Here is a 72089-nt window from a genome sequence, read left to right on the forward strand (position 1 = left end):
TATGTCTGGTTTTCAACAAGGGTGTAATCTGATCGGGACCAACTCTAAGATTCATAAGACTGCCAGTGCTCATAATTGAGCTCACAAACAAGACAAACTGTGCATGTGTAAACAAAAGAGAAAATCATAAACGATAGTTCTCCCGTGTTCATCTAATGGTACCATGAGAACTGCGGAATAGACCGACAAGACGGTTAATGATCCACACATACAAATAAACAGCCAAGTCTACGTCCTCAACACATGGGATACTACGCGACTAAAGTTCATAAACAAGTTTAAGACTCTAAGTTTGTATGAACACATGAACATCCCAAAACATTAAAAGCAAAAAGGGATTAGGTACGAGATTACTCACTTGATAAACGACGCGGTGTAAGATAAAGCAAGAACCAACTTTAAACAAGCACAAGTTAACCTATAAATAAGATTATTGCTTTAATGATTTGCTTTAAGTCTTGATTATAAGTTTGCATAAGTAAATTATTATATATATATTACCGAAAATCAGGGCAGAGGAGAGGAGAAAACGGAGGCAAGAGAGGAGGCGGCAGAAGGACAATCGGCAGAGAGCAAAGGAAGAGAGATAATAAGTGTTTTGTGTGTGTAGTGTTAGGAAAAATAAGATTATTATTTATAGGAAAACCCTAGGAGACATAATCCCTAGAAAAGGGGAAAAGATCTTTAACAGGATCAAGCAAAAGATATCAAAAAGCATAAGAATCCAAAAGCAAAAGATATGGAAAGATATGGCAGCTGCAGGGAGCAAGATAAAGCTGACAGGGAACAGTAAAAAAAGCATGGGCGGTTCAGATAAAGGTACAGGTCAAGCATGGAAAAAGCAGATCTCCAAAGATAATGTCAGTCACTTTTTCTGCCAACCAATGGGGTTGGCGCGCATGCTGCGCCAAAAGTGGCTTTTCAGACATAAAGCAGATTAGGTCAACAGCACAAAAGATAAGACAACACAAAAGCAAACGGCTAGATTAAACAGAAGAAAACTCAAAGGGTTTAGCGCGAGAAGGCTGACACAAAAGGTCAAGAGAGCGCGAGCGCGAAGGCAGACAGAACTAACCTTAACGCGTCGCGGAAAGAACTACATTTCTAAGCGCGCCGCGGGAAGAATCACATTTCTTCGCGCGCCGCGGGAAGAACTATAATTCTTCGCGCGTCGAGGGATGAACTACGATTCTTAGCGTGCTGCGAGAAGAACTACAAATCCTTAGCGCGTCGCGGGAAGAACTACCGTCCTTCGCGCGCTGCGAGAAGAATTACAATTCTTAGCGCGCTGCGAGAAGAGTTCGTCTCGCGTATCGCTGAAACAGGTGGTCTTCACGCAGGCTTCCTTGTAAGGAGTCTGGCGCGTGGAGCTGCGCAGACAACCTTAGGCGGGAAGAACCAAAGGACAAGCAAAGAGTTAGAAGACAAAGAGGGAAACAAGGCGTAAGGGTGGGACGGCGACAAGAGGGAAAAGAAGGCGGAAAGAGAGAAGGAGAGGGACGGGACGGCGGAAGGAAAAAGAGAGAAAGAGGCGGGAAGGAAAATATATATATTATTATTAAAAGTAAAATATAAGTATAAATAAATATTAAATCATAAAAGAAAGAGATCGGATAAGGGAAACGGGTACCTGGGTCGGGTCGGATCAGGGCAGATGTCACAGTCTCCCCTACTTTAAGAAATTTCGTCCCGAAATTTATCTCGAAGTAGGTTGCGCAGAGAACAGGTGCGGGTACTTGATCTTCATTTGATCTTCCCTTTCCCATGTAAACTCGGCTCCGCGCTTGGACTCCCAGCGAACTTTCACGATAGGGATGCGACTGCGCTTGGTTTGCTTTACCTCGCGATCCATAATCTCAACAGGCTTCTCAACGAAATGCATAGTTTCATCAACTTGAACTTCATCAAGTGGAATGTGAAGGTTCTCGTCAGCTAAACACTTCTTGAGATTGGATATATGGAACGTTGGATGTACATTGCTGAGCGCGGGCGGCAGGTCAAGTCTGTAGGCAACTTTTCCCACACGCGCGAGAATCTTAAATGGACCAACATAACGAGGAGCAAGCTTACCTTTCTTCCCAAAGTGGACAACACCCTTCCAGGGCGACACTTTGAGGAGAACAAGATCACCAACTTGAAATTCGAGAGGCTTCCGCCTACGATCTGCGTAACTCTTCTGTCGGCTTCTGGCAGTCAGCAGATGATCACGGATCTTGGTGATTTTATCGGTTGTCTCTTGAACAAGTTCGGGTCCTGTGATTTGAGCTTCTCCCACCTCGCTCCAACAAATCGGGGAGCGGCACTTACGACCGTAAAGTGCTTCAAATGGGGCCATACCGATACTGGAATGATAGCTGTTATTATAAGAGAACTCGATCAAAGGCAGGTGCGAATCCCAATTACCTCCAAAATCAAGAACACAAGATCGGAGCATATCCTCAAGAGTTTGAATAGTTCGCTCAGACTGACCGTCAGTCTGAGGATGATATGCCGTACTCATGTCCAAGCGAGTTCCTAGCGCAGATTGGAGAGATTTCCAAAAGCGAGATATAAAACGGCCATCGCGATCGGATATGATGCTCAAAGGAGTACCATGGCGGCAGACAATTTCCTTGACATAAAGCTGCGCAAGATGCTCAACACGGTAGTTTTCACGAATGGGCAGAAAGTGAGCAGACTTAGTCAAACGATCCACTATTACCCAAATGCTATCATGTTTGCTTGCTGTCAAAGGTAACTTGGTAATAAAGTCCATTGCTACACATTCCCATTTCCACGTAGGAATTTCAGGTTGTTCGAGCAAACCAGATGGGCGTTGGTGTTCAGCTTTTACTTTAGAACAAGTCAGACATTTAGCTACGAACACAGCAATATCCTTCTTCATACCGGGCCACCAATAAGTAATGCGCAAATCCTTGTACATCTTATCAGCGCCAGGATGAATAGAATACCGAGATTTATGCGCTTCACTCAGGATATCAGCGCGAAGATTCTCATCAAAGGGAATCCAGATGCGATTAAGATAACAGAGAATTCCACTTAGATTGGGCACAAAATGCGCTTCCGCGCCACACGATAACTCGGCGCGAAGGTTACCATTACTGATGGATGCGCGCTGCGCGTCACAAATACGCGATTCAAGGTTGCTTTGAATCGGCGCGAAGTGAAGCTGGGTGCGCGGCAAGATACAGTTAAGTTGGCAGGGTTTTCGGCTGAGCGCATCGGCTACCACATTAGCCTTACCAGGATGATACCGGATCTCATAATCGTAATCGCTGATGAGTTCGTTCCATCGGCGTTGCCTCATGTTGAGTTCCTTTTGATCAAAGATATGCTGAAGGCTTTTATGGTCAGTGTAGAGGATACACTTAGTGCCATAAAGGTAGTGTCTCCAGATCTTCAAGGCAAAAACAACTGCACCAAGTTCGAGGTCGTGAGTTGTATAATTCTTTTCATGAACCTTAAGTTGCCTTGATGCGTAAGCGATAACCTTGCCTCGTTGCATAAGAACACAACCGAGACCTTGGTTGGATGCATCGCAATACACGACAAAATCATCATTACCCTCAGGTAGCGCAAGAACAGGAGCTTCACACAACAAACGCTTGAGCGTTAGAAAGGCATCTTCTTGCTTCGAGCCCCAAATATACGGTTTACCTTTGTGCGTTAGAGCTGTTAAAGGCAAAGCGATTTTCGAGAAGTTCGAAATGAAGCGCCGGTAATAACCAGCTAAGCCCAGAAAGGAACGGATCTCGGAGGGAGAGGATGGCGTAATCCAGTTCTTGATTGCTTCAATTTTGGATGGGTCGACATGAATACCCATCTTGTTAACAACATGGCCAAGAAACTGTACTTCATCCGACCAAAATTCACACTTGGAAAGCTTAGCATAGAGCTGCTCGGTTCGAAGCTTTTGCAATACCAACCGAAGATGTTGCTCATGCTCGGCCTTGGTCTTAGAATACACCAGAACATCATCGATAAACACAATCACGAATTTATCCAAGAAAGGCCTACACACCCGGTTCATTAGATCCATGAAAACGGCGGGTGCGTTGGTTAAACCGAAAGACATGACCAAGAATTCAAAATGGCCATAACGAGTTCGAAAAGCAGTCTTCGGAACATCTTCATCGTGGATGCGCAACTGGTGATAGCCAGAGCGGAGATCGATCTTGGAAAAACAAGAGGCACCTTGGAGTTGATCAAAGAGGTCGTCAATACGCGGTAAAGGATACCGGTTTTTAATGGTGAGTTTGTTCAACTCGCGGTAATCTATACACATGCGAAACGATCCATCTTTCTTTTTAACGAACAACACCGGAGCACCCCAGGGCGAAGAGCTAGGGCGAATGAATCCTTTAGCAGTCAACTCTTGAAGTTGGCTGGCCAATTCTTGCATCTCAGCGGGTGCAAGACGGTAAGGAGATTTAGCTACGGGGGAAGCACCAGGGACAAGATCAATACGAAACTCGACTTCACGAGCGGGAGGGATACCAGGAAGATCATCAGGAAAAACTTCAGGGAAATCACGCACAACAGGGATATCGCGAAGCTTCTTCTCTTCAGCAGGTTTAACCACATGGGCTAAGAATGCAACACACTTCTTCCGCATGAGCCTTCGGGCTTCGGCGCAAGACATAAGTTTAAGACCGCGGGAGGGTTTCTCGCCGTAAATATGAAGATCACCATTTTCTCGAGGTATGCGAATCATCTTCTTGGCGCAAATAACTTCGGCGCGATTATGCGAGAGCCAGTCCATACCAATGATAACATCAAAGCTTCCAAGAGGCATAGGGATGAGGTCGATCAGAAAATCGTTTTCGTTAAGGTTAAGCGTGCAATCTTTAATCACTGAGTTTATTAAAACAGTTTCACCATTAGCCAATTCAACTGAAAAATCTTCTTTTAAATCGTTGCGCGGTCGCGCAAGCTTCTGCTCGAAGGCGCGAGAGATAAAACTTCGATCGGCGCCAGTATCAAAAAGTACAGAAGCATAAAATCCGTTAAGCAAAAATGTACCATTAACTACGTCATTATTCGCTTGCGCTTGGTGCGCGGTTATGTTAAAAGCTCGTCCACGCGTTACTTGGTTTGAAATCTGGTTCACCGGATTCGCTTGTGTGATTTGCACTTGTAGCCTTGGGCACGCGTTCCGGAAATGACTGGGATCACCGCAATTAAAGCACGATCTGGGTCGTGGGTTTTGGTAGGTTGGTTGTGGGTTCTGCGGGTAGACTGGTGGTGTTGGCGCAATTGGATTGGCGGGAAGGACTCTACAGTTTTCAGCAGTGTGACCAGTACGGCCACATCGGTTACAAAGTCGACACGGGGTTTGGGTTGGGTGGTGAAATCTACAGGTTGGGCAAAAGGGATGGTTTCCTGTGTAAGGTTTCTTAGTTGGCGGGGCAGGGAGTGCTGGACTGGTTAAGGCATAGTTGTGGGCTACAGGAGGTGTTGGGTAAGCTGACAGAGGGTTAGGCGCGTAAACTGGAGGTTGATAAATGGGTTGCTGGACAATGGGCGGGTTGGTAAGCGCGTAAGCTTGTCTGCGCCTACGTTTCTGGTTATGGTTTGAGGGTTCAGGTTTGGTTTCTGCGGGTTCATGGACAGTTTTGGTGGGTTTGGTCTTCTCAGTTCCCCGCAGGAACAGGGTTCCTGCTCTGACATGGTTGTCGCTGAGCACAGCGGCCAACTCGATGGCGTCAGAGAGGGTAACTGGGTTTCTGGCCCATACAGAATCTTGAATTTCCATGGGGAGACCCCCAAGGAATTTCTCGATTGCTCGGCGTGAAGGGGTAACAAGGTGAGGGACCAGTAAGCTTAGCTCGTGGAAGCGCGTCGCGTACTCGCGCGCTTCGCCACTGTATTGCTTCAAGTTCCAGAATTCTTCCTCCAGGCGCTTAACTTCGTTGGGAGGGCAGAATTCTCGCGTAAGAATTTCCTTGAATTCCTCCCAAAGCATGCTGGAAGCAGCTTCTGCGCCACGCGCATGAGCTACTCCATTCCACCATGTAAGCGCTCTAGATTCCAGGACACTGGAAGCATACAGGGTTCGTCTGTCTGAGGGGCATTGGGTGTGGAGGAAAGCGTTTTCTATTTTCTCAAGCCACTGGAGCATCACGGTGGCTCCTTCAAGACCTGTGAACTTTGGAGGGTTACCTGCGTTAAAGGACTTAATGTTATAACTGGAGGTATTGGTATTGTTTTGGCTCAAAGCTTGGGCTATTGCGGCGGCCATTTCCTGGGAACGTTGCTGTCTACGCATGCGCGAGGCTTCTCTTCTCTGAAATCGGCGAGATAGCGGAGGCATTCTATAAAAATTTTAATTTTTAGTTAATATCTTGGTTTTAGCGCAAAGTATAACTTTATAAAGCTTGGTTTCGCAGAGTTAGATACTATCAAAAGTTAAAGTAGATTAAATGACCCTAATGCAGACTTAATAAAAGTAACAAATTCGAATCAAGAATCGACAATTCATGTATCACCATGACTTTCCGAATTCCCAATTTAAAATATACGAGCAAACGAGTATTGGAGATTGACGATTCATGTATCACCATGACTTTTCAATCTTCAATATAAAATATACAAGAAAATGAGTATTGGAGGTTGACAATTCATGTATCACCATGACTTTTCAAGTCTCCAACCTCAGAACATAATCGTAAATGGAAATTGAAAATCAACTATTCATGTATCACCATGACTTTTCGGATTTTCAAATCCAACAAACGAATATGTAAGTAAAATCAATAAAAATCGAAATTCAACGAAAATCGAAATATCGCGGAGTAGAACATAAAATCATACACTGCGCAAGCGCGAGCATATTCATAAATAACGAGTAATTAACAATAAGCGCGCAAACATGAGATTTCTCTCATGCGCGAGAAGGGACTCTTAGGTATTCTAGGCCGTTACGTCTAACCACCTATCCTAAAGTCAACGAGCTCTGATACCAATCTGTAACACCCCGACCAAAGGCGGATTATACATCGGGGCGCCACATATTGTTTCATTACTCGTGACACTATTGGGTGTCAATATTTAATAAATACATTCATTCGCGCACGCGCAAAGTAGACATAAGATAACATAAATCATCATAAATCAATATATTATAAATCATAATATTCGAACAGTAAAAACTTGTCTTGATACATTTTAATCTAGGTCCAAAATAAAGAAAACTTCCTATGTGTCCACAAGCTCCAAAACAGCTACTGCAAACCTGAACATGTGTTAAAATAAACGTCAAACACTTGCGTGTTGGTGAGAAATCAAGTTTAATACAATACATAGATAACCATAAATCTGCGCGCAACATGTGTATGTCTGGTTTTCAACAAGGGTGTAATCTGATCGGGACCAACTCTAAGATTCATAAGACTGCCAGTGCTCACAATTGAGCTCACAAACAAGACAAACTGTGCATGTGTAAACAAAAGAGAAAATCATAAACGATAGTTTTCCCGTGTTCATCTAATGGTACCATGAGAACTGCGGAATAGACCGACAAGACGGTTAATGATCCACACATACAAATAAACAGCCAAGTCTACGTCCTCAACACATGGGATACTACGCGACTAAAGTTCATAAACAAGTTTAAGACTCTAAGTTTGTATGAACACATGAACATCCCAAAACATTAAAAGCAAAAAGGGATTAGGTACGAGATTACTCACTTGATAAACGACGCGGTGTAAGATAAAGCAAGAACCAACTTTAAACAAGCACAAGTTAACCTATAAATAAGATTATTGCTTTAATGATTTGCTTTAAGTCTTGATTATAAGTTTGCATAAGTAAATTATTATATATATATTACCGAAAATCAGGGCAGAGGAGAGGAGAAAACGGAGGCAAGAGAGGAGGCGGCAGAAAGACAATCGGCAGAGAGCAAAGGAAGAGAGATAATAAGTGTTTTGTGTGTGTAGTGTTAGGAAAAATAAGATTATTATTTATAGGAAAACCCTAGGAGACATAATCCCTAGAAAAGGGGAAAAGATCTTTAACAGGATCAAGCAAAAGATATCAAAAAGCATAAGAATCCAAAAGCAAAAGATATGGAAAGATATGGCAGCTGCAGGGAGCAAGATAAAGCTGACAGGGAACAGTAAAAAAAGCATGGGCGGTTCAGATAAAGGTACAGGTCAAGCATGGAAAAAGCAGATCTCCAAAGATAATGTCAGTCACTTTTTCTGCCAACCAATGGGGTTGGCGCGCATGCTGCGCCAAAAGTGGCTTTTCAGACATAAAGCAGATTAGGTCAACAGCACAAAAGATAAGACAACACAAAAGCAAACGGCTAGATTAAACAGAAGAAAACTCAAAGGGTTTAGCGCGAGAAGGCTGACACAAAAGGTCAAGAGAGCGCGAGCGCGAAGGCAGACAGAACTAACCTTAACGCGTCGCGGAAAGAACTACATTTCTAAGCGCGCCGCGGGAAGAATCACATTTCTTCGCGCGCCGCGGGAAGAACTATAATTCTTCGCGCGTCGAGGGATGAACTACGATTCTTAGCGTGCTGCGAGAAGAACTACAAATCCTTAGCGAGTCGCGGGAAGAACTACCGTCCTTCGCGCGCTGCGAGAAGAATTACAATTCTTAGCGCGCTGCGAGAAGAGTTCGTCTCGCGTATCGCTGAAACAGGTGGTCTTCACGCAGGCTTCCTTGTAAGGAGTCTGGCGCGTGGAGCTGCGCAGACAACCTTAGGCGGGAAGAACCAAAGGACAAGCAAAGAGTTAGAAGACAAAGAGGGAAACAAGGCGTAAGGGTGGGACGGCGACAAGAGGGAAAAGAAGGCGGAAAGAGAGAAGGAGAGGGACGGGACGGCGGAAGGAAAAAGAGAGAAAGAGGCGGGAAGGAAAATATATATATTATTATTAAAAGTAAAATATAAGTATAAATAAATATTAAATCATAAAAGAAAGAGATCGGATAAGGGAAACGGGTACCTGGGTCGGGTCGGATCAGGGCAGATGTCACAGGTACTTAACTAAGTCGAACGCTGCGGTGTTTGCTGAGGTGACCTAGAGTAGAGGCTCATATTAATAATGTGTTATTTGACTTTGTTATTCCTAAGCCACGTTGGGCCGAGGCAGGCGTAGTCTCGAGGGGTAATAAAGTAAAAGAAATATTTTTACGTCAGCGTGTTCACCAGCATTCGTTGCTGACGTATTTTCTTACATTTTGCAGGTGAACAAAGTTAGAGTTTGGAAATGACGAAGTACTAATATCCGATGGCTCGGATTTCTTTTGTATAAGTTTAATATGGTGGTTTGTAAAACATAAACAAGTAATCTTTTGTTAACAACTTTAAACGGGTATTTTATAATTCCCGTCTTTTGAATGTATATATAAATTACACTTTCGATCCTTAAAGTTTTAAGTCTTCCGCAAATTTACGCAACTTTGAATTATTTACAAACACGATACCAACTTGTGGGTCGCACTCCTAGGCCCTAGATGGGGGTGTGACATCACTAAACTCGTGTTGACCCTTGAGTATTTATACTTGCCCAGGTTGCTAGATGTGCTAAGGAGCGGGTTTGCATTGCATATGTTTGGAGTCACACTTGTTGCATGAACTTTTATTTCACATTGTTTACATTTGATGGGTTGTACATGTTTGAGCGCATGGTTTATTGTTTTACTTTAACGCTTCCGCAAAACTTTTGAACGGTTTGGTTTGTTTTTGTTTTACCAATTAGTTCGATTAAACTCAAATGGTGTTTTATATAGATTAAATGATTGTTTGGTATAACGAATGAGCTGGATCCTGGTATGTCACGCGCCTCACGGTAAAACTCCGTTAGTCGAAATTTGAGGGTGTGACAAAATGCATGAGAAGCCTCCATTTCAAAATCAAGCAAATCTGGGGACTCCAAAAAAAGAGAGAGTGCCACATCGCGACACGTAGGATTTTTTTGTTTACATTTATATATATTATAGATTATTTGTTCCTCTAAATATTATTCATGTATATTATTGTATAGCGTGTTAATAATAATAACAACAACAACAAAACACAACAAAAAGATGATAAGTAATATATGTTCTTTCTACATAACTGAGTTAAATACTTATGTTATGTTAGGTATCCAATAAAAACATAATCGATCTCAATATTAAGCTTTTCGGATGTAGGTTTCTAAACTTTAACTAATTTTCAAGCTCGGATACAAAAGACACACCAGATGTAGGAAACCATTTGTTTCCAGCAATGAACTCGGCAACACTGAATTGTTGGGCGATATTTGAATGATTTATCACATGATAACCTTCCCATTTGACCCTTTGATCATGATAGCCACCTCTTGCTAACCTTTCGATCGCACTTTGTATCAAAACGTCAAATACAAAGAGATAAATCCACTACGCAAACTTCTACAACACAAATAAACCGTTTTTTGTTTAGCAATTAATATTTTTTGCACGGCCAACACTATTTTTTTGCACGGCCAACACTACTGGCTAAATTCACCACATTGAGATACACTCACCCTCCGATCTGGGGAAAACCTTTGCCTAAGACCAACGTCCGTAAACACTCGCCTGAAGATATGACAATACGGTGATATAAAGCCCGTTTATTTAAATATAATTGAAATGAAAAATAAAAAACCATTGATTGAAGTTACAAAATATATAATAAAAAAACTGAATAAAAAATACTTTTGAATTATTAGTTTTTGTGTTAAATAATAGATAACTAAAGTAGGCACGCTAATGCACACACAAATAATAGTAGCACACAAATAATAGTAGCTTACTTTTCAACTATTAAGGGAACTTGATATAGTCAGTCAGCAGGGATGACAATGAAACTCGAATCTAATGGAAAAATTCAAAACCCGACATAAATGGAACAGGTAATACCCGATTCATTAGGGTTTGCGACGGGTTTTGGATTTGTTTTGAAATTTTTCACGGGTTTGGGACGGGTTTGGAATTTCTAATATACCCGATCCGATTACCTGATAACATAGACCCATTTACCCGATTATATACCCAGTTTACCCGATATAGCTTATTATATTATATATATACTTTATTCCTAATATATTATTTGTCGGAACTTTTTATGTCAATTATTTGAGACATTTTATCTTTATGGTAACCAGCTTTGTAATCGATTAGTTATATTTTGTCAAAACCTGGTAAAAACCTAGTGGGTTTTGAGCCGGGTATACCCGACGGGTATTTTATCAAAACCCGATAGCAAACCTGAAACCCGACGGGTAATTACCCGATTAAAACCCGATGGGTTTGGGAAGGACTTTCATAACCGGGTATGGGTTTGAGAATACCTAAACCCGACCCATTGCCATCTCTAAGTCCGTGACAAACCTTGTCTTTTATCAAGTTTCAATTTATTATTATACATAATAAATGTAAGTAATTTGATGATTATGTACTTACGAAACGTCGCTGAATCCTTAAAACTCTGACCCCAACTCTGATGTCACGCAGAGTTTATTGCTTCTTGAACCGTAGTAAAATTTCCCGAGCCATCTTTAACCACCACAACGTGGTTGTATATTCATAGCCAAATTCGACAACTTGTGTTTGTCCGTAAATTCCATCCGTGCAATGGTAGCGGATTACTACCCATGATAACCAGTTAACCACACTAATTGCATGTGAGTCGAGTAGTAGTTCGATTAAATTGGTAGATTTTACTACCGGTAACATGTTCCTGGTTATATTACGGTCTCAAACCCGTGATGACATGATTGGTAACGTGGGGTTTGAGTGCACTGCGTGTCTATGCTATGGATGGTGATGGTTTCACCTGATCAAAAGAAGATAAATATTGTAATGATGAAAGCATATGAAGAGAGTAACCTTCATATTGATCATGGCCATGTGTGTTTGGATTGTTAGATTTGTGTATCCTTGAGGCGTTATTTGTAATCCTAAAAATATTAAAAGGTGGAATTATTTTTTCATTCTTTGTATTTTTCTATATAATAACATTATCAAACGAGAATAGTTGTAATTCATGTTTAGGTTGCGTGACACTTCATTATTGGATGATGATATGGTAAGGTTATATCCTAGTTTGATCCCATCTTTTGAAACTTACTTGCATAATCGTTATGTTTATCAATGGTACACATTTAATAATCAATAACTAATATTACAAAAAATATAAACTATGGTCGGTAAATTGCAACGACATTTATGAAAAAAATTAATAGTTTCATAACAAGTTCAAAATAGGATACAAAAAGGAAGTACAAAACACCCTCTTATAATCCTATATTATTATTATTATTATAATATATTATGATGCATATTAAAATGACAGTGGCAGATCACCACCAATGATAGCAACACTAATAGCTAATGAGTTAAGTAGTAGTTCGGTTAAATTGGTAGTTATAACCGGTGACATGGTTATATTGGCGGCCTTAAAGTCATACTCACACATACTAACGTCTGTTAAACTATCACTTATCCACGTATGGATGTCTTCTGGACCAGGTACTTCGTACTCGTAGTCAAGGATCTCATTCAATATGAACACAACTTCATCAAAGTAGTCAACGCAACTATGCCATAAACTCTTTTCCGGATCCTTTGGGTAGTTGGCCCCGATAACTTGGGCTCGTTTTAGGACCGCGTGTGCTTCGTCTATGTCTGCTTGCGCAGTCATATCTAGGAACTCGTTTATAGATATGGCAGAAGTGGAGGTGTTTCTCTCGGTAAAGAAGTGATGGCATGTTTGGTAGTGTGGGGTTTGAGTGCACCACCAGTCTATGGTACCAGTGGTGATGGTTTTGGACGAGCAAGAGAAGATTAATGTAATGATGAAGAATAGAGTAATAACTAGCTTCATGTTCATGGTTGTGTGTGTTCAGATTGTTTGATTTGTGTATTTCTTAAAACCCTATTTATAGTATAGCATTATAAAGTTATGAAAGGCAAACATCGTTTTAACTTTTATATCTTTTGCGTGTTACCTTCGCATTTGCATTTGCAATACTCGTCGCAAACTAATATCATACCCACCGGTTTTAGCAAACCAGTGGGTATGCCATATACATGTAACGCATATCTTAAGCCAGTGGTTTTAACAAACCACTGGGTATACCGTATATACATATAACATATATTTGTGGGCAGTCCTATAAGCTTTTGCGAACGTACTATTCATGTATGTACATCAGTTTAAGAAATGAACGAAAATGAACAAGAAAGTTCATTCGGTTAACAAAATGAATGAACACGAAAAGGGGTAATGATGTTCTTTCACTGTTTGTGAACGTTCCATAATGTGTTTACGTATGTTTAAGCTTGTTTATTTTTGTTGGTTAATGGCTTTTATTACTTTTTATTATTTTCTTCGATCAAATTTAAGCCAAATTGTTTAGAAAATTTTAATATATTATAATAATATATTATAATAATTTTATAATCCTTCACCAACTAATATCGAAGTAAATGCAATACTCTTGGCCAACTAATAACAAATCAATGGGTAGACCATATACATATAGCCGTGGGTAGGCCTATAAACGAGCTGAACTTCGACAAACATACTATGTTGTGAACTGTTCTACACTACTAGAAAAAATGCCTTCAATGACATGCGCACTATGACACGCGATGATTTATGACGTGCAAATGCGTGTGTCATGAAAAATTGTCATATTTTTTAAAATTTAGAAGATTTATGACACTTGTTTATGCATGTCATGGATTCAGTGTCATAACTTAAAAAAAGTAACTGAATAAAAATGTGTGTGTCATCTATGAGTGTCATCTTAAATTTCGAATAAAAAGGGAAACACCTGCCCAATAGTTCTCTCAAATATCTCCCAAGTTAAAGACCACGATGCTAGGGTTCAGTCTCCACATTCAAGCTGACCATCTCTTATCCATCAGTCCCACCTTCACAAGTTAAACACCACGACGCTAGGGTTCAGTGACTTGGTTCGTTTTCAACACAATCATTCATAATCGGCTAGGGTTTGCTTATATGGAGTTGATTGAAGTTAAAAATATCAGTCAATTGAAGGATTATTTGCAGGAGTTCATCTATTGTAGGTATATGCCTTGAATTTTACATTATTCTACTGTTAATTGTTGGTTTCATAAGCGACTAGGGTTTCATCAACTGTTAATTCATAATTGGCCAGGGGTCTCAAAAAACTATACTGTTCATTTTTATTTTGCTGAGATCTGAAAGCTAATCTCGATTTTATGTATTTTTCTTTTTTAATTTGTGATGCTTAATAAAGGAAATTGGACTGCTTTGACTAGGTTATGATGTGGGTATAACTGCCAATGTGTTACAATGACTGCATTAGAGATCATTTAGGGGCTGGGTTATTGATCGATACTGTTTTAATAGATGAATCATGTGTGGTAGAATTAGTAATGTCTCATGTAGAGATATGTGGCACCGTGTATAGAAATTATGCTTAATAATTTGGAATATTAGGGTTTGAGCATGTAATATGTAAAGTTTCTGATAGTTAATGAGGGATACTTGGATATTGGTGAAGTACATATGAGTGTTGTATACTTACTACATGACTATTGCAAAATGCAGATTATAGGCACATAAGATTTGAAAGGTCATTGTTGTGGAAAAAGCAAAAAAACAGAAAACATGAGGTTGAGACTCAAATGTCCAAAAGAATTGTTGATAGATTTATAAGTTTTTCTATTTTGTCTTACGGGCTATAGTTTTGTTCATGTCATAACTTTTAGGCAGCGCGCCCAGTTAAGTTGCGGGTCAGCGCGCACAGTTTTGACTTTTGCTGATGCTGAACAAACATTAAACCCGGTCGTAATTGGCGGAAAAACCGAGGCGTGGCGACGGGGTCGTGATTGATTGAGCACAATAGATTTAAAAGTCTAAATGCATAAACTTAAAACATGTCAACATTTCAACAATTCAACAGGTAGCAAATTCGTTCCATTACAACAGATAATGCTAACATCAATCCTAAATGTCTTCCATCTAAGGCCTCTATCAGCTATTTGCTACTTCCTGCTTCATTTCCTGAAAACATGTAACAAAAACGTCAACTACATAAAGTAGATGAGTGAATTCATAGGTTTAAGGAAAAAGGGATTATACACAAGCATACTAGACTAAGTTGTAGGGGTTTATATATAGGGTGTACCATCGGCTAACCCACCACTCCTACAACTTATCCTACCATGCTTGGGTATAAAGCCCGGTTTTAAAAAGGTTTGTAAGACAAGACAAGCGTACCAGACTAGGTTGTAGGGGTTTATATATAGGGTGTACCATCGGCTAACCCTCCACTCCTACAACCTACTCTGCTAAGCTTGTTTATATTTGTAAATCCAAGGTATAAAGATAAGTCAACTAATAATGTAGTGATAAGCCCTACACAAGCATACTAGACTAAGTTGTAGGGGTTTATGTATAGGGTGTACCATCGGCTAACCCACCACTCCTACAACTTATCCTACTATGCTTGGGTATGCTTATCAACTCAACCAAGACTGCAAGAGTTATGTATAATGATCCCAAGTATTATTCCCATGCATACAGGTGTAATGATATCAAGGATATATGTATAAAGATACCAAAGAATCATATGTCACCATGTCTTGATGATAATGATGATAATGCATAATGATCACACGAGACCTGACATCAACCCACACAAGACCACACGATGCTACTTGACTTCCATAATGGTAACCCAAATCGATCACTTTGGATACCATGAGAGAATTCTAAAGCGTCCACTTTAGTATCTCTTGGATTCCTAATCGATCACTTAGGAAATCCTTCGGATTCTTAATCGAACACTTAAGAACCCCATAGGTCATGTGTATTCTAAATCGAACACTTTAGAATTCCACATCTAGTGACGGCCTGTCTACCAATCGACCACTTGGAGACCAAACATATGCACTAGTGTGACCTATACTGCCTATGTTCACACGACCACTAGACTGTCCAATGAATGATGTGTTTTCATGATAATGTATAACGGGCACATGACTTTGATTTCCAAACGTCCATTGTTCCCAAAGCGATCAATGATTCCCATGTTTACTCCTGAATAACTGATTAGACATACACAACTTCCGAGAAAGTTAAGGTATGAGTAACCTGCCATGATTACTTGTTTCCCCAATGTTCATTGTTTGCAAAAGATTTGCCAAGAATGTCTATGATAAAGAATGTTTGAATAAATGAGTTTTGTCAAAACGTGTACAGTTACCATGTTTCCACCCCAATGATTTGAAAAGCTTAAAAGAAAAAGGGGCTATGAACTCACCTTGTTGGCTAAGTATGGTTGCTAGGGTGGTCGAGTGCTGCCAAACGTCGATCCTCTAAGTCTAGACAAGGACATAATAGGTTAACAACACGCTTTAAGTCTAAGAGTATAAGCCTACGCGACCTCGAGCAAAAACCAAGATTTAAAGTTGAAAACAAGCTGATTCTGGCACATTCGGTCGAATAAGGGCGCGCACGAGTCAGTTGAGGCTCAGCACGAGCGCACAGCTCAGAATTTTTTGGCATGTCAGGAATTTCAATCAGCTTTGTTTGAAAACCAAAAATATATAAAACAAGATGTAGATTGCTTTTAGAATGATTTTAATAAACACGGCTCTATATGAAAACAAAAAATGGGAACAAAGTCCTTACAAACTTATGAAAGAATTTCATTACACTTCAATTAAATGATTAACTTAGCATTTGAAAATAGACAGATACTCGGTTTTATTGTGGGCTGGCATCAAATTTAAGTATACATTGTATACTTACTATACTAATATACTTAACGAGTTCACTTCTTACAAAAAGTCCAATACTATTATAAAAAACAAATATGAATATACTTGTAATATAAACTATTTTAAAAAAGCCAAAATATATTAATATTTTACGGGCCCGGTCTGGTTTTACACGGTTTAAAATCTTTGAAACCGACATGACTGCAAGTTAATTAAAAAAACCAACCGAGAAACCAAACCGATGATCATTTTGGACGGTTTCACGGTTTTAAACCGAACCATGAACACCCCTAGTTGCAGGTCAACGCGCACGCGGTTTTGGATTTTGCTGATGTTGAACCAACTGTAAACTGTGCGTTTATAAAGTGTGTGGTAGGTAACTTGCATGTCAACGCACACAGATTTGTAAAGGACCTTTTAGCTGAACCAAGCAGACCCATTTCTACTGATGCTGAAATATATATCAAAGTTTCTTACTTTTATATAAACCAATTTGTTGATACTTTTTATAGTATATGATATGTACTTATATAACAAAGTTTCTTACGATTGTAGTTTCTATTCAACTGGGTCAACTACAAGGTGAGAACTTAATCAGTTTTGTATTTTTGACTACATGTTATGAGCCTAAATACTGAACATCTTTGATTAAGTCTATTATATTCTTGTTTTATAAATCACTACAAACTTTAATTATGTGTTAATAATTATATTGTTTGTAATTTTGTAGTGACCGACTCAGCCGGGAAGTACCGAGTGTGGTTATTATGTCTTGAATTTCATGAAGGAGATCGTTCATGAAGGACTTCAAATCCTCATTGATAACGATGTAAGTGAAATTTACTTATTTTATTATTTTGTTGTTTTATTGTGGTATATATGCACGTTTTAGCTTAAAGGGCAAATTGGTCATTTGGCCAACTGATTTAGATGATAAAGTTTAGGGGTGCTCATGGTTTTTACCATATCAAGTTTTTGCTTCAACTAAATCATATTTAGGTGTATTTATGTAAATTTCAACGGTTTGGTTTCGGTTTCTAATAACCAAAAACCATGACTAACGGTTTAGCTCATGGGTGTTCATGGTCCGGTTTTCGCAGTTTATAGATCAAACCATGAACCAAACCGTTAGTAACGGTTTTTTATATTTGTAAACCAAAACCAAACCGTGAAACTCTAAAACTGAACTGAACCAAACCGGGGCTCGTGGTCATTTCATACTACATGTCCAAAATAAGGTATGATGTATTATTTCTAAAATAATTTCATATGTAAATTAAGCTTTAATATACAAAATGAGGAAAGAAAAGACCAACTTGTTAACAAAATAGGATGACTGGAAGAGTGCCTATACTTCTGGCATTTCTAATATGCTTTGTGTGTTTGGGATTTGGCATTTCTAACAGTTTTAACTTTTAATCTAACACATGTACATACAATATAAAATATGCAGTTCGGTCCGGTTTTATACAGCTGGTTCTCGTTACAAACCGTAAACCAAACCATTAGCTACGGTTTGAAAATTTTGAAACCAATCGACCGAAACTTAAGAAAAAATCCAACCATGAAATCGAACCGATGAACGGTTTGGGTGGTTTCAAGGTTTCGAACCGAACCATGAACACCCTTAGTTTGACTTTTGACCTAACGTTTTTTTTTGTTTAATTTTCAACTTAGGATGAGGGAGGCAAACATGAATACATGGAGGCGGATTTCGATGCGGTTCGAGAAGATTGGTCGGTGTATACAAGACAATTTATATTTCGTTAGTAAAATGTATTATACTAAATATTAACAGATACTTTTGTTAACTTGGGGATTATATGTAATATTTTGATTTAAGATGTTTATTTTGGAAATTGAATGTATTATTTTGCTGCTATATTTTGAGTCATTAATTTAAATATTATTAATAATGCAAAACAAAAAAAAGAATAAAAAAATAAAAGTTATACGATGACATGCATACATGCATGTCGTTAATTGGTGTCGTAAACATCAGTATTGAAAGCGCGTCATAAATGCATGTCAAAAACGTGTGTCATAAATGCTTGTCATTAAATACGACACGCGAAAAGTGTGTCATATTCAATTTATGACAGGGGCTTCAATGACACACATTTGCGCGTCATAAAGGCCCTTTAATGACACGCAATGCGTGTCATTGAAGGCCTTTTTTCTAGTAGTGCTACATGAAGTTCGTTTAATAAATGAACGATCATTGACAAGGAATTTCGTTCGCTTAACGAAATGAATGAACACGAATAAAGATCATGTTCTTTAGTTGTGTTCGTGAATATTCGATATTTCGATGTTGTGTTTGCCTTCATTTACGTTCGTTTAAGTTTGTTTATTAAAGTTTTTTATAACTTTTTAATCATATTTAAGCCACATTAATTTTATAATCCTCTAAGGGCAATCTTGTCAATGTGTAGAATTTAGTAGAAATGGAAAAGTATATAATTAAAAGTTACGTAAATATGCATTTAAAGGACGGTGTACTATTTATGTTTGTTGCTTCAACGTGTGATGTACTAGTTAAATTTTTTTAAAGTGTTTTATAAATGTTACTATGGAATATGGATGATTAGATAACAGATATATTATTTATTCCTCTAATTTTTATTCCTGCTTGTTTAAAAACTAGTGTTCAACTTTCTTCAAGTTTACTATTATTGTATAGTGTGTTAATAATAATAATAACAACAACGACGATCATTTTTTATGGTTATAACGAGTCGGTTTGAGACGATTTTGGATCAAATTCATAACCATAACCAATATGCCGGTTAACGGATAACCATAACCATAACCAATCCATTATAGCGGTTTCAGTTCATCAGTTTTGATGGTTATAACGAGTCGGTTAACCGTAACCAAAACAATGTAATTGAGCCTGAAAGTTTAGTATTATTATAAGACACTACATTACATAATCCAATAAAATATATAATTAATAATATCAATAGCAAATATTTAAAAAAATGGCAATATATAATCTAACAATGATATTCAAGTGAATTCGATTACAAACGTTGAACCGAAAATATCAAAATAGTATAACTCCACAATATGTTTGGTGAAAGTTAATCCTGAACATATTGTTAGTTAAATAAATGAGTCGGTTCTGTTATGGCTTGGAATTACCTTTGACCAAACCCGACCCGTATTTTGCGGTTTTCAAAAATTCATTAAACCGATCCATCGGTTATGTCGGTTATCGATTAAAATTGGTTCTTATGACGATTATGATTTGATTACCGGCTATGCTAGTTATGTTGCTCACTCCTACTACCCACAATAAGCAGTTTCGTTGTAACCCCAATAATTAACCCATCTTGTTGGGTGGGTCGCTTGCATTAAGATATTGGCAGCCACTAGCCGTCACAACTAACCCTCTTTCAGGAAGTGGTCTCCTAAGGACGATATCACAATCAAATAGAAAGAGATAAATAATCTACCCCAAACTTCTACAACACAAATAAACCATATTCAGTTTAGCAATTAATATTTTTTTTAACGACCAACGAATTTTTCAAATAGGCTACTGACTAAATTCACCATATCGAGGCGCACTCGAATTCCAAACTAGAGAAACCCCTCACCAAAGGTCAATGTCCGTGAACACTCGTCTAAAGACATGACAGTACGATGAAATAAACCCATTTGATTCAATAATTCAACTAGTGAACTATTGAGAAATACAAAACTATTGAAGTAATTACAAAATATAATAAAGAATAATCTGAATAAAATAAAATACTTTGAATTGTGTTTAAGAATAAATAACCAAAGCAGGTACGGTAACGTGTACACAAATAATAATAGCTTACTTTTCAACTATTAGTGGAACTTAATATAGATTGTAACAAACCTTGTCTTTTATCAAGTTTCAATTTATTATATATTATAAATTTAAGTTATTTATAATATTACAAAGGTAAAAAGGTGGTGTTTTTTATGACAATGGCATTTCCACTTTTATATCTTGTACTGCATCAACATTTGCTTTTGAGCTTCAAGATTTATGTTCTTTTAACAACTCTAGTTTTAGAAAATAAAGAAAAGAAAAAAATAAGAGAATTGTATCTTTACCACCACACTACCTTACCTTTTGATACTCGAAACAGTTTCAAATTTATAAACATAAAAATCATTTTATATCTTTCAGAAAAAGAACCAACAAACGGATAAAGAAAGGATCAAACCTGTGTCTTACGTACAGGATGCAATGTCACGACCTTACCACCACACCATCTTAATTTATTGTAATATTCTTTAGTTTCAACTCCAAAAACTAATTTCAAAATATATATATAAAAAAAGAAGAAAAGAAAAATAAATCCTATATTATTATAATTATAATGCATACTAAAATGACTATGGCGGATCACCACCCACGATAACAACACTAATAGCTACTGAGTTAAGTAGCAGTTCGGTTAAATTGGTAGATATAACATGTGGCATGGTTATATTGGCGGTCTCATACTCTTTCTCACACATGTTAACATTTGTTAAACTATCACTAATCCACGTGTAGATGTCATCTGGACTAGGTACTCCGTACTCGTAGTCAAGGATCTCATTCAATGTGAACACGACTCCATTAAAGTAGTCAACGCAACTATGCCATAAGCTCTTTTCCGGATCCTTTGGGTAGTTGGCCTCGATAACTTGGGCTCGTTTTAGGACTGCGCGTGCTTCGTCTATGTCTGCTTGCACAGTCATATCTAGGAACTCGTTTATGGATATGGCAGTGGTGGAGGTGTTTCTCTCGGTAATGAAGTGATGGCATGTTTGGTAGTGTGGGGTTTGAGTGCACCACCAGTCTATGGTACCCGTGGTGGTGGTGGTGGTGGTTTTGGACGAGCAAGAGAAGGTTAATGTAATGATGAAGCATAGAGTAATAACTAGCTTCATGTTCATGGTTGTGTGTGTTCGAATTGTTTGATTTGTGTATTTCTTGAAACCCCATTTATAGAATAGCATTACAAAGTCATTAATGACAATAGCGTTGACTTATACATATATATATATATATATATATATATATATATATATATATATATATATTACATTCACATTTGCTTTTGATTTATATAGAAGTAAATGCAATACTCTTCGCCGACTAATATCAAATAAGTGGTTTGAACAAACTTGTGTCTATACCATATACATATAACATATATATGTGGGCCTAGGCCTATAAATGAACCGAGCGTACTGTCCGTTTATGTACGTCCGTTTAATAAATTAATGAACATGAACAAGAAATTTCATTCAATTAACAAAATGAGTAAACATGAACAAAGGTCATGTTCTTTCAACTGTCTGTGAATGTTCGATAATATCTTCATTTACCTCTGTTTACGTATGTTTAAATTTGTTTATGTTTGTTCATTAAAGATTTTTTTTTATTTCTTTTTAATAACTTTTTGAATCAAATTTATGCCAATTTATTTTTTAATCCTCTCTAAGGGCAATCTTGTCATATGTTGAATTTCAATCAAAATGAGGAAGTATGCAATTAAAAGTTTGAGACTTTGAGTTGGGTAAATATGCATTTAAAAATTGTGTATTAGTTATGCTTATTGCTTTAACGTATGATGTACTAGTTAATTTTTTTAAGTTTTTATGTATGTTAATGTGGGTGCTTAGATAACTTATAAATACATATGATTATATATTCATTCATCTAGTTACTATTCCTGCTTGTATAAAAACTAGTGTTCAATTTTCTTCAAGCTTCCTATTAGTTATAATAATAAGATGATAATATTAAGATGTGTTCTTTATGTTAGGTATCCAATAAAAACATAGTTGATCTTAGTTACAAGATTTTGAGATATAGGTTTGTAACCCTTTACTGATTTTCAAGCCCGGGTACAAAAGGCACACCGGATTTAGGAAGCCATTCGTTTCCTGCAATGAACTCACCAACGGTGAATTGTTGGGCGATATTTGGATCGGTTATCACATAATAAATAGTTTCTGTGTAACCCCGATAATCATCCCATCCTGTTGGGTCCACCAAGTCATCAAGAAAAGATTGCATAAACACCGTCTGAGCGCGCGAAAACCATGGTCTTCCTAGAAAAGCTTTTTTGTATTCTCCTATAATTGGCTCAAGATCATCTCCAGCACGTATTTTACACCCTTGCAGCGAATATCATCCGCTTTCATTAAGATGCTTACGGCCATTAGACGTCACAACCAACCCTCCTCCAGGACGCGGTTTCCTAAGGAATATATCACAATCTTGGAAAACAGCTTGACTCGCTCCGAAAATGAAATCCACGGTTCCAAAAATCTGGCATTCTTTGTAAAATTGTTTGGAATGGAACGCAAAAAGTGTATCTTGGTAGCCCTCAAAGCTGCATTGGTAGAGGGCTTATGTGTCGGAGCCAGAGAGGAACGCCACCGCTTGCTCAGCTTCCGCTCCCGCTATGTTTTGAAACGTCAGTCCCTTAGCGATAAATCTACGACCCCAAACTTATGCGACACAAATAAACCATCAGGGTCGTCTTGTGGGTAAGCTAAATGAAGCAATGGCTTTAGGCCTCCAGATTTATAGGGCCTCCATCTTAAATAAGAGTTACGTAATATGAGATTTTGAAAGTAGAGTTCTTTTAGAATTAGTAACTTAATGATAAGCCACAAGCTAACGATGATTGCTTCATATTCATTATCACGGCATATCATTCATATTCTATAATTCATGTATACTCTCTAGCGCTATATGCATATAGAGACGAAAACAAAAATGCCTCAACATTTTAGTTAGTTTTAGATCTCCGAGAACATTGAGACGGCGCTATAAACCGTATTCATTGTATGTAGTAGTATTACTTGTTCTTTAAGACTATTGAAGTAAATGTTATAGTGTAACAAAAAAAATTGTACTATAATTTATAATTGTATAGAAATAAATAAATAAATAAAATGAAACTCTTTAAATATTTAATTTTTGTGTTCAGAAATAAATAACTAAAGTACAGAAATAATAATAGCTTACCTTTCAACAACTAATGAAACTTAAAATTAACTATAACAATCTTTTTTCCTTTATCAAGTTTTATTTTATTATTTAGTATAAATTTAAGTTGATGAATATCTATATTAAAAGAACAATGACTTAAGTTATATTTTAATCATATGACTATGTACTTACGAAATGTGGCTGAATCCTTCAAGTCCCACACCTTGGTAGTGTTATTGTCACCACCTAAATGCTTGTTATTGGTAATGATTGTGTTACCTATTCCGTCACCATACATAGTTATAAACTTAACATCCTTTGAAATAACGACTTGTTCTTCATAGACCCCAGCTTTCACATAAATCGTATACCTTTGACCCCATATGCGGTCTTGTCCAGCAGAGTTTACAGCTTCTTGAACCGTAGTAAAATTTCCAGAGCCGTCTTTAGCCACCACAACGTTTGGTTGTTTATTATTCATCGCCAAATTCAGCAACTTGTGTTCGTTGATAAAATTCCATCCGTGCAACGATGGTGGATTACTACCCGTGATAACAACACTAATTGCAAGTGAGTTGAGTAGTAGTTCGGTTAAATTGGTAGATATTACTGCTAACTTGTCGTTGGTTATATTAGCTGTCTCAAACTCTTTCTCACACATGTCAATGTAGGTTAAACTAGCACTTAGCCATGTGTGGATGTCATCTGGGCTAGGTACTTCGCAGGTGTGGTCAAGGATCATGTTCAATGTGAACACGGTCCCATCAAAGTAGTCAACGCAAGTACGCTATAAGCTTTTTTCTGGATCGTTTGGGTAGTCGATACCTTGGGCTTGCTTAAGGACGCCATGTGCTTCGTTTGTGGATGCTTGCACAGTCATATCTAGGAATTGGTTTATGGATATGGTGGTGGTGTTACTCGTTGCAATGTAGTGATTGCATGTTTGGTAGTGTGGGGTCTGAGTGCACCACCAGTCTATGCTACCAGTGGTGGTGGTGGTGGTGGTTTTTTTACCCGAACAAAAGAAGATGAATGTTGTAATGATAAAGCATGTGAAAAGAGTAATCTTCATATTGATCATGGGCATGTGTGTTTGAATTGTTGGATTTGTGTATTTCTTGAAGCGTTATATATAGCACTAAAAAGGTGTTAATATTAATGACAAGGTGACATTTTCACTTTGATATCTTCTCGCATATTACATCTACATTTGCTTTTGTGTTTGTAAATATGTATCGAAGTAAATGCAATAATCCTTGCTAAATGCCAACTAATATCAAACCAATGGTTTTAACAAACCAATGGGCATACCGTATATTTATGGTCAGGGTTGTAACTAGTAAGCGTACTAAGATACAACGAACTATTCATGAGTTATTCGACTGAAAGTTCATTGTTTAATAGAAACGAACAGGAACAAGGAATTTCGTTTATATAGTTTATTTGTATAATAATCAAGTTAATTTTACTCACATAATAACTTGGCTTGAGTAACTTGCCCGTTTTTTCTTTATGTTAGTTCCTTTTCTAATCTACTTGTAGTTTTGCTAGCTTGTGCAATCAATAAAAGATTCACTTCAGATATATTGTATTATTTGAAATTTTTTGTTTAAGACATTTTTAGAAGTAGAAACATATAAATCTATTAAAACATAAGTGGCGTCAAGACTCAAGAGCCAACTCAAGTTAAGAGTCTGAGTAGGTATATAGACTGGGGCTGTTTGTTTACATCTGAATTAAACATCTGATTCATTCATACTTCAGACTGTTTGTTTCCAAACAGAAAAACATCTGAATGGTTAAAATTAGGTCTGAATAATTCAGACTCATTGTTATTGCTGAATGGGACAGCAGCTCATTCAAATCTAACTCATTCAGATCTGAATGAACCAAACAGCCCTTAAGTGTGTGTATTCTTTTCAACGCACACGTACTAAAAGTATAGAGTAAACTAGAGGCTAGTTTGTTTAAATTATTTTTCCATTCTTTCTGTTATTCTATATAACAATATTTACAAAGGTGACTAGTTGTAATTCTTGATTGAACCACGTAACACTTTGTTGTTGTCTGTTTGTATCGAGGAAGAACAAGAGTATGGTTGGTTTATTTTGTTTTTTGTTTTTTAGTGTATGTGTGGTATCATATATAATTCTTTTATTTAATGTTTGTTTTATATATTATAAAATTTTCTTTTACAAATAAAGAAAATTACAAATATATAATTAGCTAAATGTATAATATATAAGTTACTTCTATCTATAAAGGAATAATTAAGTAAATATATAAATTTAACTTTAGTTAAAAAAAAGCAAAGAAAAGAAAAAATAGTTTTAAGGTACTTAAAACATTTAGTGTATGTGTGGTATCATATATATTTCTTTTATTCAGTGTTTGTTTAATAAATGATAACTTTATCTTCTATAAATAAAAAAAAGAAAACTATGTAATTAACTAAATGTATAATATATAATTTGATTCTATCTATAAAGGAATTATTAAGTAAATGTATAATTTAATTTTAGTCAGCAAAGCAAAGAAAACAAAAAATAATTTAAGATACTTAATAATTTTCAGCCCTACCTCCATCTTATATTCATAATTATACTAAAAATCATTATATTTATCTCTCATGTTCAAGTAAATAACACTTATTTTTATCCTTACCGTTTCACTCAATTTTATTCATAACCACTTTCAACAAATATTTGAAAATAAATATTGCAAACAAACTTTCCTTAAATTTACAAAAAAATCACTAATTTTTTACTTTTTTACTCACAACAACTTTTAACCCAGTCCTATAATATACAAAGACGGATTAAGAAGGCTCTTAAAAAGAGTGAGGTCAATCACTTGTGATAGTTTAGGATGAGTCTCAGGGTAACTAAAAGTGCTTTATTAGTGTAGTTTTAATGGCATATAGACCTATATTATTATGCATTCAAAATGATAATAATATATTATAATGCAATAAATGTGATAATTTCATGCAACACTGTTTACATATTGTATTCTTAAGTTTCATTCAATACATAGTTAATCTTATATATTTATTTTTATATCCTACATTGTATTTTTCATTTGTAACAGCACTATTTACATATTGTATTCTTAAGTTTTATTAATTACATAATTTAACTTCACGTACTTACTTTTATTTTATATCCTACATTGTATTTTTCATTTACTTACACATGTAATAAATTTTATTTTTCATATGTAAAAACACTAATTACATGTTGTATTCTTAAGTTTCACTAATTACATAATTAACCTCACCTACTTATTTACACATCTTACATTGTATTTTTCATTTAGTTACACATGTAACTCTAATTAGATTCACGATTAACTACAGAACTTTTTATTATGATAACTCTCAAGTCCCATTAAGTTAACCAAAATAACCCTCAAAAACCAATACCGTAACAAACAAAACGGATACAACAGACTTCCCGTCACGTCTCCATCGCAACACGCATGTTTAAAACAACTGGTTAACGATTAAAGGGCAGCTTGTCCCAATTCATAAAACTTACTAAGCTAATTTTGCTTAAAGCCCAACTTAAAAACCTCTACCAAATTCATAAATGTGAAAATTGAGGCCCTACAGTCATATCGGTCCAATATCCAGTCATGATATTGTTATTGAAGTCGCAACTCACAAGTTTCATCGCAAATTAAATTCAAGTACCAAGCAACGATGTTTTTGTTGCATTTAATGGTTCTATTGCAAAGCTTTTAACCTTTTGTATATAATATATAAGCTTTTTAGATAAGCTTTTGGTTATTATCAACATTTTTACTATAATGTGTGAGTTTTTATAGAAGAATTACTTTTTAAAACAATCTTTTAAAGACATTAACCCTTCTCGCAGTTTAACACGTAAAATTTATATTTTATTCACTTGAACGATTCCATCGCAACGCACATGTCATACTGGTTATAACTTATTAAACTTGTAAATCGTAACACTTTTGATAATTTATACTAACTACATACTGGTATCCCACTTGTGACCAAGTGGTACGAAGGCCCGAGTTCTCAAGTAATGACCCAAGTTCGATCCCTATTTTTGTCACTTTGGGTAAATATTGGTAATGAAGGATTTGAGCTATGCCTTGTGAGGTTGTCAGTTCGGATCTCAAGTCCACCTGGGTTTTCGTTTCACCGTGTGTTACGCCAGAAAGTTCTGCTCTTATGGCGTACAACGTCTGTCAAGTGGTGGTCGGCGGCATGGCTTCCCGTGGGAACACCCAAACCAAACTTCGAAGTTAGCGTGGCTCCATTGTGACTCTCCAAATTGAAAATATTGGCGTTGCCTAAATAGAAAAAGAAAGTTATCGTTCGAAAAATAATTAAATACTGGTTATATAATCTAGGGAAAAGATCCAATACACTAATGGTTATCGTACAAATACGTACGCGAATTTCGTTTTTCATGAATCGATCCATGAAATCACATCCAAACATCTCGGAATCGTCAATACATATCCAATCAATCATTGCTTCACCGGAAAAACAGTTTTGGATGGTTAATCGATCAATTTTTCACTTTTTTTTCACAAAGACGGTTTTTGAGCGTTTAACGAGCGTTTAAGGTTTTGCGAACATTTTACGTTTTTGCCTTTGAGCGTCTCGCGTACGTACCGTACATTAAGCATTAGCGTACCGTAACTGCACCCATAAAATATAAATGTAAACTATTTAATAAAGTCTCCGGTCCAAAGGCAGACGTAATCAGTAACTCAATTTAACTTTCCACGAAAGTGACTTGAAATCAAATCTCAGCACGTTTTAATATTCACTGCATATTAATAATCACCGAACGACGTCGTTCTGGACACCTGCACATTGCACGCAAGGTGTTCGACCAAATGCCTCTGTGAATTTAATTTGATTCCGATCTCACATTCACGCTAATATATATAAATATATATAGATATATACATATATAGAGATCGAGATATGTTACGGCGTGTTAGTCAACTCTCGAAGCTGATTTCCGGAGCTAAACCTTCGGTACTTAATCAGGTACGGACATTTGTTGTTTTGATTAATTATTTGATTGCTTATTTTGTGTTTATATGAATTGATTTAGTTTGTGTATATGATGTTAGTGATGTTTACGTTAATAGTTTAACTTAAACAGTTGCGATTAGTTTGTGTAAGGTTGATTGATCATGTTAGGGCTAAATTTGTGATGTTGAATGTGAATATATGCTGTGTTCTTTTGGAGGAGATTAGGTCGGTGGAAGAACCGAACGTTCAGTGAATAGTTAGTGAACCGTTAAATTATGTTCGTTTGTTTGATAAACGTACGGACATTAACAAAATGAATTGTTTATTAAGTTAAACGAACGAACATGACACATATCTCGTTTGCTCATTTATGTTCGTTAGTTTACGTTTGTTAATATATTCATTTAAACTTTTCTCGAAGCTGATTTTCGCAGCTAAACCTTCTTTACTTAATCAGGTACGAACATTTGTTGATTTGATTGATTATTTTGTGTTTATATGAATTGATTTAGTTTGTGTATATGATGTTAGTGATGTTTTATGTTGATAGTTTAACCTAAACAGTTGAGATTTGTTTCAGTTGTGATTTTGAGTTGATGAGTTGTGTAAGTTGATTGATTGATTTGTTAGGGCTAATTATGTGATGTTGAATGTGAATATATGCTTTAGATAATTTTGATTGATCACCATTGGAAGAGATTAGGCCAGTAGCATTCGGTGGGATTGTGGGAAGTTCGTTTATGTTTGTTTGTTTGTTTCGTAATCGGACGGACATGAGTAAAAGCAATTGTTCTTTTAGTTAAACAAACGAACGTGACACGTATCTCGTTCGTTCGTTTATGTTAATTGTTTAACCTAAACAGTTGAAATCAGTTTGCGTGGTATATGATTTTTAGCTCAGTTATGTTCGTTGTTCATCGATGTTTAGTTATGTTTGCTCATTTACGTTCGTGAAGCATTTGTTTTATGCTTATATGAATTGATTCAGTTTGTGTATATGATTTTAGTGATGTTTATATGCTAATAGTTTAACCTATCAGTTGAAATTAGTTTTTGCGGTAACTTAATTATAATGTTAGGGCTAAATTTGTGATGTTGAATACGAATATATGCTTTGTGTTCTCTTGGAGGACATGAACAAAAACAGTTGTTTTTAGTTAAACGAATGAACATGACACATATCTCGTTCATTTGTGTCCGTTAGTTTACGTTTGTTAATTTATTCATTTAAACTTTTTGACTCATTAAAAATTAATCTAGTTTTTATTTAATTACTTTTTAGGTCCAATTTATTGTTCTTCACTTTGCTTTTAACTAGTTTTAGCTCTGTTATGTCCGTTCATCTATGTTCATTTATGTTCGTGAAGCGTTCGTTTATAGTGTTAACGAGTGAACACGAACAAGAAAACTCCGTTCGCTCAATTGTTTGTGTTCGTTCGGTTCATTTACAATCCTAGAGGAGATCAATGTTGGTAATTCTGGACCGTATTCACAAGTCGGTCAAAGTTGGTTAGGTTTCCTAATAACATTCTAATTAGAATTTGATAATGTCTTGCTAGAGTTAGGGTTAGTCTATATAAAGCGAGATATGGTTAGACATTGTTAGCGACCGAGTTAGGGTTTCATATGAAACTATGAGTGGAGAGATGTAATTAAGGTTTATGAGTTACATTTCCTTGATAATAATATTGGAAGTTATCTAATATTTCTTCTTGTGTGTTTTGGTGAATTATATCAATGACTTAGTTCGCTCTTGAATCAAGAATGCGTGTGATCTGTAACTCATGCTCATCAGTTTCATGTGTTGTTGACTTCTTTAGCTTGATTGAATTGAAAGAATATGCCTTTGTGAGGTCGTTGATTCTTCTGTGCGCGTGAAAAATTTGATGATTTTTATTAATTGCAAGACCAATATGAGGTGTAGTGCCTTCGCATAAGTTGTGTACATGACTACATGTATGTTAAATGTATGAGACAATTTTTTAAGCAAGCTTCTATTAATTTTGCAAGCTTTGAAAGCATAATCAGTTTCTTTAAAGCGAGTTAACAACTTGTTATCTCTTTTTGGTGATGTCTTTTTGAATCTTACTTCCTATGATACCTGCATATGTTGCAATTCATTTGAATAAGATAATTTACATGAATTTTAATCAGGCAGTAGCTTATTAACATAAATTGGTTATATCCTTCTTAATCTTACTTGAGTGTTGCAATGTAAAGGTGGCATTTGGATTGAATTTTCTGGAAGCATTCAGCACAGATTCCCTGAAGCAGGTATGTAACTATGTACAGTTATTTTAAGTTCTCTAGAGAAACATGATTAAGTGTTTTTGTTGAATCAAGGATTTTACCACTCAATTGTCAATATCATTCCTGATTGACCAACATGAAAAAAACTGCTACTTGTTAAATCACTTTGCTCTCATACATGAAAGTGCTTCCCTACATGTATACCTATAGTTAGCGGAGTCTCATCTTGCATTACTCTCGTCGATATCTCTTAAGTGATTGATTCAGTATTCTGGTTCATTAGGTAATTTTTTTGTTTTTATATCTGATTTAGTTGCTCTGCTAGTCTGCTTCATCACACCATTTCTTAGATTTTATATCTAGAAGTCTAGTATCTCATATATAGAATGATTATTTGAAAAGTGAGAACTGAGAAGTAATATTTTTTTAAATTTACAAAGTCCTTCCACTTTTAGAACATTTCTAAAGTTTCATGAAATTTTGAGCACCTTTTGTTGTGGAAAATTTACTCCATTTTTCTATCTCTAGAAAACTATTGAATGTTTGGAAAATGTGTTCAAATGCTACCGTTTGTCTGGTCTAGTAAATTGGTAAACATGTCCAAAGTTCAACCGTTTTCTATCAATTCTTCAGAAGGCGTGTTTTAAGATATTGATCAGCTTCAATTGAAGACATATCTATAAAAAGTTTTAGTAGATAAATAACTATTATTTAATTATTAATTAATAAGTTTATAAATAACCATTATACAAAAATGGCAAGTCTCATATAAACATGCTAGTAAAAAAACAATTATTTAATTTATAAGTTAATAAGTTTATTTATTTTTCTTTTACATACAAGGCAATGGGCATTAATATTAACAACCAAACCAGGATAAATATCATTAAGATCATGAATGACCTGTTCTGCTGGTCTAAACTGTAGTGAACAAATGACATCTTGATACTAATTAACATAATATAGAATCGAGAGGACATATTTTCGAATCTAGTAAAAATAAGGTACATCTCAGTCACAGTTGAAAAAAATACTTTGCAAGGCTAGAATTTAAGTTGTGCTAGACAATAACTTCTATCAACCTCAAAGGATTTGGGAACTTCATTAATATAGCCTTCAGCCCAATCTTGTATTGTTTTGTTTTATAAGTTTTCCGCCAAACATACAATCAAAACAACACATGGTCATTTCATTGGTAAACTACTCAATTCAGTCAGACAATGATGATGGCTGTATCAAGATATTGGCAGAACCCAAATAGAATAAAACAAAATGATTTGAATTTTATACACCCTATTGCAAGTTTGCAGTGGTTCATCTGTGTCTAAAGGGTTAAATGTAAAACTATTTATCAATGAAACGGGTAATCAAATGGTCAAATATGTCAAACGGGTTACTGTTATATCATATATGTAATATTTAACGCGCCAAACTAGAAATTTTTACCTAACCTTATCAAAATTGAATGTCAATAACAAATGACAATGGGTTTGACTTAATGTCAAAATCTATAATGGTGATGAAACTCTATAGATTGTTGTTCAAATTGTTGTTTCCTCATTTTCTTGTGATTCTTTCAATAAAAGTTATTGGAACCTAAAATTAGCTAAACAAAAATAAAATACAGTGATGTTGTAACACAATGTGGATACAATAGCACAGCAGCAACCAGCAGATTCTATTGACATGTAAATAGTTTGTAGTTAACATGCAATCATGCTGTATATATATTTTTTTCATCCAACTCATTCACTAATGAATACACATGTTGAAAGGTTGCTCAACGACTGCACGCATAGTATATACTTCTTTTAGTACTAGATTTATGATACTAGATATGTGTTCTAAATTTGCAGTGAAAATGCTGTACTTTCTTTTAGTACTATATATCTGACTTTCTGTTATATATCAATAAGATAGATTAATTATATTCTGTAAATATTTTCGTTGTATGTAGGCAGAAGCTGGAGTCGTATCAAAACCAAGGACTCCAATTATTAACTTTGTATTGGGTAATGAACATTGAGCAACACTTATCAAGCAACTGCGAAATAACTATATTTACATAAGTGAATATTCATTTTACATGCCTATAAGTTTCTCATAGAGTACGATTATTTTACATTTTTACCCTTAGGAGGTCCTGGTGTTGGAAAAGGTACGCAATGTACACGGATTGCAGAGACGTTTGGATTCACGCACCTAAGCGTTGGAGATTTGCTCAGAAAAGAAATTTCTTCCAACACTGAATATGGGTATCATGTTGTCCATTTTATGTTCTAAATTATTAATGTACTAGTTGTATAAAAAGTAATATATTATGTGCTTTCAGTACCATGATTCTGGAGACAATTACGAAAGGAAAAATCGTTGCATCAGAAGTGACAGTTAAACTGCTCAAAACCGCCATTGAATCCAGCGAAACTGATAGATTTCTAATCGATGGTTTCCCAAGAAGTGAAGAGAACCGTGTGGCTTATGAACAGATAGTGAGTTTTAAATTTTATTAATCCTTTGTAATTATAATTCTACTTAAAAATATTACCTTGTTTTAGTATCTAATGGGTTCTATTTCTATAGATAGGAATAGAACCGGAAGTTGTGCTTTTCTTTGATTGCAATGAAGAGGAGATGTTGAAACGAGTGCTTCATCGTAACCAGGTGTGTTTTTGCTAAAATAGTTTTATATAAAATTATGCAAATTCAGTTAAAATTTTCATAATTATGATAGGGACGAGTCGATGATAATATTGATACCACCATGCAACGCCTTAGAGTGTTTGAAGCTTATACGCTGCCCGTTATTAGATACTACTCTCAGAAAGGGAAGCTTCACAAGGTTTTACTTTATTATTGGCATACTCTCTCTTTTTTTATTAATACTTATAGGACTTTTAAGCATCATTGATCACGCGTATGCTAAATTTTGCAGATCAACGCTATAGGAACAGAAGATGAGATATTTGAACGAGTGCAGCCTATATTTGCCAGATATCAAGGTACCTGAACTCTATGTGTCGCTCTTGCATAGCTAAACTTAAAAAAACATATTTTGTTGAATTTTCTTTTATGCTTGATAGTTATCGTTGTCGTTTTTTATAAGCTATAAAGCCGTTATGTTGTAGACCATAGCTCAAAGGTACACTTAATAAAACAATATATGTGGACCATGTCAAGATGCTTCTTTTAAAAAGCATACCTGGTAATCTTTTAGCACATGATGTTTGATGGGTCCAACAGTATCAATGTATGATCATATTTAAGATATGTTCCAACTTTTAACAAAATCGGGATTTATTCTCGGCTTCTTAATTTTTTTAAAAATGTTTGATTTTAGTGCTAAGACTGTGCTGTGATTTAACTAAAAAGTGTTAGTTAAAGCGCCACGTAGCCAACAACCAGTCGTACACGTACAGTGGCGTTAGCCCACAACAACCAGTCCAACAGATGTTAAAATGATTTAGTTGATATAAAGTTTATTTTAGGTCTCAATATGCTTCAGCAATTTTGATTAGAAAATGGACTTAGGCAAAGTTTGACAATTTTAATGATGTCTCAACTTGTAAACTTGTCATTAGTGGAGAAACAACTACACTTATATAAAGTCTAGTTCAGGTTTTCTCCAACTATGCCAAACTTTAGTTAGTTCCACTAACATTAGAAAAAGGGTAGACAAACAATAAATTATTCATCAAAGCCCTCAGTTATTTGTTGTTTTTTAATACATACAAATCTAAATCATTTTCTTGGTTAGATTGTTGTAATTTTAATCTCGTATAATGTTGTTGTAACCATTAGTTGTGGCCCGTTGGGGGCGCTTTTAATAAATTTCTTTCGAGAAAAAACCAATGTTGCAAAAGTGGGTCTAGAAGGCCGAATGCTCCCCGATTAATCGCTACAAGGTGTGATGCCAAAACGACTTTCTTAAAATCCGTCTAGTTATTAAGAATCGATCAAATGTGGTCAACATTAGCCAGAATTCGATTAACATAATTCGTATTCCTATAACATTAAAGAAGGAATATCAATTTTTTTCATTTTGATTAGCAATTGTTAGTATTTAAATAGAAGTAAAGTTATGATATTTGATATTCATCAGGGGTTCACTTATTTTGTTATAAATATTAGTAAACTTGTGATATTTATCATATATATATATGTAATATCATAAAATTAATTTTCTTTATATTTACCATGTTCGAGTACTCCGAGTATATCCAACTCTCAGTCAGCCGCCTAAGGTCCGCTAGCGACTTTTGCAACCTTCAAAAAAACAATCAAATGTAATGTATTCAAACTAAATCAAACTCGAAACCTATAATATCATTGATCATGCAAGTACTAATTTACTTAAACGTGAATAATGTGAGTAATCAAGAACGATTGAAATAAAGGACTTTGTAGTGTCACTTTCTTTTCTCCAATCAAAATTCTGCCTCATTAATAATTATCTATGTTATAGCTAATTTGATCAAAAGACTGTTAGTTAATTAAGAGTTTAACACTGATTAACAAGATAACTTCCAACAACCTACATATTTCGATTTAATGATATTTATTGACATTAGATATCATAAGTAAGAAACCGTATGTTACCTACCAACCAACTTAATTTTTAATAATGATAATTAGATTATTATTCACTTAACCATATTGGGGAAAATTAACGTACAAACTAAACAACTGTACTAAACATGCAAATCAAATAGTGTAATTATATGTAGAAGTAGTGTAACTATGTAAAGTAGTTGTTTTGTATGTAGTGTAATTACACTATTTGTATATATAATTACATTATTTGATTCGCAATTTAACTATAAAATACATTTATAACTTTGATAACTTTTCAAAAACATCTCGTATCTAACTCTTCATCTCACTTTTTTTTATCACAAACACTTATTTTATTATTTTTTAATCTCATTTTATACACCCTCAACAAAATTTAGAGGGTTCTATAAAATTTTCTTCTATACATATTATATATGAATGACTTCCTAGATAATGATAAGTCTTTTTCGAAACCAACGAGTCTGGTTGGTGGTAAGGTGTTTCAGATGTATGAGTATTTGAGTTGTACTCTTTTTGTTGTAGCTATACCACCAATGAGTCCGGTTGGTGGTAAGGTGTTTCAGATGTATGAGTATTTGAGTTGTACTCTTTTTGTTGTAGTTATACCACCAATGAGTCCGGTTGGTGATAAGGTCTTTCAGATGTACATAAGTAGTTAAGTTGTACCCTTTTTGCAGTAGTTATACCATGCTTAACGACTTGTATCAATCAACATGCCATTTCTATGCAAAATTACAATATCTTAAGTCATATTGGTGGTAAGGTCTTCAGATGTACATAAGTAGTTGAATTATACCCTTTTCGTAGTAGTTGTACCATGCTTAATGACTTGTATCCATCAACATGTCATTCATGTGCAAATTTACATATTATAAAGTTGATCAACACAGGTTCTTAATAACACACGCTCTTTTGATTTACTTCAAACTTTCGATGCATCTTTTGAGTTATTTACATAATAACCCTTTTAGCACTTTAATGTTATCTTTTTAAAAAAAAATATTTTCTTAAAAAATATTTTTCTTGAATATCCATGCTGATATATTGAAGCCAGTGTTAGTATTCGTTTTTATGTCATTTGGTTAATGTAAAATTCCATTTTAATATGTGGATACGTTTTAAGTTAGGAATATGATTTTTTTTTCAACGAAAAATGAATAAATCCGGCTACCCGGGTTACAAATGGCAAAATGCTATAATCAGATTTAAACTTAAGACCTTAGAATTTTCAATCCAAATCTTCACTTCTATTGCAATGTTGTTGAGCTAAAGCTCATTGTCTAAGTTGGGAATAAAATGAATAGGTGCATTCAATCAACCGTGTTTTTATCTTTTTCTTTTAAAATGTAAAGTTTTTTCAACCTATTTTATCCCATGTCTTAAGTAAGATTAGACCAAGCTATTGGTTCTTGTTACATGTTTTTATCTTTATTTATTATTATTGTTTTCTTGTAAATAATAGTTTCACGTGTTTGGACCTTATTGAGTATCATGCCCTAAATAAGGACCAATTAGATATGTTATGGTTCCGGTTTGAGCTCTAATTACGTATCTCATTACTCATATCCCTCATATCCATATATTCATAGAATCATATGTTAAGATCCCTCATGCTAATTTTAGTATGGTAAAATTCGACTTATAAAGTGAATGAAGAAAATATTTAAATGTATTTTGTATAATAAAGTCCCTAAATGTGACATTCTTCTGTTTTTTATCCTATATAGTGACATGGTAACTTTTTAATATTGTTCAAAGTTTGATATAGTGACATTCAATGTGTTTTTTTTGTTTTATTTATGTGAACCAAACCATCCAATTAAAAACAAATAAAATATCTAATTACAATAGAGATGCAGGTAAGCGGGCAACAAGTTACACCGTCGCCCCCTTTGAATGTGTATTAGAAAAAATGTATGTCGTGTTTTAAAATTTTGATCATTTAATAGTTAACAATTCATTATTTAAGAAAAATTTCCAAAGTACATGTATTTTAAACAATTTTAAGAACTTTAATTTTAAAAAAATAATGTATTGGTGTCTTATTGTAGTTTTTTTTTTGCAAGTAGACGGGCTTTACATAACAAGTTTTCTTATAAGAAAATAAGAAAGAGTTAGTTTTTATGGTATGGTATTATACAAACATACCACGATTTTGCTCGTGAGATTCAAATCAAGTGTGACATAGAACATGCAACTACATATGTAAGGTTGTGTGAGTAGATTTGTGATGGGACCTGTTAAGATTATATGATGTGAAATATTTAATATTTAATCTATAATAAAATAACATAATAACCCATTCAAATTATGATGTTATTCGATGTTCTGGACCAGCCAGACTAATAGACTCACTTGGGGTGTACACACTTCGGTTTAGAACGGTTTTTACTTTTTAGCTAACACCAAATAAGAAACCGAAGCTTATGTCTTTAGTTATTTGAAAACCGTTCAAGTTTGGTTTTCTTGGTGTTGTCATAATGTCATTTGATGTTGAAAATATTGGGCTGGAAATAAATTGGCCCAAATAATGAATTTGGGTCTAAATCATTTTACTGATTAAACTGATGCTCGACTTCAGCTAAAAAAGTCTTAACTTATTTTGAGATGTTTATCAATTCGAGCACGAGTAACTCGAGATCACCTATGTTGTTAGCTCAGCTAAAAGTAGGAATGGTGTTTTTCAGTGTTCGTGAATAGTCCGTACGTTTCTACCCGTCTAATGTTTTCAACGGTCCCTAGCTTATTATCGCCGCCGCCGCCACCACCACTTCTTTAACCGTTAATAATAATGTAATGTTATATATAAACAACAAATGGCTATATATTTATGTATATAAAACAAATTATAATGGATTTTGCACCAAACCCACCACTAGAGCCTTGGTAGTGTAGGCTGCAAAATTTACACATCCGTGTCGGCAACGGTGCATAATTACATATCTTTTATAGTATTATAATAAATAAATAAATAAATAAATATAAATAAATAAATGCCACCTGATTATTATGTTACAGTATTTTAACCACATAATTCCACTTTCAACCTAAATTATCAAGCTACTAGGGTCCGCCAAATAAATTTCAAATTCAACGTTAGAAGACAATTTTACAATTTTAAACTTTATTATAATAAAATAAACGTTTACACTCCTTGGATTCTTGAATCATGAATTAAATAGTTATATTTTGTATAAGCTAGAAATTATATAAATCCACACCAACCAATTAAACCTTTAGGCGTTAATTTTTTTTTTTTAAATATATAAGTTTTTAGCTACTAGAAATTAATTGCTTTAATTGTCCTAATTGGTTGGGGTAAGCATTAAGCAAGGTGTATAGTATCCTAGAAAATAAGTAACAAGTAACTCTACTTTTTAGATTTAAACTTAGGTTTTTTTTCTTTAAGAGGTGTGCTTCTAATGAGTGGATTAGCCCTATATGACTATATTAGTTGGAAGAATTTTGATTTGTCGGATATATTTATTGTTTTATTAATATGTAAAAGTAAATTAGGTTGTTAGGGTTTTATATATAAAAATGATATTATTATGACAATTGATTTTGGGTAAGGATTACATCCCATGCTTACGAATAAAAAGTTCAGTAAACTATTCGTTAAATGTTCAACGAAAAGTTTGTTTGCGTATTTATATCGAATAAACAAATGGGCACAATAAAAAATTATGTTTGTTTAATTAATCAAATGAATATAAGCAAATATATAACATGTTCATTTATTTACGTGTGTGATTGAAATTTGAACATAAAAAATTACACACTATGTGATTTCTAAAATTGTAATTCTTTAAACTTTCTTTTCTTTTACTCTACAGTCTACATAACTTGTCAATGACCGTGACCTTTTGTGGAGGTAAATAATGAATTTTGATATTATGGATAATGTATCAAAGTAAATAAATAAATAAATAGTTTCTACAAATAAAAGGGGGAAAAACTGTCATTTTTAGACATATAATGTGTGCATGCACTTAATAGAGCCAGAATCCTAACAAGGACAAGAAGTAATATGGACGAAAAATCTATTTTACGAAAAAAATAAAAATCTAGTTAAACAAGTGACATGGCTTATCTAAAACCAACCATAGTATGGTGTAAGTGTAACTATAGGAGGTGTGGTAGGTTCGGTTCATTAACTCTTCAACTAATAGTATGGTACTATGGTGTAACTAATAGAGTGGTTTTTATTTTAGAAGTTTGGAACTATGTAATAAAGTTGGTTCTAATACTGCCACATGTGCGCCACATCACCGGTTGTGACGTTAAACATCGAAACGTTCAATGCACCAAGAGCGTGAAGAGGCTTGCGTGAAGAGGCTTGAGCGTCGGGGGTTTAACGGGCGTCGGGCTAGGTTTTAACAGACGTCGGGGCTTGGGTGTGCGGTCAGACTCTTTTCTAACCAATCAAACTATCTAACTTCATAACTTTATAGAAAAAAGATGAAAAAATAATCGTGTTTTTTTTTCCAAATAATACGTGCTTTTGTGCGAATAGTTAGTGAGAGTCTCATGTTTTTTTAGAACGATGGCTTTCTTTTTGTGTTAGACTATCACACTCTCCAATTTAAAGAGTCACGTTGCCACATTCTGGCCAGACTACATTGTCTTAACCGGGTTCACGCTGGCTTGGGCGTTCCCCTGGGAAACCATACCGCCAGCTGCCACTTGACACTTGTTGTGCCATAACAAGAGCAGAATTCCCTGGCGTAACACCCGGTGGAACTAAAACTCGATGTGGGCTTGGGATTCGAGCTGAAAACCTCGCAAGCCTAAGTCAAAATTTTCATTAACAATATTAACCTAAAGTTCCGCAAGTGGAAATCAAACTTGAGTCTCCGTTAAAAAATCAAAACCTCCTAGTCTCCTACCATTAAACCACATATGAGAGATACATCATGTTTACATGACAACAGAGGCATATCTAGGTTTTGGGATTGGAGGGTGGCCGCCCACCTTAAAATTTTTTTTAGTGTTATTTGTATGTGAAAATCTCATTCGTCACTCTTAATATTAATGTTAAGTCCCGACGTCATCCCCATAAAAATAATTTTCTGAGTCCGTCACTGCATAACAATCACGTTTTTTAGGTTTTAGTTAAGCACCAAGTATAATATTATATTATAGGTATATTAATTGAAACGAATATAATTAAAGAAAACTCTATTATCAAAAATTAAGTTGAAAAGTTATTATTTGCATTCTTTTGTTTTAATTGGACACATAAGCTTAACTATTTATTTAATGATAATAATATAGTGATAGTGTTCAGCTTTTCTTCTTTTGCGTGTGAAACAAAATAGATAATAGAAAACAACTGAAGAGGTAGGTCCCAGCAGAGCCCAGTTGGACCCGTAAGACTCACCTCAAAGAGGGACGTCTGCGCATTTGAACCCGCAAGATTCACCTTCAACAGGGACGTCTGCGCAAAGGCTAAACTCGCAAGACTCACCTTGAAGAGAGACGTCTGCGCAGAAACCAACTGGATCCGCAGGACCCACCATGCTCAGAGACGTGACGTCCTTACGCGCAGTACGCAAGCTGTTCCCGCAGGAAAAGCCTCCCAATGGTCGACGTACTCCGCCTGTTCCCGCAGCAACGGATACTAGCCATCAGGGAAGGCTACCCGCGCAGCAAGGCTACACGCACAAGGCACTTAACTCTTAAATAATTCAGTAATGTCACCTGAAGAAGGAGTGAGCAAGCCGGGAATACTCCCGCCCAAAGCCGGGAAAACTCCCGCCCAAATGAGCCAGTTCGTACGCTACTGGAGGATCTTTTGTACTGTACCTGACGAGGTATGGACAAAAGATCTGACCAAAGCTGCGACAGCTCACTGACAACAGTACAACGAGCAGCATGCTCTATTACTTAATGTCACTATCAGCCGCTGCCTACTCACCAACCTGTCGTAGCATGCATAGCCTGCAGTTGGTGGAAAAGGAATAGTACACAGCCGGCCTGGTCGCTATCAGCCGCTGCCTACCCACCAACTGCCAGCATGGCATGTGCGTAGCCCACAGTTGGCAGAACAGGAATACTATTCAGCTGGCTGTACCTTCTTGGAAACCTACCTTCGGCTATAAATACTCCAACACCTTGGAATGGTAGGATTATCTCATCATCTTATCTTCTCTAGCAATCTCTTAATATACACTTATATTCAAGAGCAATCTAGTCTGATTCTCACGCCGGAGGGTGGTCACAATGAGGTACCCCCCCCCCTTCTCAGTGACGAGCTCACGGTGTCTGTTTTGCAGGTCATCAGAAGAACCATCTTTGCCGGACCTAACCCCTCGTGGGAAACATCTACTTAACCCCCAGATTATCCGTAATCTGCCCGGGGTCAATTAGTGTTTCTTCATTGGCGCCATCCGTGCATAAAAGCTAGAACTAATTCATTTTCAGTTTTTTCAAACTTCTGGAAAGATGGTTAAGGTTACTCCGTTGCCAAAGCCAGCGAGTGACCAAGAAATCCCGGTAATCACAACCCCAGCTACTGGGAGGAACACCGGCGAGCACACAAATTTTACGAACACTACCCCGGTTACTCAAGCCGGGGCAAGTGCAGTAAATTTTACGAACACTACCCCGGTTACCCGAGCCGGGGCAAGTGCAGTAAACAATCCTTCACTGGGATTCACCAATACCCAGTTGGAGAGACAACAGACGAGGCTCCCCCGCCAAACACTCGATCAAGTTAAAGCGTGGGCCGAAGCACGTCAGAAGGAATTCCAAGCTGAGTTGGATGAACGCTTGCGTTCACTCCAACAGGCTGACGAATTCGGAAGCACTCAACAGCTCAACATGAGCAATGAGTGCGAGTACTTGGACGATGATTCGGAGGAATCCGACACCGACGCAAACCCTCGCCATAGGGCGAAAGGGAAGCGTAAGGAAACGGACTTCCAACCGAGAAGGAATTTCGGAGAAACCTTCAAACCAAAAAACGCGGGTGGAAACCCACGTGACTTCTCTAAAACCTTCAGACCAACCGCTGCAAATGCGGGAACCTCCAAGTTTGCAAGGGACATTGCGGAAGCAATCGCCCCAAGAAGTGCCAAACAGATGTCCAACATCGGCACTTATGATGGTATATCCGACCCAGACGATCATTTGAATAGATTCATAGCGGGGGCAACCGTCAGCAACTGGACGGAACCCACGTGGTGTTATATGTTCCAGATGACGATGGTTGGAGCAGCTAGAGCGTGGTTCGACCGTCTACCGGTCCACCACATTTACGATTGGGCAGACTTCCAACAGAAGTTCAGCCAACACTTCAGTCAACAAAGAAAGTACACTGAAGAGCAATGGACAATCCTCAACTGCATCCGAGAGGAAGATGAGTCTTTACTAGACTTCATCACGCGCTTCAATTCAAAGAAGCTAAGTCTGGGCAGTATTAGCGAAGATCTTGTTCGCGCTGCTTTCATCCAGGGCGCGAAAGACCCAGAGCTCATCCGCACCTTAACGGGTAAAGATGGCATGCCATCCACATGGGATGCCATCATGACAGCAGCTAAACGCTTCGCGGAAATGGAAAAGCAACTGGGTAGAGATCTTCTCCAAAGCACAAACCTCTACACCCAGAAAACAAGAGAAAACAACGTCCTTACCGCCCGACTAAACAAAAAGAGGAAGCTAGGTATTTGGCAGTCAAGGGTAAACTTTGACACCTCATCCGGCTCATACCCTCGGTTAGGCGGAAAGGATAACATGCGGTCGTCAAACCGGAACTCCAGATGGACGCCACTCACCAAAAGCGTCACCGAAATATTTGACACCGAGAGGCTCCCATGGCCAAAGGCTCCAATAATCCGAGAGCGTCACAACGCTGATCAGAGCAAATTCTGTGACTTCCACAGGACAAAAGGCCACACCACCGACGAATGCATAGACTTGAAGGACATCATCGAGACATTCGTCAGAGATGAAGAACTCGCACACCTCGTGGCGTAAAAGATGCTGAGCAGGCCAACGCGTGTAGAACCCCAGTTGGGAAAAACACGAAACTGCAGCTTCAATGTTGGAGACTACATACTGCGTAAACAACGAGATTCCGAACCATGTGCATATCGGCTCGATGGCACTCCCATCCAAACAACATGGAAGGGAGCTCAATTACACAGTCTGCATGTAGATCAATTCCAAACTTGTAAAAGAAAAGGCCCAGAGCCACTTCTAATGGAAATGATTCTCCTTATCACATTGACGCTGATAATCTTACATTTATACTTATGAACTTTCCACACTGATATGCCGGTCTTCACCGCATACATAAGTGGGGAAGTAAGTCGTTGCGTGTGGAAGGCGGCAAAACCCGCATAAACACAAAAAACGGCCAACCTTCACGCAGGTCAGTTATAGGTAAAGTTGGGTCATCCCACTAAATGAAAGTGCCGGTCCTACCCGCACAAATCATGATAGAGGAAACCGAACTAACCTATTGACAACCGCGCGTCGAACGGTTAATTTATTCAAAACACTGATATGCCGGTCTTCACCGCATACATAAGTGGGGAAGTAAGTCGTTGCGTGTGGAAGGCGGCAAAACTCGCATAAACACAAAAAACGGCCAACCTTCACGCAGGTCAGTTATAGGTAAAGTTGGGTCATCCCACTAAATGAAAGTGCCGGTCCTACCCGCACAAATCATGATAGAGGAAACCGAACTAACCTATTGACAACCGCGCGTCGAACGGTTAATTTATTTAAAACACTGATGCCGGTTTTCACCGCATAAATAAGTGTGAAGAAATCGTTGCATGTGGACGGCGGCAAAACCCGCGTAAGCACAAAAAACAGATGAGGACAACCTTCACGTAGGTCAGTAATAGGTAAAGTTGGGTCATCCCACTAAATGAAAGTGCCGGTCCTAACCGCACAAATCATGATAGAGAAAACCGAACTAACCTATTGACAATCGCGCGTCGAACGGTTAACTTATTCAACACTGATATGCCGGTATTCACCGCATAAATAAGTGTGAAAAGTCGTTGCGTGTGGACGGCGGCAAAACCCGCATAAACACAAAAAACGGCAAACCTTCACGCAGGTCAGTTATAAGTGAAGATCGGTCATCCCACTAAATGAAAGTGACAGTCCTACCCGCACAATCATGATAGAGGAAACTGAACACTAACCTATTGACAACCGCGCGTCGAACGGTTAACTTGTTCAAAACACTTGGAAATTTGCTAAGTTAAAGTATGCACGAGCGAATCATATATGGTTTATGCGGCAAAACAAGTGCCAAATTAAGCTATAATATGCATGAGCAAGTCATAACGTCTATAAAGCAAGTCATCCAGTGAAAGTGGCGGTCCTACCCGCACAAAGATTTATACATTCCATAAAAATTCAAGTATTACAAGAATGGCCGGGTATCTACCCGCCTACAAGGGTGTAAATCTATACAAAAACATAAACCTATCCTAACAGTGGGAAAGGATCTAAAGGTTCAAGCTTCAGGACCACTCCCTCCAAACCCACTTGTACCCGCCCCATCAGTTGGCTGTGGCGGTTCAAGGAAAGTCTTGAGGATAGTTAGCCCATCATCAGCGGCAGCAACTTCGTTCACCTTCTCCACCACAGGATGCGGGAAGGCAGCATACTGATTCACTGCTTGGTCATACACAGCTTCAGTATCCACATCATAAAGAGGGAAGTTGGAAGGCGGGATGCCCTTCTCAACAAACCCTAGACCAAGCAGGAAGCCAGCCTTTTCCCCATCCTCATGAGAAGCGTTGAGGGCTGTGCTCATGGCATCGTCGTATGATGTGTCCGTGAAGACCCGATGCACAACCTACAAAACAAAAATACAAGTGTTAAAACCTTTTCTAAGTATTAAGAAAAGCGTAAAGACATTATGAAGCTATGCATACCTGCGACAACGCTTCTCGTAGAAGCCATTCCTTTGTAATCAGAGCTTCTTGGAGGGCAGCTTGAGCTTGGTTGCGGGCGCGTTCGGATTCATTTTTGTTAAGGTTGGCAAGCAACACTTCCTTAGCAGCAGCCTCTTCAACGCCCTTAAGCTTACGCTCAGTATGGTCAAGCATACCCCTCTGATCCAAGATCTCTTGAAGCTTCTTGGCGTCTTCCATAGCCAAAGCATCATGAGCCTGCTGAAGCCTCTCTAGTTTGGCTTTAAGCTCCTCATTTTCGGCGCGCAGAGGTTCAGCAACAGCTTCAGCCTTGGTGGCCCTCTCGGTTGCGTTCCGCGCAGTTTCCTTAGCCAACCGAAGTTGTTCGTTAACAGCTTGAGTAGCCTTGGAACGGGCCTCGAGACGGGCCTGAACTTCAACCTCAAGGGCCTTGAAGGCCTTCTCCTTCTCCGCAGCAACGGCGGAGAGTCTCCTGTTCTCCTCCCGGATAGCCCGCGCCTGAGCTACTTCTTGGATACGAGCCGCCTTTAACTTGTCGTTTTCACGACAAAGCAGCTCGACGCGCGGCTGCATCCGGGCAAGGAGAATTCGAAGCTCGTTTGTCAGCCTACCCTCCTGGTAGCTTGACATAGCTTCCCCCAGCGCCCCACTTGGGGCGGCGTGGCCCGCCCACTCGACGCAGTCCACAGCCGTCCGAAGGGTTGTTCCTCGGCGGATGTTCCAACGTAGAACATACACTTCATTGGAATCCGACACTGTAAAAATAAAAAGCAGTTAGGAAAAGATGATAAAAAACAAAAATATATATAAAAAGGCCAAAATAACCCTACGCACCTGTAGGGTCGACAGTAGGCCGGTAGCCGCCAAACCCATCACCCGAACCTAACGGATATCCATCCAAGAGGTCAGGCAGATGGGAAGGAGGCAGAGATTGGCTAGAAGCCCCGAACATACCTGCTGAACCGACCGGGGACGAGGTAGTCGCCGGCGCCGGAGGCACGGTCGAAGCCGCTGCGGTAGAGACCATCGGTGGTGAACTCACTGGAGGTGAACTCACAACCGTGGCCGCCGCTGCGGAAGAACCCGTAGAAAAACTCACCGCCGGCTCAGTGAAGGACGCCGTGAATATGGCACTGACAGCCGGCAGAGATGACGTTACAGTTGGAACAGTTGCCTCAACAGGATGAGCAACTGAACCAATACTGCAAACAGGCGCAGCCGCCTGGGTCGTCGCCTCGGGTAGGTTGACCAAACCTACCGTCATGGGTCCAGAACTGCTCCTCCCCGCATCACTTTGGAATGCAGTTGCATCCATGCCTGCATGAAGACAAGATAGTTAAATATAATGGCGGAAGGATATGCAGTTAAAGTAAATGAAAATTATACTTAAGAGTTCTCTTCAGCTTGAAGGTTCTGATAGGCGGGGACGAACCCGATGGAGCCGGCCTCTTCACGCCGCTCACCGTCGTCATCCTGGGCTGCTCAGAGGTGACAGCTGTCTCAACCTCTGGAACAGTGGTCTCAACATCACCAGGGTTCCCCGCCGCCTCCTCGCTCTCGGTCTCCGAGTCAGACCAGTTAACCTGATCGGCGGTGGAGGCAACCTTCGCCTTGCCCTTCCCGCCAGCAGCCTTCTTCCTCCTTGCGAAGAAAGGACCATCTGCGGATTCCTCATCAGAAGATGACAAGATTAGAGGAATTCCAGCAGAGGTTTGAGCATGGAGAGGGCGGGGGTTAAAGAGTTCCTTACCTGGCCGCGTGGCACTCAAAATCTCATGGCCCGGCGGGTAGACCTCCACAAACCGATCCGCCGTTTGCTCAAGGATGGCAACTCGTTCTCATCAAGAGCACGAGTACCCAGTCGAGCGGGACCACCAGCCTCCCGCGGATGCAGGAGCGATTGTAAGTCATTCCCCTCTGAAATAAAAAGAGAAACAGTTAGAAGAAAAACCCTAAATCAGCAAAGAAGACGGAGCATACCGTAAGGGACAGAGTTCAAACCGTATTCGAGGACGATGGGAATCTGTGGCGCCTCCGCCCCAGCATCCTTCCACACCCGGCTCATCCCGAGCATCACCATCCCGGACTCCGCAAAGCGGTAAACCGGAGACTGGACCCGGGAAATCTTGGAGAACCATTCCGCCTCCTGGTAGTTGGAGGCGTGAAGGTTCGGGAGAGCGGGTACAGTGTCAAGGCAAAACCCTTCACATACTTAGCACCCGCAGGGAATTGAAGCCATGAATACCTTGGAAGTAAAGTAACTATAAGACGAGTGCGGGTACAGTGTCAAGGCGAAACCCTTCATATACCTAGCACTCCGCAGGGAATTGAAACCAAGAAGGATCTTCTGGGCCATGCTTGCGGAAACGGGAATAACATCCCCGCATAGCGGGAACGTCGAGAACTAGATTGTTTGAAGCTCCAAGATGGAATTGGTTGTTTAACATAATTGATCACTATGTTCAAAACTACCAAAACCTCATGGAGAATCTACACAAGTGGAACTCAACGCTCCTGACTTGCGAGGAGGTTACAGACCTACCCGCATCATACCCAAAGATCAAGCAGAAAAGTCGGGAATTTCTGCACGGGACATTAGGACTTCCGCGGGAAGAATCCCCATGGAAAACCTTAAAACTAAACCCTTTTCAAAACCCTTTGCTTAAGTCCAAAAGTTCACCTCACTTATTAACAATTCATGAGAAGAACATTGGACTGTGGGGACTTGAAGAGGTAGGTCCCAGCAGAGCCCAGTTGGACCCGCAAGACTCACCTCAAAGAGGGACATCTGCGCAGTTGAACCCGCAAGACTCACCTTCAACAGGGACGTCTGCGCAAAGGCTAAACTCGCAAGACTCACCTTGAAGAGAGACGTATGCGCAGAAACCAACTGGATCCGCAGGACCCACCATGCTCAGAGACGTGACGTCCTTACGCGCAGTATGCAAGCTGTTCCCGCAGGAAAAGCCTCCCAATGGTCGACGTACTCCGCCTGTTCCCGCAGCAACGGATACTAGCCATCAGGGAAGGCTACCTGCGCAGCAAGGCTACACGCACAAGGCACTTAACTCTTAAATAATTCAGTAATGTCACCTGAAGAAGGAGTGAGCAAGCCGGGAATACTCCCGCCCAAAGCCGGGAAAACTCCCGCCCAAATGAGCCAGTTCGTACGCTACTGGAGGATCTTTTGTACTGTACCTGACGAGGTATGGACAAAAGATCTGACCAAAGCTGCGACAGCTCACTGACAACAGTACAACGAGCAGCATGCTCTATTACTTAATGTCACTATCAGCCGCTGCCTACTCACCAACCTGTCGTAGCACGTGCATAGCCTGCAGTTGGTGGAAAATGAATAGTACACAGCCGGCCTGGTCACTATCAGCCGCTGCCTACCCACCAACCGCCAGCATGGCATGTGCGTAGCCCACAGTTGGCAGAACAGGAATACTATTCAGCTGGCTGTACCTTCTTGGAAACCTACCTTCGGCTATAAATACTCCAACACCTTGGAATGGTAGGATTATCTCATCATCTTATCTTCTCTAGCAATCTCTTAATATACACTTATATTCAAGAGCAATCTAGTCTGATTCTCACGCCGGAGGGTGGTCACAAGGAGGTACCCCCCCCCCCTTCTCAGTGACGAGCTCACGGTGTCTGTTTTGCAGGTCATCAGAAGAACCATCTTTGCCGGACCTAACCCCTCGTGGGAAACATCTACTTAACCCCCAGATTATCCGTAATCTGCCCGGGGTCAATTAGTGTTTCTTCAACGACCGAGCTCAACTGACTGTACCCGTAATTTAATGCTTGTTTTATGTGTTGATTGTGAAGAAAACCTAATCTCACCTTACTGCCTATGTTTAATAAATCCGAAAAATTAAAACAAGAGCGATATGTCGGTGTCAAAATGTGATGAAAATGTGTTCTTTTTAAGAAGTTGAGAGGCGCTAAAAAAATATGTGAGGTTGAAAGTCCAAGTCCTATTGTGGACAAATGAGTAGATTAAGAAGTCGGATTAAAAATGTGCATGAGTTTGTTGGTAAAATATGTTTTTATTAACGCAAATTAAAGATTTGTTTTATAGGTCGGTTTGTGTCATATTTGGTGACGCAACGAGAAACCATAAAGATAAATATATTTTAAAATTTAGATTAAAAACCGAATACTTAAGCAATACAAGAGGTATAACTTTATAAGAATTTCTAAATTTGACAGGTCTATCAACTTTTCCAAATTACACTCAGAGAAATTAAAACTTTAAATTAACACGCTGAATAAACATGAAAAGTAAGTTAATCAATAATTTACACATATTGAGCCAAGAAATGAAAGTTCGAAATAATCTGATATAGCAATAGACATGATGGGTGAACGTTTGAGACTTGATGCATCATACATGTTTTAAAAGAACGAAATAATAATAGTAATAATAACAATAATAGCTAATGAGCTTGTGGTAGAGTGGTAAGAAAAAATTAGGTGTTTTATGTGACCCATGTTCGATTCATGCCCCATCATTTAATTTTTAGCATCACTAGATGTTGAAGAGAGACTAGACGAGTATGCGACGTTCACTATTTGGATCATTGATTTGAATGGGTTTTTATCTCACCTCACTGGCGTGTCTTAGGACGAGTGTTCACGGGCGTCAGCCTTAGGTGAGTGTTTTCCGAATCGAAAGGCGAGTGCATCCCGATGTAACGATTTAGTCAGTAGCCCATTTACAAGATTCGTTGGACATTCAATAATAATAATAATAATCCGTACGCGGTCCCCATTAGCTAAAGGTAGCCCGAGCCAGCCACGAGTCCGAACGGACGGAGCCCCTAGCGGTCCACCTATTGAGAGATTCCCCAGATAAAACCCGACCTCCACGTCCGTCAAACGACACGACAACGAGGAGCCGGTAAAACCGGGTGAGATCATGACTCGAACCTTGGCAAGTCAGGGTCATCTCTCGTATATCCAATATAATAATAATAATAATAATAATAATAATAATAATAATAATAATAATAATAATAATAATAATAATAATAATAAATTTTAACTTTTTGCTCCACATGCTCCAAATCTATCTAAAGTCTAAACCCGACAAAACCCAACACGGCTACACCACATTTCACACGGCTCCAGCAATACAACCCAAGCCCATAACCACTTAACCACCTTCTATAAATACCCACACCAAATCAACATATCATACACATAATAACATTAATATCACTTGACTCCAACAATATGGACTCCAAGCTAGCCACATCACTCATCATTTTCGCCATGTTCTACCTAGCCACAACGACCACCTCGACCACGGTCAAACCCACCTCGAGCTTCATCAAGTCATCTTGCGCCTCGGTCACTTACCCGGCCTTATGCGAACAATCACTTTCCCCATTTGCCAATTCCATCCAATCCAGTCCGGCCCAGTTGGCCAGGACTGCATTGGCTGTAAGCCTGAAACGGTCCCAGTCGACCCAGGCTTACTTAAACAAGTTAAAAAAAATAAACGGGTTAAAACCCCGCGAACGGTCCGCTATAGGAGATTGCCTAGAGGAAGTTAGTGATAGTTTGGACCGGGTCAGTAAGTCCATCAAGGAGTTAAAAAATTGTGACAAGGTCAAGGGCCAAGAGTTCATTTTTCATATGAGTAATGTTCAAACATGGGTCAGTTCAGCCCTAACGGATGAGAACACTTGTATGGACGGGTTCGGGGGCCGGGCCATGGAGGGCCGGGTCAAGTCTTCGGTTCGGGCTCAGATCACTAGTGTGGCCCATGTTACTAGTAATGCTCTAGCACTTGTTAACAACTTTGCTGAAAAGCATTAGTTGAGATTGGTGGGCCCCAGTGCACTACTTCCACCAATGAACCTTTTTTGTGTTATAAAATATATATTAGTAGCCTTGTTAAGTGTTAACCCGCTTGGGTTATTCGGGTCGGGTTTGGATTAATATTATCCGAAAGATGTATAAATAGTTAAATACTTGTTTTATATTATGTCTCCATTTTGTCTAGTTTTATTTGACCACAAATTAATGATCACGGATTTTGCTTTATATTTGAAAGATTATTTAAATAAATTTAAGATTAATTATGCTTAATGATTCCGAATGTCGCATACCTTTGTCTTTAAGTATTTTTTTTATATTAATTTAATATTTTTCTAGTGTTATGATTAAGAAAGATGGGTTAAAATATCGAAAATGTCGGTAAATATAAAATGAAATTAAAAATCAACCTCACATGGGGAAAAGGAAAGATACAACCGCATTAGGCCAATTATAAATTCGGTGTAATTTTATAATATTTTTTATCTTCTATATTTTCAAATGAATATTTTTAAAAAATATGCATGCATACATGACTAATATCTTAATCTTAAATATATATAAACAAAAACTCTCTAAATTCTCTCAGGTCATCAGATTATTTTATTCTTAAATAAAGGTTTTTAATGTATTTGACTCGAATTCACGAGTATAGGTCTCACCAAACCCAGATAACGTTAAACGGGTTATAACAACTCATTATATTAAAAATTAATCTCACTAAATATTTGATATGATTATCCTATAATATGGAGATCTACTAAAAACTAATATCCAATTTTTTTTAAGAAAATGATATTATTTATATTAAGAAACAATTTTGTAGTAAAAAAAAAATAAACGGATCATGGGTCTCACCAAACCCATAGCTTTTAAACGGGTTATAACATCTCATTTATTTGTGAAACTCTTTCATCATCAAACCCTAATAAATTATTAACTTTCTTACAATAAATAAAATTAAAATCCAAAAAATTTAAATGTTAGACACGAAAAAAAAACATAACCCACGCAATACGAGGGATAAAAACTAATACTGCATAAAATCATTTAAAACTTAAGTGTGAATTTAAGTATGGCCTATTTAGCAATGAGCCATGAGGCACAATAATGTCGATTGTAAGTATGAACAAAGTGCCCATGAGGAGGTCTCGGAACTGTCGGGAACACCACCTCGTGTCCCTCGGGCCCGACTAATTACACCCTGGCTCAGGGTCACCACATCGATTTAGCGGGAGCACCAACCCGTCTCATTTAGAACAAAACAGGATGGGATGGACACTCCGATCACCCTAAGAATACATTATTTTAAAAAAATCAGATGATAAAATTTTGTTTTAAAAGCAGTAATATTATAACTTTTATAGTAAATATAACGTGTAACAAACAAAATAAAAATGCAGTTGAGTTTATAAAAACCGAAAGGTAAAAAGAAGGGGGCAGGAAAGCATAACATGGTGGCATGGTAAATAAAGTGGGACTCAAATACACGTGATTGAGGTGGGCCATACCCATGTGGGATGCATAATTGATGTCGTTGTGTGAAAATATCAAATTCTAAGATACCTAACTTTTTGAAAAATAATAATTTTATTATTAATTATGTTTTTTTTTTCAACATATTTGATTTAGAAAATAGAATCTTCGAGACACATAACATAACATAACGACTCGTTAGTTAATTTGAATACTATACTAAATATATCTTAAAAATATATAAACGAAACTTCCATAAATTCTCTCAAACCACAATATTATTTTATTTATAAATGGAGATTTCTTATGCATTTAACCTGAGTTAACAGGTATGAGTTTCATCAAACTCATATTGCCCTTCAACGGGTTATAACATCTTATTATTTAAAATTAATCTCACCAAATATTTGATGTAAAAATTCTATAAAATATAAATATAATAAAAGTTAATGTCCAATTAAAAAGAAGATATTATCTATAATCAGAAACAATTTTATAGTAAAAAAAATAAGCGGGTTATGGGTCTCACCAAACCTAAATAGTTTTTAAACGGGGTTATAACATCTCATTTATTTGTGAAACCATTTTATCATCAAACCCTAATTATATTATTAACTTCCCTACAATAAACAAAATTAAATTCAAAAAAATATATAAAATATTAGACACAAGAAATGAACACAACCCACGTAATACGAAGAATAAAAACTAGTACATATATATATATAAAACAAAGAGCAGGAAAGAAATTCTAGCACTTTTTTTTTTACGAAAATGAAAGAAAGAACAAACCACAGTCAACATTCTCATCACAGTTCTTTATGTTGTTTTCGGTTTTTTTTTTTTTTTTGCTTTAACCCTTAAAAACACAATACTAAATCAAGGGTTTCTCATGCCTTTGGTAACTAGTAAGAAGAGGAAAGTAACTCATGCCATCATTCTCATCGTGTGATGGATCATTTGGCAAGCTCGGAATGAAGTGGGCTTCTCATGTGAACTGAGGGGAAAATACTTTATTTCCACTTCCTTATCAATTACTCGTTTTCATGGATAATAAATAGAGAAATAAAAATAATGTTAGTTAGACCGAGTGAACTAAAAATTATCTTCTTATCATTTAATAGCATTTTTTTTTCTCTTATAATATAAGTTGTTCGAAAAAAACTAATCATTAACCACGTCTTTTAAGAAGATAAACCTCGGAAAATGGCATTAAGAGCGAGTCTTATCGAAAATTGAAACCCGAACACATAATGTAGCGGAAACAAAGATGAAAATGTTAACATGACACCTTAAGCCAATGGGATCGTCATGAAATAAACACATTAAGAGAGTGGTGAAAAGTGGTGTGCATTTGTAGTACATATAAAGACTTCCAAGCGATCAAGATATCAAGACATTAGAGATGTCGCTATTTCACAAGGTGTATGTAACATGGTACGTTCACATAAATCAAACAAATTAAGATTGACCGCACATAATTGTGGTAAAAACAATTTAAGAAATTATATTAAGTAGTACTAACTAGGGGTGTACATGAGTCATTTGAAGCGGTTTTTGGTCAAACTCATAACCATAACCGATATGTCGTTTAGTGGATAACCATAATCATACCCGGTCTGTTATGGCGGTTTCGGTTAATCGGTTTGAAGGTTATAACGAGTCGGTTATGGGTCGGTTAACCATAACCAAAACAATGTATTGGGCCTAAAAGTTTGGCACCAAATATTTAAAAAAAATAATTCAACAAAATATATAATTTATAATATTAATACCAAATATTAAATCTAACGGTTAATTTAATAACAAAGTTGAACATAAAACATCGAAAGGGTAATATGTTTATGAAAGTAAATCCCAAAAATATTGTTGGTTAAATAAATGGGTCGGTTTGGTTATGGCGGGTTCGAAAGTATCTTTAGCCAAAACCGACCTTCATTTGACGGTTTTCAAAAATTCATTAAAACCGACCCACCGGTTATGACGGTTATCGGTTAAAATCGGTTCGATTATGTCGGTTATGGTTCGGCTAACGATTATAACGGTTAAGTTGCTCACCCATAGTACTAACGGCTAATGTGGATAAAGAGTGTTTTCCATTTGATGTGAAGTGAAGGTCCTCCGACTCCGAGTCTCCAGACTCCAATCATTATGATATGGGCCATCTGGAATTAGAAGGATCCAAAGCCCAATTTGTTTTTAACACTTAAAACTTGAAAGCCGAAAAATAAACTTGTCCCAGTTATTTGCAACACTTACTGAAAGCCGAAAAAAATCGGAAAATCACTAAAAAGCGTACCGGTATTGAATGAAAAAATCGGTAAGATACCGATACTGTACCGAACTACCAATCCCAAAACCTCAAAAAGTGGATACCAAATTGGCATTGAAAGTTTATGGTACCATTTGCTCACCCCTACCCGTAATAAGGCAAATTCATATTTTCTTCTGGTATTACATGAATTCTAATTACAAATTCATATCGACCCACGATTATTAGAACAAAATTTTGCTTAAAAAGTATCATATAAAGAATATCTAAGAGTTTAACAAAATATGAACCCAAAATTTTTTAAATTCGTTAAATAACAGAAACAACTCAATAACAATGGGATGTCTTGATTTCAAGACCCACTACGACTAGGAGTAAAGAATTTTCCATTTTAAAAAAATAATAAAGATTAATTGTAATTTGTACTGTGCTAATTGCAGCTCGTGGATGTAGCTCTCCTTGACCAAATCATGTAAATCTCGTATTCTTGAGTTAATTTCGGTTGTCCATGTGTGTGAATATTATTCCGTTGCGTTGATTGCTCTCATCTATACCTAGCGTATATGTATAGTCTAATACTGAGTCTCTAATGTGGCATCTTTAACTAAGTCAATACGTTGACTTGTGGTCGTTACATCAAACCAGCTTTCTTCAACGCGACTTTGAAGTCATCATCACTTGTCCATGATGGCACCTAAAAGTTAGAAACAATATATGATAAGTATGCCATTTCACCAATAGATCCATACTCAATGATTCCTTGACTCTGTTCATTTAAGTTCGTGAACATTCGTCCATGTATGTTTGTTTACCATCGCAAAACCACGTCTCAGTAGATTACGAAAAGTCATAGATATAGTTTTCCATTTTATAAGAATAGACTGTAAGAAATATTTACCTCGGTAACATTATGGTTAAATTGTCTCTCGATTTTCTCCATCATTATGCTGTCCTTATCATCACATAGTAAGTTGAATACAGCTCCTGTAACAACATTGTAAACAGTCTGTTAGGACAGAATCCATCATCTGAAGCAACCCATGAGTTTGATTGTAAACACTAAACAGTCATAGTCTGTTAGGTAACCACTATGACTTTGATTTTAGCCCACAAGCATGGTTTAAAAGGCGTTCCGAGGCGGCTTATGCCTTTTTAAACCTTGCCCACAAGTTTTCATTTAGACATTTGACCAATAGATAAACTGATGGAAACGATCCACTGATTCAAGGTCACAAACTGATGCCTTTAAATTATTGGCCGTTATCAAAGAATACGGGTCAGGATACGGGTCAAGTTTGCATTACGGGTCGACTACTTCATGGGTCAGTTTGGTTGGAATTGAAAATGTAGCCCACGTTGAGTGACCAGAGGCCCACATCAGCCCATTAGCAGATTCAATCCATGCATGCAGTTTAATTTTAAGTATCTTATCTTATTTTCTAATTGTAATTTACTTCCTGCATTTTATTTTCTATTTACGTGTTCTGTTTATTTCCCTAAAGGATAGGATCATGGTGTAGTGGGTAGTTGTAATTTCTCTTGTAACAAAAACTTGCAGTTCGTGAATGAATTCAGAGAAATTATGTTTATCATTTTGTTTAGTTTTTTCCCCACTGGAAAGCTAAATTAAACCATTGCTATCTCAAGGTTGGCATCTTGAGAGGTGAACTTTGGATCCTTATTCGTGATAGTGGTGTGACTGTATCCTATTACGGATTCGGCTTGCTCATCGGATTTAACGCGGGTGGTGTGTCTGTATCCCGGGTTATCCATTGGAATCATTATCGTTTGAATTTTCAATCACTCGTTAGCCGTTCGAAGCCGGGTACCATCATAAACATTTCTATCAAGTATAGTCAAGTCCAAAGTTGCATTTTTGGGACACAAGTAACAATATCGGTTCTACACGGACACAACTATATAAATCGTAAACGATGAAAGCATAAAATAAACATAACCACAAGTCAATAAAAAACATTACCCTTGCGGTCATACCGTCCTGCTCTACCTACACGGTTTAAGTATGCTTGATAGTCAGGCTCTGGAGGATATTCACAACGTTTAACTGGGATATCATAGTTAACCACCAGATTAACCTGTGGAATAAAATATAATTACTAGACTAGACTGTATATAAAAATGTACGAAAATGGAGAGTGATCGATGATACAAACCCGAGACTGATCAAACCCTGAAAAGAGAAAATCTGCTGATATTAGAATCCGACTCGACCCGTCTTTGAATTCTTTAAATATCCTATCTTGAACTTCGCCTGTAATTGCATTTTTAATTGTTGTTACCGCATAACCACACTTAACAAGCGCCTGATGTAATATTTGAGCCTTATCTGAAGCTCTGACATATATAATTGTTTGCCAGAAGCCATCGCCAAACTTCAATATTTTATCCCTTATTACCATAAGCTTTGAGACGTCATCATCTACGTTCACTTTATATTGCTTGAAAGAACCCAAAGACAGTTCTTCTTTGTTAACAGACAATTGGTGGAATTTTTGTACAAAAAGATCTTTCTCAAGTGTTGATACAAAAGGCTTCACTCTGTCACTGAATGTAGTCGAAAATAGCAGAACCTGCACATTGTTTTGCTTAAATCAATAACATATATACAGAACTCGATTAACATAATTAATTAATTGTTATCCTTATACTGACAACATAAAAAAAAATAGCAGAACCTGCACGTCTTAGATTAGCCGATCTAAGACAGAATACCTCCACTGTGATTTTGGTGGGATAAACGACAATGACGACGCACAGATCACCATTGAAGGGCAGGTGGTCCCGCTGGTAACGAAATTCAAGTATTTAGGATCATTTGTACAGAGCGATGGGGAATTAGACAGTGATGTGACCCATCGAGTTCAGGTAGGATGGTGTAGATGGAAAGCAGCCACAGGTATATTGTGCGACAAGAGTTTCCCGACTAAACTAAAGGGAAAATTTTATAGGGTGGCAGTTAGACCTGCAATGCTATATGGAACCGATTGTTGGGCCATCAAGAAGGCACAAGTGTGGAAGATGGAAGTAGCAGAAATGAGAATGCTACGTTGGATGTGTGGGCACACAAGGCTAGACCGAATAAGAAACGCTGTGTTTCGAGAGAGATTAGGGGTGGCGAACATAGCAGACAAGATAAGAGAGTGGAGATTGAGATGGTTTGGACATGTGAAGAGAAGACAGACGACGAATCCTGTTAGATCCGTAGAAAACATTACTATAGAGGGGAGGAGGGGTAGAGGACGACCGAAATTGACTTGGGATGAGAGGATTAGGCATGATTTGATAGACCTAAACCTCTCCGAGGACATGTTTGAGGATAGGAATTCGTGGAGAAGTAGAATTAAAGTTAAGGATTTTTAGGGAGAATTGAATACCTTAGGGCTTAGACTTAACTTATTTAGGTCACATACCATAATGGTATTTCCCTTACATATATTATTATTATTATAATTATTATTAGTTTTTATATAGCTGTTAAATTGTGATCTTATTATTAATATTATTATTAGTAGTAGTAGTTTTTATATAACTGTTAAACTTTGATTTCCTTTATTTTGCTTCATACACATGTACTTAGAGCCGAGGGTCTCTCTGGAAGCCACCTCTTTATTCCTTTGGATAGAGGTACGGTGTGCCTACATCCCACCCTCCCTAGACCCTACTTATAGCTTTGCTGTCGGTGGGACTTTACTGGGTATGATTGATTGATTGATTGATATACACTGACAACACACCTGGCATTTGGGACTCCACCTGGCAATTTCCTCCAGTATCCTTACAGCATCATCTTTGTAAGCGCGCTGAACAAAATAAACTAGATACGTTAAAGAAAATGATAGATAACAAGCTGCAGACCGCTGTTAAGACATTTCATTGCGGTATAAACGACTGCATGTAAGCGGCTGAAATTTCCAAAAAAGACCAGAAATTTGGTTATGCATAAATGATACAAACATGTTACCTTTATATACCCTATAACAGGTTAAATACTTAAGGACTTAGATGTACGCAGCTTGTGGACACATTACAAAAACGATTTAAGATGAATGTTCAAAACAAGCGAATAGAATATACCATCATTCGATCTGCCTCCTCAAACACAATGATCTTCAAATTAGATGTACGCAACTTGTGGAGTGCTATCATTTGATAAGCGGTACCCGGTGAGCTGATAACGACCTGCGCTGTCGCTGGTGCTCTCTTGGAGACTGGGATATGATTATAATAAGATTTAGATGATATATCGCCTGGAAGAACCAAATCCGATGTTATGCGAGTAAACTGTCCCATATTCAGTACCACTTCCATTGTCTGCGCCATCAAAGATATTATAAATATGAAATCACAAACTGAGCAATCAGACATCCTCCAAATCAAAGAAAAAGAAAAAACGGTGTATCTTGTTTTAAACTGACTTAGCGTATCGGTCTAAGAAGACAACATCTATGAGGATAATAGTACCACCTGAATATACATACTTTGTAATTAAATCAAGCTTACAGTTTAAGGTAACATGTAAACATTTTCTAGAGATGTAATGTAATGTAATGTTTGAAATTTGATTGCAAGCGGATACAACTACTGTGTCACACCCGGCCCTGAACGGCGGAAACAGCCGGGCGCGCGCGAGTGGGGATTGATAATTAAGCACGGGCCATTGCAAACATTCAAAGTAAGATTTTCATTGCGCATGAAATGTTTAATACAAATACACTACATTGTTTAAAAATTACATAAAAACATCCAAGTATGAAAACTGTTGAAGATTTCCACGCCATATCCCCTTGCGCGGCGGGAACAACCGCGCGCATCGAAGGGATAGAACTAAAATCTTCCAAAAAGCTAGTTTTAGATGTTCAGCGTGAGGTGCTCTAAGTGTGACTCCATGCGCTATCTAGTTATCTCCTGAAAGACACGTAAAACATTTGAATCAGTATAAACTGAGTGAGTTCACAAGTTTTAGTAACTTGATAATTCGTATTGCATCACAGTCTTGATAAAAATCATTCTGAAACATAATTCTGATAGCATCATTAAAACACGTGCTTAGTAAAACATAGTTCTGATAACATATTCTGATAAAATCGTTCCGCGGGCTACGCGCGAACATTTCTGGGAACCGTGCTCGTCTGTGTAAGTGGCGCTGCCACTACGAGCGAAATAAGTAATACCGTCCCGCGGTTTACGCGCGGACACTTCTGAAAAACCGTGCTCGTCTGTGTAGATTGGTATCAGAGCACTGGTTATAGCGAACTAGGAAAAGAAGTTTTAACCTAGACTATAACCGTTGGGGAATCGCATGAAATATTTTTCAAAGAAAATATTTTCAAAAGAAACTATACACACACTTAGGAACACGGGTCACACAGTGTCTATTGAATAAAGATAAGAACATTATGTGCTCAGAGTACATGCGCTAAGTTTGATATATTTTCACTCTTTTAAAGCGAGAATGCCTCCAACTAGAGCCAAGGGAATTACCATGACACCCGAGGAACTCGCGGAAATAATCGCGCAGGCGATCGCGACACATGAGGCCAGCAAGGCCGAATCTAGTCAGGGTCGTCAGAACGAGACCCCAGAACCCGAATCAGGAGCCTTGGACAAAGGGTGCTCCTATAAGACATTTATGGCCTGTAGGCCTTGGCCATTCAAGGGTACCGAAGGGGCCATTGGGCTCTACAACTGGATTGACAAGATGGAGACAGTTCTCTCCATTAGCGGATGTAGTGAGAACCAGAAGGTCCTTTACGCGACCTGCATGTTCCAAGAAGCAGCTTCGTCTTGGTGGAAGCTTCAAGTGAAGACCTTGGGGCGAGAAGTTGCTCTTCACAAGACCTGGGAGGAGCTGAAGGAAATGATGATAAGAAAGTTCTGCTCTCGCGCAGAAATTCAGAGCCTACAACAGGAATTCTGGAACCACACCATGGTAGGAACGGATATCGACGCCTACAACAACCGGTTCAACGAGCTTTGCCAGTTGGTGCCAGACATGGCAAACACGGAGGAAAAGAAGATCGAGAGATATATCTTTGGGTTACCTCCTGTTGTTAGGGTTCCGCTCAACGCCGCAGCGCCTCCAACCTTTGATGAGGCGGGTAGCGCGGGCCATCACCCTTACAAGGGATACGGTCCGTGCGGGTATGTTGACTACGCGCGGAAACGAGCAGCGAACCTCTGACTCCAAGAGGAAATGGAACTCTCACCACCGAGGGTCCGACTCCAAGCAGCCACCGTTCAAGAAGCAGGAGAGCGCAAGGGTTTACGCGATCCAAGCCGCGGAGCCATCAAGGAAAGGATACAGCGGGCCTTACCCATGGTGCAACAAATGCAAGTTTCACCACGAGGGTGAATGCGCGAGCGTCATGTGCGCCAAATGTAACAGGCCAGGGCACAAGACGGTGAATTGCCGTGCTAAGGAAGCTGGAGCCAGTGACAACTGCTACGCATGCGGGAAACCAGGGCATTTCAATCGGGATTGCCCACAAAAGGGAAACCAAGCTCGCGGGAGAGCTTTTGTGATCGGCGCGGGCGAAGCTAAAGAAGAGCCGAATGTGGTAACCGGTACGTTTTTGCTTAACGGCCATTTTGCATCTGTCTTATTTGATACTAGCGCTGACCTAAGTTTTATATCCGCTGAGTTTAAAGACTCCCTAGGCCTAGCAACCAGTAGGCTAGACACACCTTATACTATAGAACTAGCCAATGGTAGGCAGTTATGCGCGAACGAAAGAACTGAACAATGTGTAATAGTCATGGGAGGTCACGGGTTCAATATTAACTTGTTGCCAATAGACTTGGGAAGTTTTGACATTGTGGTAGGTATGGATTGGTTAGTCGAGAACCACGCGGAGGTTATCTGCCATGAGAAGCAGGTTCGGGTTCCACTGTTGAACGGAGAAACCTTGGTAATTCAAGGGGAAAGAAGGGGAGTTGCGACGAAACTGATTTCGTGCCTAAAGGCGCGCAAGTGCCTAAGGAAAGGGTGCTACGCCTTCCTGGCGCATGTCGTAGAGAAGAAAGGAGATGAGCGAAGAATTGAAGACTTACCAGTAGTGCGCGAATTTCCAGAAGTTTTTCCTGAAGATTTGCCCGGATTACCGCCGCCGCCGCGACAAGTCGGATTTCGTATTGATTTAGTCCCAGGAGCTGCGCCAGTAGCTCGAGCGCCTTATCGATTAGCTCCATCTGAGATGCAAGAGCTATCCAATCAGCTACAGGAACTATTGGATAAGGGTTTCATACGCCCAAGCTTCTCACCTTGGGGAGCTCCAGTACTGTTTGTAAAGAAGAAGGATGGTTCCTTCCGGATGTGTATTGACTACAGGGAGCTGAACAAGCTGACAGTCAAGAATCGGTACCCCTTACCGAGGATTGACGACTTATTTGACCAGTTGCAGGGATCCAGTTATTATTCGAAGATAGATCTACGGTCAGGATACCACCAACTTAGGGTCCATGAGGAAGATGTGCCGAAAACAGCCTTCCGAACTAGATACGGCCATTATGAGTTCTTAGTGATGCCATTCGGGCTAACTAATGCGCCGGCTGTATTCATGGATCTGATGAACCGCGTGTGCAAACCATACTTGGACAAGTTTGTGATTGTGTTTATAGATGATATTCTGATTTACTCTCGGACCAAGGCCGAGCATGAGCGACACCTGAGATTGATTTTGGAATTGTTGAGGAAGGAAAAGTTGTACGCGAAGTTTTCAAAGTGTGAGTTTTGGCTTAGAGAAGTTCACTTTATCGGTCACGTTGTAAACGAGAAAGGAATACACGTCGATCCTTCCAAGGTCAATGCCATCGAAAACTGGGAAGCGCCAAAAACCCCCAACTGAGGTGAGGCAATTCCTAGGACTAGCTGGCTACTATCGACGCTTCATTGAGAACTTCTCCAAGATAGCTCAACCTCTGACCGCGCTAACTCAGAAAGACAAGAAGTTTGTTTGGGGCGAAAATCAGGAAGCGGCATTTCAAATGTTGAAACAGAAGTTATGTAGTGCGCCAATTTTGTCTCTGCCCGAGGGGACGGATGACATCGTCGTTTACTGCGACGCTTCACATCAGGGACTCGGATGTGTCCTTATGCAGCGAGACAAAGTCATAGCGTATGCCTCGCGCCAACTCAAGACCAATGAAAAGAACTACACAACGCATGATCTGGAACTTGGAGCGGTTGTCTTCGCGCTAAAGATTTGGCGCCATTACCTCTATGGTACAAAGTGTATAATCTTTACGGATCACAAGAGCCTTCAACATATATTTGATCAAAAGGATTTAAACATGAGGCAACGAAGATGGGTGGAGTTGTTGAATGATTATGATTGTGAAATTAAGTACCACCCTGGAAAGGCGAATGTGGTAGCAGACGCGCTAAGTAGGAAGGAGCGAATAAAAACGCTACGAGTCAAGGCTCTAAGGTTGACCATTCGCGCAGATCTCTCTACCCGCATCCGAGACGCTCAGCAAGAAGCCTTGAAACCAGAGTTTGTTAAAAACGAATCCCTTGGGGGTATGATTAAAAGTTTGGAACTTAAAGAGAACGGCAATCTATATTTCGCTAACCGGATATGGGTCCCTCTCAAGGGAGGATTGCGCGAGCAAGTATTAAACGAAGCTCACAAGACGCGGTATTCCGTACATCCTGGCGCAGACAAGATGTACCAAGATGTTAAAGCGCTGTATTGGTGGCCCAATCTTAAAGGCGCCATCGCGACGTATGTCAGTAAGTGCCTGACGTGTTCGAAGGTAAAGGCTGAATACCAGAAGCCGTCGGGGTTACTTCAGCAGCCAGAAATTCCCATGTGGAAGTGGGAACAAATCTCTATGGACTTCATCACCAAACTGCCAAGGACACCTGGGGGTTATGACACGATCTGGGTTATTGTAGATCGGCTAACTAAGTCAGCGCACTTCCGGCCGATCAAGGAAACCGATAAGATGGAAAAGTTAGCCCGATTGTATATTCGAGAAGTAGTTTCAAAACATGGAGTCCCAGTGTCCATCATTTCTGATAGAGATAGTCGGTTCACCTCAAGGTTTTGGAGATCGTTACAAGGGGCTTTAGGTACTCGTCTTGACATGAGTACGGCATATCATCCCCAAACGGATGGACAAAGCGAGCGAACAATCCAGACATTGGAAGATATGTTGCGCGCTGTGCGCAATCGATTTCGGAGGTAGCTGGGATACTCATCTCCCATTGGTTGAATTTTCTTACAACAACAGTTATCACACAAGCCTCAAGGCTGCGCCGTTTGAAGCTTTGTATGGGCGCAAGTGTAGATCCCCACTCTGTTGGGCTGAAGTGGGTGACAGGCAAATGACTGGTCCAGAGTTGATCCAAGAAACAACAGACAAGATTTTTCAGATACGGGATCGCCTTAAGACAGCGCGCGACAGACAGAAGAGCTACGCAGATGTGCGAAGGAAACCGTTGGAGTTTCAAGTAGGGGATAGAGTACTTTTGAAAGTCTCTCCATGGAAAGGAGTCCCCCGTTTCGGCAAGCGAGGAAAGTTGAATCCGCGCTACATTGGACCATTTGAGATCCTGGAAAGGATCGGTCCGGTTGCTTATAAACTCCGTTTACCCGCCGAACTCAGTGGAGTTCATGATACGTTCCATGTATCCAACCTCAAAAAGTGCTTATCTGACGAAACGTTGATTTTGCCGTTGGAAGAGATTCACATCGACAAACAACTGCACTTCGTAGAAGAACCTATAGCAGTAACCGATTGGAAAGAACAAAAGTTACGCAGAAGCAGAATCAAGTTAGTAAAGGTTCAATGGAACTCAAGGCGTGGGCCTGAATTCACTTGGGAAAGAGAAGATCAAATACGCAAGAAATACCCACACCTCTTTCAGAGCATGGCTTCTGCCAGCGACGTCTCCTAAATTTCGGGACGAAATTCTCTTAACAGGGGGAAAATGTGACACCCGGTAATTTCCTAATCCTATAAACTAAGTAATCAACCTAATAATTAGGTGATTGTGAATATTATGCGCGCTAAGTTAGAATCAGCGCGGGCAATTGTTATGTTCGCCCTGCGCGAGCGCGCTATGTTAGAATCAGCGCGGGCAATTGTTATGTTCGCCCTGCGCGAGCGCGCTATGTTAGAATCAGCGCGGGCAATTGTTATGTGCGCCATGCGCGAGCGCGCTATGTTAGAACCAGCGTGGGCATATGTTATATGCGCCATGCGCGAATGTTTTGGCTTTATGTTTTCATGTAACTTAACTTTATGTTGTCTGATGGGTTGACCGTCCCGCATGATGCTAAGGCGGGTGCATCCTAAATCGTTTATGCGCGTGCGGAAGGAGAACTAACCTCCCCGCATGGCGGGAACATTGAGAGTTAGTTTGTCTGAAGCTCCAAGATGGAATTGACTTCAACATAACTGATCACTATGTTGAAATACCAAGGCCACCTGGAGAATCTACAAATGAAACTCAATGTCCCTGACTGCGAGAAGGTTACGCACCTACCCGCAGCAAAGAAATGTCCTTCACGCAGAAAGCTATGCGCACAAAGTTATACGCGCAGAACACTTAGCCTAATCTCCAGATTTAAGGAGGATTATTCCCGCCCAAAAGGAAACAGTAGCGTGTTTCAGAAATTTCTACTTTTTAACTGTACACTGACAAAAGCACCTGAAAAAGCATACTGTAACATGAAAAGTCAACTGTCAGCCACCCTACTCCCACCAACCACAGACCTGCATGCCCTGTCCAAATCAAATCAGAATCTTTTATCCACTCCTCCACTTTTAAATAAATAATAATAATTTCCATACTTTATCATCATTACACCTAGATATGAAAAGATTACAATCCCCTAAAGCAAGGGATTGTGTTCCCCTAAATCTTGCCTATAAATATGTAACCCAAATTATCACCCAAACACACTTCAAACTTCTCTCTTAAAACTGCAAATTGCACTAATCATCGTCCAAGCATCCGTTTGATTTTCAATTCCGTTCCTGTTACTAGGTAAGCCGAGATTATAACCCTGAGATCTACTTTCCAACCCTTATATTCTCCTATTTCTTGATCTTAATATATATACTTGTTATTTAATCGTATTCTAGACCTTCAATTCCGAGGCCAACACCAAGAAAACCCGAATCTCGATTAATCCCTTAACAAGAACCACAGGTGAGTCTCACAGCCCCTATTATCACTGTTTTCACTATTTTTAAACTGTTTTCGGGGCGAGGGACACGTACCTAAATTATGTTTTATCATGATACTCTTACAAGCAATGCAAGCAATTATGTGTTTAAATAATGTTCATTATGGTATACTTACGAGCAATGCAAACGGTTATCTATGGTTTTCGATGAGAGAGCGATACGAGTAAGTGATCACTTTACCATTGGAACTCTAAGGGTATGGACTGCTGGTTTGATCCACCCACTCGTAGGGGTCGCACCTCTTACACAGACGAGTGCCTAGCATGTCACGGGGCAGTACTATGGGATTGAGCCCGCTCGTAGAGGTCGCTCCTCTTACGCAGACGAGCGCCTTATTTTCTGGCACAACGTCCGCGCGTAACCCGCGGGACGGTATTATTTCGCTCGTAGTGGCAGCGCCACTTACACAGACGAGCACGGTTTTTCAGAAGTGTCCGCGCGTAAACCGCGGGACGGTATTACTTATTTCGCTCGTAGTGGCAGCGCCACTTACACAGACGAGCACGGTTCCCAGAAATGTTCGCGCGTAGCCCGCGGAACGATTTTATCAGAATATGTTATCAGAACTATGTTTTACTAAGCACGTGTTTTAATGATGCTATCAGAATTATGTTTCAGAATGATTTTTATCAAGACTGTGATGCAATACGAATTATCAAGTTACTAAAACTTGTGAACTCACTCAGTTTATACTGATTCAAATGTTTTACGTGTCTTTCAGGAGATAACTAGATAGCGCATGGAGTCACACTTAGAGCACCTCACGCTGAACATCTAAAACTAGCTTTTTGGAAGATTTTAGTTCTATCCCTTCGATGCGCGCGGTTGTTCCCGCCGCGCAAGGGGATATGGCGTGGAAATATTCAACAGTTTTCATACTTGGATGTTTTTATGTAATTTTTAAACAATGTAATGTATTTGTATTAAACATTTCATGCGCAATGAAAATCTTACTTTGAATGTTTGCAATGGCCCGTGCTTAATTATCAATCCCCACTCGCGCGCGCCCGGCTGTTTCCGCCGTTCAGGGCCGGGTGTGACATACTGTTTAGCGAGTAATAAAGAGAACGAAACACTAACTAACCTCAGTGGCGTGCCCTCTGGTTGGACACAAACAAAGAGCCTGGGGAGCAGGTAGCGTAGGATCAACGCGATTGAGCATAGCGAGCACAAAACAAGTTGTCTTCCCGGAGACCATAGGCGCCTGAACCATCACATTCTTGTAAGGCGGAGTTAGTATCATCGGCAAGCTCATGGACTGGATCTTAGTGGGCCTCACAAACTTCATATCCACACACAATCCCTTCATTAACTCAGGAGAGATATTCAAATCTTCAAATCTCTGTAAATAAAAAAAAACATCAATTTCAAAACCGAATAAACAATAATTATTAGTTAAAAAACAACAACTAGTAAGTGAGTTTGCATACAACTTGAATGTCGGAATCTTCGTCGAAGAATACGTTAACTTCTTTTTCGGACTCGTGGGAGGAGTAACTAGAGGGTAGTAGTGATTCGGACTCATTCAGGAGGTCCAAAATTTTTTTAGTGGAAATGGATATGTCGTGAATCGAAGCGGCGGATTTGCTCCCGGAATTGATTGGTTTAAGGATGCCCCTGCGACGAGTAAGATCACTCACATCCCCTCCACCGTCTTCAACCCTAAATGTAAATAAATAAATAATTTAACCAAAAATAAATAAATAAAAACACTAGCTAATTTAACATAACATAGAGCAGCATGCCATAACACAAATCAATATCATCATAACAGTCAGTCAGTCAGTCTACATGGCATGCAAATCCAACACAATTATTAAATGATGGCTGAAAATTAGTGCTTAAGACTACAGGATCCCTAATTGTAATTGAATATTAGAGCAATCATTATTATTATTATTAAGCATAAACATGAATATATATATATACACACACGGCCAATTCTAAATTTGATGGTATAAAACCTAATCTAACGAAGCCCTAACCATAAAATCAAACTGAAAGTGCAAAACGAACCTGAAGTCCTTGTCTATGTTTGATTGATTGATTAATTGATGGATGAAATCAATTTGATTCACAGAAACCAGAACGAACAATGCGTATAATAATAATAATAATAATAATAATAATGAGAAAGCCTCTTTTTGATTATAATGTTTATGTGGTATTCGTCTCGTAACTTTAAGCATCGTATAAAGAAAAGTGTGCGACTTAACCATCATAACCATTAACCGAACCATAACCGACATAACCGAACCAATTTTAACCGATAACTGTCATAACCGATGAGTCGGTTTAATAAACTTTTAAAAACCGTCAAATACGAGTCGGTTTTGGTTAAAGATAATTTCAAAATCACCATAACCAAACCGACACATTTATTTAACCAACAATATGTTTGGGATTAACTTTCACTAACATATTGTTGGATTATATCATTTTGATGATTTTGGTTCTACGCTTGTTATAAATTTAAGTTAAACTTCATTGTTGAATTATATAATGTCATTCTCCTTGTTTGATAAATTGATATTTATTTAATGGATTATATATATACTTTGTTGTATTATGTCATATCGTTGTTTATGTAATAATTTGTGCCAAACTTTTAGGCATAATTACATTGTTTTGGTTATGGTTAACCGACCCACTATAACATTCAAAACTGATTAACGGAAACCGCCATAACGGGTCTGTTATGGTTATGATTATCCATTAACCAACATGGTTATGGGTTTGGCTCAAATTCGCCCCAAACCGACCCATGCACATCCCTAGTATAAACTGGGTGGCATGGCTTAAAAACCCATTACTTCATATGTAATTTTGTCTTGTTTCTGTTAGAAATTTCTAACCAGAGTGGTTTTATTTAATTGTTTGTCTTTCAAAAAAAGCGAATCGAAACCCAAAAAAACCAGGACAAATACCCGACTATACTCGGAACATGTTCCTACCTGACTAGATTTTGACTTTTGTTGACTTTACCCGGACGGTTTCTAAAAATACCCGATATGTGCACATCTATCTTTAATTAAGAGTTTGTTTTTTCGAGTTAAGGTTTTCAATCACTATGGCGGTTTCGAATAAATTTCATGTCGTGACGCACATGCTTACTCCCTTTTTTAAAAAAACAAAAAACAATCACATGAAGGTTCTAAATCAATTCTTAAGATACTTAAAAGGAACACGTGCAAAACGGATTCTTCCCCCCTGTGCCAAAGTGTGACATCCCATATTGGTTGGGGAGGAGAACTAAGCATTCTTTATAAGGAGGTGGATACCTTCTCCATCATAACGCGTTTTGGGCGCTTAATGGTAGTGAATGAGAGGAGAATTCCACAGTTAAGCGCTTGGTTTTAAAAAGCGTAAAGCGCACAAAAGCGACAGGGTCAAAAACTAAGGCGCAAAGCGTGAAGCGCAAAAGCGACGAGCTTTCCGTACGTGAGGCGCAAACTGCTTATGTAAAAATTTTTTATGTATCCCATATATTTTTTAGCATCACTACCCAATATATAGCTTTATATATGATTTAGTATATATTTTATATAAGTATAGGCTCAAAAGCCTAGTGTACAATGTCCGGATGCACAAAACGTTGTCGTGTACATGAAGCGCGCTCTTTTTGTGCTTTTTTGTGCGCTTTTTGGTGCGCTTTTTGCGCCTCTGCTGCGCTTCTTGTACAGAGTGCGCCTTATGTACACAAAAGCGATGGAGCCTGCGCCTTAGGGCGCTTTGCGCTTTTTTGCGCTTTAAGCGCGCTTTTTAAAACCAAGGAGGCCCAAAGCGGACAATATTATTATGGTGCGATGGTAGCTAGACTGTTACAGAAGGAGCCGGTTCTTATCACATATTGTGATTCTAATCGGCTTGGGTGTCCTTACGCACAACCGGATATTCGCTTACATTAGGACCTGCCCCCATTTATTGGAAAACGAACAAGCACAACTGCATATTCGCTTACATTAGGACCTGTCCCCATTTATTGGAAAACGAACAAGCAATCTGATTGGTTTGGATGTCCTTACAACAAGATCTTTCATGTGTTTTGCTATATTAATGTTTTCAGTATTGTTGACTTTTTTTATTATTATTATTATTATTATTATTATTATTATTATTATTATTATTATTATTATTATTATTATCTATCTTTGACATATTTTTATGTGTTTCAGGTGTAAAGAGGATGTTCCATGACGCTTTACTATAATACATAACATAATTATGGAATCGCATTCTCTTACTCTTCTTCTAATTTGTAAACCACTATGCACATGCTTTCGTTTTTTACAAGTTCTTATAACTTTCTATCTTAAACTGATTATCTATTTAGCATGCCTTAGAATTAATGAATTGAATTTCATGATCTACGACCAACATACCCAACATGAAAACACTCATTTAGGCACTTAGAAATGTGGGCAGGTAGGTTTAGTTTATCAAAAGACTTTCAGTAGTCTAGTGGTAATCAATTTGAGTTATAAATATGTTTGTTCTTAAGTGAGTGAGAATTATAGTTTCAAATACATGTTCAGTATATCTCATAAACCATTGGAAATAATTAACCTTATTTTTAACACCAAAAAACATATATATGTAATATGTATAAAAAAATGTGTGCCCCCGAAACTTACTTGCCCCGGCCGATGATGCGGCTCGCACACCCTTCGAGCCTCCCCTGACTTGACTTTTGGCATTACATATTTGCATGCATTGCATTCTAGTTATTAAAATGTTATGACGCTCTTAACTCTTACTTTTGTTGCAAACGGCTCTAATCCCACCTTAGAAGAGAAGTATGTTCTCCGTTTACTCATGGCTCTCGTTATTCTTTTCAAAATATAGTACAACACTTTAATTTACTCTCATTATAAAGATATTTGAAACTTGAATCCTAGATTCCTAGGTTGGTATGTTTCCTCTCCCTTTTAATTATCATTTGGTTCGTTACCTCTTCCTTTATGCTTTAGCGTAGAATAACATATTCTACACTCACAAATAAAGAATCCCATGAGTAACATCCTTAATTATTTGAAAAAAAAGATAATTTGTTTATGTACAATGTAATTTGATAATTTAAAATAAGGTCATATGCAAGTGAAATGTGGTTGATATGATCGCGTGTTTGGAGAATTTTCTGCAAACGAATTATCTTGAAAATCTGAGAGTCGTGATCACACTTTCAGATCAAAAATATTTGTGGTTCACAAATGAATTTATCGGATAAACTCAGAATTTTGAGCAAGAATAAAGTATGTTTTGTGAGAGAATATATGATCAACCAGAGAATGATGTCGTATGATCAAGATGAGTGAGATTAGGGTTGGGTAAGTGATAACTGTAAAGCGGTTATCACAATGGTTTACATGTTTAAAATTCAAAATACAAATGGACACTCATGTTGATTACACTAAAATTTATAACGAAATTGAATTAAATTAAATTTTGGATACAATTTTAATGAAGCAACAAATGTCCAAACAGGGGCGCTGCCTCTTGGACCATGCCATGGCGTCCCTTGGATCATGCTATGTTAATCCCTAATTACACTAAAATCACTAACATCGAGTAACAATCACATATTTTGCTAAGTTTAGTGAAGGCTTAGAAGATTTCAGCCTGTTTTTTTTTTCGAATGGAAAAAATAAATAAATCCAAATACTTGTTATTTTTACACGATACATATATAATTGAATAGTAACCATAGCAATCCAATAGTTGCATAAATCATAAAATTAAATTACGTATGTTACAATTTATTTATCATAGAAACAAATCCAAACTAGAAATCATATAATTATCATT

The 72089-nt window shown here is 38.0% G+C and overlaps 4 protein-coding genes and 1 pseudogene across 4 annotated transcripts; 2 read left to right on the forward strand and 3 right to left on the reverse strand.

Moving 5' to 3' along the window:
- Nucleotides 1–22615: 22615 nt before the first annotated feature.
- Nucleotides 22616–24392, reverse strand: LOC143627067 (pectinesterase 2-like). Its single transcript, XM_077096961.1, has 2 exons — nt 23924–24392; nt 22616–22908 (listed from the first exon to the last, which is right to left on the reverse strand). The coding sequence occupies exons 1-2, from the start codon at nt 24390–24392 to the stop codon at nt 22616–22618; spliced, it is 762 nt and encodes a 253-aa protein (XP_076953076.1).
- Nucleotides 24393–28589: 4197 nt separating this feature from the next.
- LOC143627095 (UMP-CMP kinase-like) lies at nt 28590–34228 on the forward strand. Its single transcript, XM_077096994.1, has 8 exons — nt 28590–28766; nt 30975–31028; nt 32962–33016; nt 33142–33259; nt 33337–33493; nt 33585–33665; nt 33736–33843; nt 33937–34228. The coding sequence occupies exons 1-8, from the start codon at nt 28701–28703 to the stop codon at nt 34009–34011; spliced, it is 714 nt and encodes a 237-aa protein (XP_076953109.1). The 5' UTR covers nt 28590–28700; the 3' UTR covers nt 34012–34228.
- Nucleotides 34229–50679: 16451 nt separating this feature from the next.
- On the forward strand, nt 50680–51485 carry LOC143627096 (21 kDa protein-like). The gene has a single exon (XM_077096995.1). It carries the CDS (start codon nt 50729–50731, stop codon nt 51314–51316), a length of 588 nt encoding a protein of 195 aa, XP_076953110.1. The 5' UTR covers nt 50680–50728; the 3' UTR covers nt 51317–51485.
- A 4210-nt stretch (nt 51486–55695) lies between these two features.
- Nucleotides 55696–68473, reverse strand: LOC143627068 (DEAD-box ATP-dependent RNA helicase 38-like). The gene is made up of 9 exons (XM_077096962.1): nt 68301–68473; nt 67715–67946; nt 67369–67626; nt 59160–59396; nt 58820–58885; nt 57239–57655; nt 57046–57160; nt 55963–56048; nt 55696–55758 (listed from the first exon to the last, which is right to left on the reverse strand). The coding sequence occupies exons 1-9, from the start codon at nt 68471–68473 to the stop codon at nt 55696–55698; spliced, it is 1647 nt and encodes a 548-aa protein (XP_076953077.1).
- Nucleotides 68474–72055: 3582 nt separating this feature from the next.
- Nucleotides 72056–72089, reverse strand: part of LOC143627037 (pectinesterase inhibitor 4 pseudogene) — a 789-nt pseudogene continuing 755 nt past the window's right edge.

Source organism: Bidens hawaiensis, unplaced genomic scaffold (assembly GCF_021521415.1).
Source record: "Bidens hawaiensis isolate Kalapana, Puna unplaced genomic scaffold, B.hawaiensis_p1.1 tig00004595_1, whole genome shotgun sequence".
NCBI classification, from domain to species: domain Eukaryota; kingdom Viridiplantae; phylum Streptophyta; class Magnoliopsida; order Asterales; family Asteraceae; genus Bidens; species Bidens hawaiensis.

Coding starts and splice junctions, on each gene's coding strand:
- LOC143627067 (XM_077096961.1), bottom strand. CDS start 24,392: ATGTGTGAGAAAGAGTTTGAGACAGCTAATATAACCAACGACAAGTTA. Junction 22,909..23,923: donor GAAGGATTCAGCCACATTTC/GTAAGTACATAG, acceptor ATTCGCTGCAAG/GGTGTAAAATACGTGCTGGA.
- LOC143627095 (XM_077096994.1), top strand. CDS start 28,701: ATGTTACGGCGTGTTAGTCAACTCTCGAAGCTGATTTCCGGAGCTAAA. Junction 33,017..33,141: donor AATTATTAACTTTGTATTGG/GTAATGAACATT, acceptor TTTTACCCTTAG/GAGGTCCTGGTGTTGGAAAA. Junction 33,844..33,936: donor AGAAAGGGAAGCTTCACAAG/GTTTTACTTTAT, acceptor TAAATTTTGCAG/ATCAACGCTATAGGAACAGA.
- LOC143627096 (XM_077096995.1), top strand. CDS start 50,729: ATGGACTCCAAGCTAGCCACATCACTCATCATTTTCGCCATGTTCTAC.
- LOC143627068 (XM_077096962.1), bottom strand. CDS start 68,473: ATGCTTAAAGTTACGAGACGAATACCACATAAACATTATAATCAAAAA. Junction 67,947..68,300: donor AACATAGACAAGGACTTCAG/GTTCGTTTTGCA, acceptor ATTTACATTTAG/GGTTGAAGACGGTGGAGGGG. Junction 59,397..67,368: donor CCAGAGGGCACGCCACTGAG/GTTAGTTAGTGT, acceptor TTGATGGCGCAG/ACAATGGAAGTGGTACTGAA.